Source organism: Tursiops truncatus, chromosome 5 (genome assembly GCF_011762595.2).
Source record: "Tursiops truncatus isolate mTurTru1 chromosome 5, mTurTru1.mat.Y, whole genome shotgun sequence".
NCBI lineage: Eukaryota > Metazoa > Chordata > Mammalia > Artiodactyla > Delphinidae > Tursiops > Tursiops truncatus.
In genome coordinates, this window is record NC_047038.1 from 137,202,568 (window position 1) to 137,274,656 (window position 72,089).

General features: G+C 40.4%; 3 long non-coding RNA genes across 3 annotated transcripts in view; 1 reads left to right on the forward strand and 2 right to left on the reverse strand.

Moving 5' to 3' along the window:
• The first annotated feature begins 556 nt into the window (after positions 1-556).
• Positions 557-25,316, forward strand: LOC141278721 (uncharacterized). Its single transcript, XR_012331790.1, has 3 exons — positions 557-647; positions 3,297-3,479; positions 24,471-25,316. It is a non-coding gene; the product is annotated as an uncharacterized lncRNA (long non-coding RNA).
• Positions 23,127-44,841, reverse strand: LOC141278722 (uncharacterized). The gene is made up of 3 exons (XR_012331791.1): positions 44,787-44,841; positions 29,442-29,514; positions 23,127-23,146 (listed from the first exon to the last, which is right to left on the reverse strand). It is a non-coding gene; the product is annotated as an uncharacterized lncRNA (long non-coding RNA).
• Positions 44,842-61,876: 17,035 nt separating this feature from the next.
• Positions 61,877-72,089, reverse strand: part of LOC141278835 (uncharacterized) — a 10,803-nt gene continuing 590 nt past the window's right edge. Inside the window, exons 1-3 of the long non-coding RNA XR_012332226.1 lie at positions 72,073-72,089; positions 71,923-71,988; positions 61,877-65,473 (exon numbers count right to left, since the gene is read on the reverse strand). The exon at positions 72,073-72,089 is cut by the window's right edge and continues 590 nt beyond it. This is a non-coding gene — a long non-coding RNA (uncharacterized lncRNA). The remainder of the gene's footprint in view (positions 65,474-71,922; positions 71,989-72,072) is intronic.

Here is a 72,089-nt window from a genome sequence, read left to right on the forward strand (position 1 = left end):
AGCAACTTTAAAAAAGAATCTAATTCTCTTCCCTAATGTGCGGTTCATAGTAGGTCTTCAGTTAATATTTGTTACGCATGTCTGCACGAACAGATGAATCGGGACTTCATTTTATGCCCCTGCACAGAAATCTTCAAATGACTCATTCTAATTCATAGGTTAGAGCGGAATTTTCTTACGCTAGAATCCAGCGCTTTCGCATCTGATCTAACAAATCTTTCCACATCCCGCTGTACCGTTGGCACCAGCCTTCTCCCTTTGCAACCAAAGGGCCTGGTTAGAGTTCTTTACGCCGTGTTCGTGTCCACTGCTGATTATTTGGATTACGTTGCTTTTCTCCCTACCCCACCCCTGCCTGTCCTTCAATATCCAGTTCCAATTTCACCTTTTCCCATAAATTCCTAATTAAACTATGCCAGAGTTTCATTTACCCCAGACTACTATAACTTAATACTGACTTGTGCAATTCTACTGTTATTTTTCAAGTACTGCCTTGTATGGCTGTGGAATTCTTCCATTGTCCACATCTTTCCCCTTAAATGAAAACGATTCTGGAGGATAAGAAACACGCCTACACTTTTCCTATTCGCTCTCACGCCTGGACCAGCTCTGAGCTGATCATAGCAGCTCCTGCGTCTCTGACTGTGGTAAGTAAACAGGGCCTCCTGTGCTGGGTCATTTCCTGCCTGTGCTCTGCTCTCTAATGGCCAGTGGACGCCCTTCACAGCAATTCACGCCTCCGAGGCCTGCTGCATTGTAATCAGACGTCCTCCGAATAAGTCAGAGTTGAGCGCCTGCCACAGCGCGCGCCTTTGCCCAGGCGGAGGTGGCTGTTTTTTCTAAGGCAATTCTGCGACATCATCCTTCTTCAAAATTAGCACATACTTCAGTTATTATTATTTGCACATTAATTAATTAGCACATAATTTCATCTCAGTTTAATTTTGAACATTACATTATACTTTCTCCTTGGATTAGTTTCAGAATATGGTTATGTGATACAGTCTAAGTGAGAGCATAAATTTTTACATTTTTGGGGGGCAACTTGCAATGGTATCACATGCCTAAAAATGTATAAAATCTTGGTTAATAAGTTCCATTTCTGTCTACAAAAGAAATAGAAGTGTGTGCAAAATTTATTTAAGGGGGTTATCTTGACATTTTTTAGAAGAATTGAAAGTTGAAAACTAGTTCTATGTCAAGAAATAGGGATTGCTAAAATTAAACTCCGATATATGTATTATGTGTGTTGTGTATAAACATATGTGGTTAGTGAGATAATGTAAAATAATTTTATCTACATGTGGATAAGTTATGCTAAAAATCGCTGATGAAAACCATGGATGGCACATCACATTAAACAATATGAAATATGTAAACACACAAACAAAATGGAAGAAGTTTGTCTAAGACATTTACACAAAGGTAAGACTGTGTTTATCTCTTAGTGAGGGGGCTGATAGTTTTTCTTCTTTTCAATTAGTATTATCCTATAGTTATTTTGGTTAGCTTGGGTGGCTTTGGAAATAATTTTAAATTTAAAACATAAGTATTAAGGTATGTTATTATCAGGAGAATTCGAGAAAGATCTATACAGTCGATACATTTAATTATGGTTCTGAAGGTTCAATAACTCTGGGTGGGGGCAGGTGACATGGGGCTGACAGACGTTTGTGGTAAAAGAGCTCTAAGTCACAAGAAAGAAAAGGGTTACCAAGGTTTGAAAAATACTCTACCTGCGTCCAGTGGGAAAAGTCCATCCTTTCCTAGAAGCTAAGGAACGGGGTGTACAGTAATCTGTGCGGCAGTCTGCACAAGTCTATTTGCTGCCCCCAGACAAAATGATTGCTAATTTATCATGAGAATTCCCTTCTGTGCGTACAGGTCACAGAGTTAATGGTGGGGCACGGTTTACAGGCAGTTTTCTTCCTTTTTACAAACAATGATAAACTGTCATATTTTGCTTATTATAAATAAGTTCGAAATAACAATGAAAAAATAAATAGTTCAACAAGGAGACTTCAGGCATTCGGGGGAGGAGACCGAATAAGTGTTTATAGAGTCTGTGGACTTTATAACAACAATAGTTATTGTCGTCATAGAATCTTTTTTCTTGGCTTCATGCGATCATTTTAAACCTTAATTAAGATTTACAGTGGATGTAATAAACAGCTTAGTGTTAGGTCATTCTTTAGTGCCCGGACCATTCATTTTTTTATGTCCCACAGACTTCTACACGTACTTCTTGGGCGCCTGCTCTACGTTCCCAAAGCTGTGTTGAGCTTTAGCAGAGAACAATCACTCTTAAGCTATGTTCTTAAGGAACTGAGGATTCCAGGTTGCATTAAACTGTTTTGCACTGTAAGCCGACACCCTTGGTCCTAGCATACTCCCATGGGGTTTTACACGGCTTGCTTTGCGAAGAACTAGAACAGGACAGGATTTTCCCAGGTTGCCAGTGACCCACCAAGCCCGTCTGCAGACCAGGGCTTTGGAGACCTGAGCTGCCACTCCCCGAGGGGCTTCTCGGGGACTGGGTGTTCTGGAACTCCTCAGCCAGCTGAATCCACCCAATAGAAAAATCCCTTGAGGCATAACGCACTCCTGCCTCGGGCTTTGATCCATTCGGACTTCTTCCCCAGCTCAGAGCCTCTTCTTGGCAGGCTCCTTGGGGTCTCATCTCAAATGTCCCTTCTTCAAGAGAGCTGCTCTAATTTCACTACCTGGGGTAGGTCTCCTCTTGTTATTTTCTATCTAACCACCTGCAACCCTCTGTTTGTTCCTCCCCCGGGCAACAGTCACAGCCTGTAAGCTATTTATTCCTAGTTACTCATTACATCATCACCACATCCTTTAGACTGTTAGCTGCATGAGGGCAGTGATCACGTTTCCCTTCACTCTTAAGTCCCTACTGCCCAGCACAATTTACAGAACATAGGAGAGGCACTCTGGAACTATTATGCGGCATGCGGGATCTTAGTTCCCCAACCAGGGATCGAACCCATGTCCCCTGCCGTGGAAGCACGGAGTCTGAACCACCGGACCACCAGGGAAGTCTCTAGTTTTTTTTTATTTTTGTTTTTCTTCTGTAACTATTTTTTGAATGAAGAAATGAATCCATTAATTGGCTAACTCTGGATACTCCCCCCTTTTCGAAAGTTTGCTTTATGCCACTTTGCTTTCAGAAAATGTCCGCATTAGTACCTGTTTTCACATGGAAAGAAATATGAAAAGGATTTTCACTTTTATGAAAAAAAGGCGGGAAGTGAAAATAGCATTCCACATTTGTTCTGCAGGGAGTAGAGCTGTTACAGACACAGCGCACAGCCCAAGCTGTGGGAGGGGCCCCGCCAGGCCCCTTCCCTAGAAGCGCGCTCAGCATCTCAGCATCGAGCCTCCAGAACCTTGACCTGTGTCTGGCAGCATCTGTGCTTTATCCTGATTCATCTTGTGCCTCCGTCAGCAAGAGGTGCCCTAAGGTAACTGCTTCTTCGCTTTACACCGTTTCGGCTCCCGAAAGCTTTCGAGGGGCTGATCTACTTTAGGAGAGCAAGGGAAACCTGTATTCAGTTTCAAAGCAAATTCGAAAGAGCTTAATTATCTTTTCCAAGGTCAGTATTTGAATGTGGATTTGTCTGACGTTAAAGCCCAGTCTGTGTCCACAGCAAACACACCCTGGGTGAGGTAATGAGATTGAATTTCTCATCTGCCGACTCCAATCCCTAATGGCAAGGTGTTCTGTACCTCTGGAAGGAAAAAGGTGGGAGGAGCATGGCTGCTGGACAACCAAGGCACCAGGATGTCCTGATGGCAGCATAATCGGCTGGAACCTGGCAAACCTCCCAGGATTAGAGTAAGAGGGATCATTATTTTTCTGTCCTCTAATATCCTTTCAGGGTTGTCTTGAATTCCAGTCTCACATACTAAAATTGTAAACATTATTTCTAATTTCACATCATCTAAAATGTAACTATGTTCTTCAGGATAATTTAAAAATCTGTGCTAATGATTTAATCTATTGATGAATTTACTCCCAATTATCATATCAGCCCTGGGAGAGTTTCTACATGAACCATGAGTTTTAAAAAGGAAGTTTTCCTGGTTTTAAGGCAGTTTTATTTCACCTGCACAAAGTCACATATCTAGACAATCAAATTATTCAGAAATAACTAGTAATTCTGATTTGGTTTAGTAGTTGGTTTACGATCATAACCATTAAACCAGTCTGGCATTCCCAGGTAAGGTCCTAAGCCAGCCATGCAGAACCTACCAAGAGGGGTCCCAGGACCTACTGCGTGACCCTAGGGCACTCGCTGAAAATGCACAGGGTTTGGAATTGAAGTGGGTGGGAAAGGTGAAGCCACGTCCTGTAGCCACAGTGAAGGATGAGAGCTGTTTACTCACTTCCAGACCACCGCCTAGAGAACTCAATAGGGGCTCCGTGCACTTGAAGGGCAAAGGCAACAAATGGCTTATAGCTGAGAAACCTCAACTATCAGAAGTGGCCTGAAGAGACCTTTTATAGCAGAGTCTATGTTTTGGAAGGAAACCCACTGGCACGATGACAGTTCTGAGGTGTGTGTTTCCCGGGGACCTGTGGGCCGTGCGTGGGGGGGATGGGAGCGGCTGTCTGGCATCTTGTGTTAAAGGGTCCCCTGAAGGGGCAGGAAGATGCCCCATAAGGGGGCCAGACATGTTCAGCACGCCTGGCGGGTCCTGAGAAAGGTGTCCCGGAAACTGCAGTTCTTGGTGGTGGGAGGTGGAGGGTGTCTGTCCGGGCTCCAAGAGAGAAAGGACCAGCACCCAGCTGAAGCCAGGGGGAGAAGGGCGGCTGCAGCCCCTGCCCCTGTAGGGGTCCAGCTGGAGAAGCGCCAGGCTGACACGAGACCTTTATCCGCGCATCAGCTCTCGAGTTGAGGAGGTCCCACCGCAGGAGACGTCTTGATTTCTAAACAGAGTCGGCTTTGGGGAGCAGAGAAGCTGCAGGCCTTTTCACAGTGATAGCATCCAGAAAAGGATGGAGCCTGTCTTGGAGTGTGTGAGAGAAGGACCACCCGGAGGGGCATCCAGCACAAGGAGAGGAAGTGACACAACGACTTTCTTTTTTTCCTGTGATTCCCGCGTCTTCACGAGCCACTGGCTTCCTGCGTTTTCCTACTGGGAAGGTACCACACTTAGCTTGACTAGGATTGTTGACATCACTTCAAACACTTGATAATTGAATTTCCTGGCCCTCAGCAATGAAAGGTAGATGGTATGAAGTGGGATAAAGAGTCGTGCTGGAATGAAACAGTGACAAAGTGACCCACAGCAGACATCATCCAGGCTCCCTAACTTCCATGAGTTTACATCAAATGCAGAAAAGTCTCATTAGTTAGAGCTAACCAAGTGGAACTAACGCAGTGTCTTCTGTGTGCCAGGTCCCCCAGCATCCACCGATGCTGCCTGTGATTCCCGAGGCCAGCACTTCTCCCTGGGGAGTAGGAGTGGGGACAGGTGTGTCTAGGCAGTGAGAGCCAGACGGCTCTGAGGTTGAGGCAGCCTTGCCTCTGCACCCCAGTGAGCTGCTCACATGGGATTTTTTTCTGCACTTGTCCCGACTTGTCAAAGGTCGAGAAGGAGTCCTCTAGGCAATTCTTTGAACTAAATATGAATAGTCCCACTTTATAAAGTCTGGCCTCAGAGCCAGGGCTCTTAAAAACTGGACATTTGCCTTTTTTCACTGTATAAATATTGAACTAATATATAAATGACAAAATCCATGAAGAAAGGAAGATTATTAAAGTTAAAACAATGACATACAGATTGTTTTAAAGATATTTCATTGTAAATTAAAATGCATTTAAGTTAATTTGTGTAAGAAAAAAAACTCTTTAAATGAAGGAGGAGAAGGGCAAGCTCCAACTGGTGGGTGCCACAATATTTACACTGTGGTGAAACGTGCAGACGGGAGCATCAGAGCTGCACTTCAGGTCCCAGCCTCCCACTACACGATCTGGGGCGGATTCTCTACTGATGTAAACTTCCATTGCTTTATATAAATATGGATGTTTATGCTACCCTGGGGGTATGCAATGAGACTATAGGTAAAGTGCTTAGCACAGCAAACCTATATAACAAGCATCCAAAGGTAGTTATCACCATCATTATGTCACAAATTTTAAAAAATGCTATAAGCAATAATAGTAAATAGTTTGCATTTCAAAACATTATCAAGATAAAGTGTTATACAAAATAAACTCAAAATGTATTAAAGACCTAAATGTAAGACCAGACAGTATCAAACTCTTAGAGGAAAACATAGGCAGAACACTCTATGACATAAATCACAGCAAGATCCCTTTCGACCCACCTCCTAGAGAAATGGAAATAAAAACAAAAATAAACAAATGGGACCTAATGAAACTTAAAAGTTTTTGCACAGCAAAGAAAACCATAAACAAGACAAAAGGACAACCCTCAGAATGGGAGAAAATATTTGCAAATGAAGCAACTGATAAAGGATTAATCTTCAAAATTTACAAGCAGCCCATGCAGCTCAATATCAAAGAAACAAACAACCCAGTCCAAAAATGGGCAGAAGACCTAAATAGACATTTCTCCAAAGAACATATACAGATTGCCAATAAACACATGAAAGGATGCTCAACATCACTAATCGTTAGAGAAATGCAAATCAAAACTACAATGAGGTATCACTTCACACCAGTTAGAATGGGTATCATCAGAAAATCTACAAACAACAAATGCTGGAGAGGCTGTGGAGAAAAGGGAACCCTCTTGCACTGTTGGTGGGGATGTAAATTGATACAGTCACTATGGGGAACAGTGTGGAGGTTCCTTAAAAAACTAAAAATAGAACTACCATACGACCCAGCAATCCCACTCCTGGGCATATACCCTGAGAAAACCATAATTCAAAAAGAGTCATGTACCACAATGTTCATTGCAGCTCTATTTACAATAGCCAGGACATGGAAACAACCTAAGTGTTCATCGACAGATGAATGGATAAAGAAGATGTGGCACAAATATAGAATGGAATATTACTCAGCCATAAAAAAAAGAAATTGAGTTATTTGTAGTGAGGTGGATGGACCTAGAGTCTGTCATACAGAGTGAAGTAAGTCAGAAAGAGAAAAACAAATACCGAATGCTAACACATATATATGGAATCTAAAAAAAAAAAAAAAAAGGTCATGAAGAACCTAGGGGCCAGATGGGAATAAAGACACAGACCTACTACAGAATGGACTTGAGGACATGGGGAGGGGGAAGGGTGAGTTGTGACAAAGTGAGAGAGTGGCATGGACATATATACACTACCAAACATAAAATAGATAGTTAGTGGGAAGCAGCCGCATAGCACAGGGAGATCAGCTTGGTGCTTTGTGACCATCTAGAGGGGTGGGATAGGGAGGGTGGGAGGGAGGGAGACGACGCAAGAGGGAAGAGATATGGGAACATATGTATATGTATAACTGATTCACTTTGTTATAAAGCAGAAACTAACACACCATTGTAAAGCAATTATACTCTAATAAAGATGTTAAAAAAGATAAAGTGTTATAAAGATTAAGATTATAGTTACCATATTAAAACAAAAATATCCATATATGAATAATATTTCCGTCCTTCTATGCAATGACAATGCAGGAAAAAAGAAGATATCAAAAGCCAATTAATTAACAAGCTCTGTTATCCTGAGCAACTGACAATCTCTTTCATCCGTATTTTCTTCATACATGAGGTGGAATAATAATTACTCTACCAGGGAATGCTGTGAAAATAAAATGGAAATGAGACTTTAAAGGCTAACGTATTTTGTAAACTGTAAAAGAATATGCAAACTAGCTCACTCTACGGAAGGAATGTGCTTATACTGTAGGAAAGATTTTATAATTCTGATCCTATGAAAGGTTAGTGGCTTATCCGCTGTGCATGCAGCGTCGCTAAGGAGATGACGTCTCTGTGTGAAGATGGAGTGAGTAGTGGTACCTGGCTGTCAGAATTCACAGGATCAGGCCGATGGTATGCTGGGGAATCTTTAACAGTGGACTCTGGTAGGCAGGGCTGGTTTAAGTGTTGGCCAATTTCTGCTGTGTAAATGCTCCTACACCGTGGCTGATCTTAAGCCACCAACGTAATGGAACTGAAAAGGGATTTTGTAGAGCATGAGTTTAGTTGGCCACCTGGAGTTGGTGTAGTCCAGCTCCGGTACGACACTGGGTCAGGGGCACAATGCTTAGAAGGAAAAATGACTGTTCTTATCCTGCCCAGAAAGAACCCTAGCAAGATCTGCCTTGTAGAAAGAGATGGTCAGAACCAAAACCACATTTGTTATCTTTCTACTCCGAAACTAGAGAATCTCTGAGAACGATAATTTGAAGGTTTATCCCTGCATAGTTTCACCATATTATTTAGGAAAATCCCAATTATATAAGGTCTCCACTCTCTCCTCCAGGGAATGTCTTCCTTGGTATTCTGGCAATAATGAACTTTGCTTCCATTGTCTTTATTTCAGTCTACAATTTTTTTTCTACTTTTTGTTTTTTACAAGGATGTAATTGTTGCCATTGTCATTACACTGACTTCTTTCTCTGGATGAATGTGATCATTTTGTTGTAGATACCAATGTTTCTTTGACTTTCTGAGTATAAAGGGAGTCAGGAAATCTAAAGCTTTGGCTGAAGTTATTTTTTCCGAATGAGATTGTTAGTCTTGTATAGTGTTTCTTGCACACCCAGTGTGTTTTGTCACTGTGACGTCACGATGTGCATGTTCATAGAACATCCCAGCCACACCTGTGAGTCTTGGCAGTGAGAAGGAGACACAAATCTCTGAATGGTCATTTCAGTCTAGGAGGGAAGATCAAAATATGTTAATGCCATACAACATTGAAGACGTGATTCATGAAAGAAATAGTCCATAAGCTGGACTTAATTAAAATTAAAAACTCTGTTCTGTGAAAGACAACATCAAGAATTAGAAGATACGACTGGGGGAAAATATTTGCAAGAGACACATTGGATAAATCAGTTTATTTATGAACACTCTATTTATTGAAAACAAGCAATGCAATTTGTAAATGGGCCAAAATTTTTAAAAGACAACCCACGAAAAACGATATGCAGATGGCAAAAATGCACGTGGAAAGGTGCTCTGCATCAGATGCCATCAGGGAAATGCAAATTCAAACAACAACGAGACACCATGACACACCTCTTAGAACGGCCACAGGCTGGAACACTGACAGCCACAAATGCTGACAAACATGGGGAACGACAGGAACTCTCATCATTGCCGGTGGGAGCGCAAAACGGTGCAGCCGCTTCGGAAGGCGGTTTGGTGGTTTCTTACAGAGCCAGACGTCCTTTAACACATGACCCAGCGGCTGGACTTCTTGGTGGTTTCTTACACAGCCAGACGTCCTTTAACACATGACCCAGCGGCTGGACTTCTTGGTATTTACCCAAAACAGTTGAAAACTGATGTCCACACAAAAACCTGCACACAGATGTTCATAGTGTAAACATTAAAAATTTTTATAGAATAAACATTTATTCATAATTGTCAAAACTTGGAGCAATGAAGAATATTACTCAGCACTAAAAAAGAAATGAGCTATCAATCCATGGAAAGAAAGGGACAAATCCTAAACACATATTACAAAGCAAAGAAGTCCATCTGTAAAGGCTACATAATTAATGACTCAAATGATATGACATTCTGGAAAAGGCAAAACTGGAGAAGGTGAAAAGATAGGTGGTGGCCTGGGCTAGTGTTGGGGGAGATGAACAGGCAGAGCGCAGAGGGTTTTTAGGGCAGTGAAAATACCCTGCATGGTAATTATAATGATGGATGCATTTCATTATACATTTGTCCAAACCCAAACAACTTTTTAACACATGTAATTAAATAACCAACACATCATTTATTCCCTGCAGTATTTAGGAATGATTTCCGCGGTGCTCAGAGGAGGCATCGTCTTTAAGAAGAACAAGTTAAAAGTGTTAAAAATAAACACTGCAAACGAGTAAGAGACAACCTTATATTCCCTGGAGGCTGGAAGATTCTTAAATTTCCCCCTGAACCAATCGTTGTTGTTGCTTTTTTTTTTTTAACCGTCCTGGGAGTCCCTAAGAAAAAGAGACCAGGCTTCTGAGCTTCTCCCTAATCAATTAGTCAATCAAGCAATCAATCATTGAACAGTTATTTATTTTTAATAAGTATTTCAAATATTCCACCATTTACGAGAATGTCAGATAAAACCTTTAGGGACTGAAAAGGTTTTGCTGTAGTTATCTTTTTGATGAGAGGATGAAACAGCTCACATTCTGCATAACAGCAATTATGTGACAATATGCGGCGTGACACACTGTGTATGTGCCACATTTCCCTGATGGCATGTGCACAATGATGTGGAGGGAGTGTGCTCTCAGACTGGCAGAAGAAAAGAAAGTGACAATAAAAATCAGAGCCTCACCTCATAGCCTGAGTCACACCCGCAGCGATGACAGGATTTTGACAGATGAAAGCACTAGAGGTAATTTTCCCTTGACAGTCACGTGAAATTCTTCTGAAGACAGCCTGGCAGAGTGCAAGGGAGAAAGAATACGGGGTCACAAGTCTGGAAATCGCAAGGTCAAAAGCCAGCAGAGCTCAGTTAATGAAATCATGAAATGCCACTTCGACTCTGGTTGACGGAAATGAAATAGATTGACAGCTTCCACCACATGGCATCCTCCGAAGCAGAGGGGCACGGCGGGCAAGCCCACCAGGCATCCAGGACTCCCTTGCAGAGACCTCTCTTCCTAAGACTCAGCGTAGCATTTTGAAAAATAGGTTAACAACGCTCTCATTTGTTTCACATGTAGCTTCCTTATGTACAATTCGAGAGAAAGTGTACACTTTGAGCAAACGAATGCATATAAGATTTTTAGTTTAAAAATGAGATATTTTCCTTCGTAACAGTTTTCTGTGAACCAGAAGCACATGTTTGTGTCCTGTTACATCCCATGCCAATCTGTCCGAAATTCCTGTGGGTTCTCCCTTCAGAATGCATCCCCAATCCAGCCGCTTCCGACCAACCCCACTGTTTCAGTCTTGCTGAAGCCCCCAGAATCTCTCACCTGGATACTCACCTCCCAACTGTTCTCTCTGCTTTTACCCTCGGGTCTTCCCCAGGTGCCTCCTCAGCTGATCCTCGGATCCCTTTAAAATCTAAAACGCATTTTTTAAAAAGCAGCAAATTCCATCATGCTTCTCCTGGGCTTAAACACTGCATTTCACTGGAAGTGAAGCTGAGGTCCTCCCAGCGACCTGCAGCCTGGCTCAGTCTGCTACAGAGTCACACAGCCTCCTGCAGCTTCTGGGTTTTGCACTGGCTGTTCTCGGCCTGGACTGCTCTCCCCCCAATAACGGCAGGGCTGAATCTCTAACCTGCTTCAAGTGTCAACTGTCACCTTCTCAGTGAGAACTACCCATCCCCCTGGAATCTCCCTTACCCTGCTCCATTGTATTTTCTTATAACACGTCACCAACTGCTATACTAAACTATTTGTTCATTACAGTTATTGTTAACTCAGTCTCCTTACTGTAATGTCAGCTTTCTGAGTTGGTCACTACTATATTCTGGGCACCTAGAACAATCTGGCACACAGTTATTACTCAAAAAATATTTGTCGAATGAATGAATTATAGACAATGGCATAAAAGGTCAAACCACTTGCAGGGCTGCGGTAATATTTACTTTTAAAGGAACTGTGCTCATTTGAAGACATAAGAAATGGGGCTACACCATAATGATATATTGAATAAATAATTTGCACATTAAGACTAGTGATTAGAAACAATGTCAACAACATTTTGAATTGATCACACAATTGTGTATGTGATTAAGAAATTTCATGACAGGAAATAAGACATAACTCATGAATACGTGTTAAAATTCTCCATCTGCTTAGAATGGTTTCTTGCTTATCCATTTAAATAAAATGAGGGTAATAAATAACATTTGAACAGCAGTAGTGCTTTGTAAAGAGCTCACTCATGTTGCATGTATCAGTAGTTTTTTTTAATTGCTGAGTAAGGCTCCATTGTATGGATACATCTTCATTTATTTACCCATTCTCCTGTTATGGATGTTTGCATGGTTTCCAATTTAGGGATTAAATGCGTTTTTGACTTACAGTATTTTCAATTTACAATGGGTTTATTGGGATGTAACCCCATAATAAGTTAGGATGATCTGTATATGTGTGTGTGTGTGTGTGTACATGTGTATGCAAATTATTATTTGCCTATTTTTCCAATGGTATGTTTCTCTTGCTCATTATTTTCTAAGGAATCAACATGTTAAGAATTTAACTGTCAGACATTCATGACTCAAACAATTCTCAGCTTAAAATGGGTCTTTCAAGTTTGTTCATTTAAAAAAATTACATTAAAAATATTTTTCTTTACAGATTCTTTCTTTAGTGGGATGCTTCAGTAAGATATTGCCCATAATACAATCATATAAGTCTTGTCCATATTTTTCTTTACCCCATACATGATTTAATTTTTTAATGTTTAACCATTACTCCTTATCTGGAATAACAACTTTAGAAAAGAAGCAGAAATATCATTTTATTCCAAAATTATTATCTAGTTATAAACATGTTTGTTGGATAATGCATTCTTTCCCCACTAACTTAGAATGAACTATTTATTATATACTAAATTCTTGTAGGTACTTTGATCTATTTCTTTCTACTTTCATTCCAGTAATTTAATTTAATATTGTATCATTGTCATACTGTTATTAAAAATTTTATATTGATAATATATCTGAATCTCTGATGGGGCGTGTCTTCTTGCTTAATTTATGTAATATTTTTCCACCACATCAACAGTAAAGGGACCTTATATCAGGACGCTTCCACTAATTCCCACCAAGTCTGGCTTCTGTTGTCATGTATTTTCTTCTACATATGTTTAAAACAACCTCAAAATATATCATTATTTTTGCTTTAAACAATTACTCTTTAAAGAGATCTAAAAGTACGTATTTTATATCTACGCACACATTTACCATTTCCCTAGCTCTTTAGTCCTTTGTGCACATCCAGATTTCCATCTGGTACTGTTTTCCTTCTGCCTGAAGGACTTCCTTAACATGTCTGGTAAGTCCACTGGTTAAAATTTGTTCCGTTTTTTTTTTATGGCTTAACAAGTCCTTTTTTCACCTTCAATTATTCAGTTGTTGGGTATTTTTTCCTTCTGTGCATAGAATTCCAGATTGGCAATTTTGTTTCTTCATCATCTTTCAGTACTTTAAATGCAGTTCCATTGTTTTCTGGGTTGCAACGTTTCCAACAGAAAGTATCCTGTCATTTTTATCTTTGTTCTTCTGTGCTTATGTGTCTTTTCTCTCTGACTGATTTGAAAGATTTTTCTTTACCTCTGGTTTAAACCTTTTGTTTTATTCTTCTTATTTTACTAGATCAAGTGGAACTTCCATATCAACAGTTATGCATAATTTTAGTAGAAGACATTATTATCAACTTCTTGGGTTTAATGAATATGACAATGATAATGATAATAATAATAATAGTTATCAGAATGGTGAAGGCAATGTTACCTCAAAACATTGCTCCAATCAAAACAAAGTGTAATATAGTAAAAAGAATGGGGTTTCAAAATGAGAATAACATGGACTTTTATCCTAGCTTTGAAATTATGTTGGAGAATAGGTGAGCTGTGATTCTTCACCCCTTGACTTTTGGTTGTGTGGTGTGACTCATTTCTTTGACATGATATAACCATAATTTGCCAAGTGCCTCTGCGATGGGTTTTATGTCAGAGGCCTCTGTCACAATCTTGGATATGCCCCAGGAGCCCCTGATCTAAGGAGGCTCAGTGTAAGTGGAGCCCCTGCCACTGCAGCATGGAGCTGAGCTGCACCTGCCAACCTACAGATTATGTGAATGAATGCTTGCTTTATACCATTGAGTTTGGGGATCATCTGTTACACAGCATGACAGTAGGAGTAGCTAATGAATACAAGTACCTCCTTCAAAGACTTTGTTGTGAATTTCTCCATTCATTCCTTGAACTAATATTTATTAAGCACCTATTCTATGCTATAGTGATGAGAGGGTCTAAGGCTACAATAGCAAAGAAGATGTCGTGGTACTTATATCGTCTGGAGGTGTGAGGTTAAACCTAAAGGAAATGGAAACAAAATAATTTCGAATGATAAGTCTCAACAAGAAAACAAACAAAAGCTGAGATGAATCAGACCATGTGGTGATTTACTTTGAACAGGGTAGGCAGGAAAGCTGCCGTGAGCTTTAAGGGATGAGAGATTGCTATATGACAGTAAATGAACGTAGACCTTGTTCTAAGTGTAACAGAAAGTCATGGAAAGGTTTTTATTAGGAAAGTGACATGATATGATATTCATTTTGAGAAATGTAATTTTGCTCTACAGAATGGATGAAAGAAGGGCAAAAGTGATCAAAGAGGACTCCAGTACTCCAGGCAAACTGTAGGAGCCCTACCTTGGAATTCCCTTTACCCCATCTTTTCAGGAAAAGTGGATCTCACATAGCCTCTGTGATTGTGTTACAAAGTAGAAAAAGGGATGTCAAGAAGGGCAGTGTGGCATGACAGACTTTCAACAATACAGTGATGTGCGGCCAAGGGATCAGGACCCTTATAGAGAATGGCACTCAGAGCAGCTTATAGAGAAGTTAGAAGGGGCAATAGATGCCATGCCATGGAGATAACTCTGGGGAGATGGAAAGACATCCTTCTTCCCCGCCCCACCCCGCAAATATTTTACCACCATATCTGAAACAGGAAAAAGCGACTTTGAATGGGAACTGTCTGGGGCTTGGGATTATTGGCAAATGTGGAAGAGAGTGTAACTGGGATGACCAGTGTTACAAGCTCCACCTCCTTTTACATCCCATTCCTTTGAAACATCTCTGCAGACCCCAAGGTGCCACAGAAGGTGGTTTAGAAATAACTGTCTTGGACTTCCCTGGTGGCACAGTGGTTAGGAATCCGCCTGCCAATGCAGGGGAAACGGGTTCGAGCCCTGGTCCGGGAAGATCCCTCATGCCATGGAGCAACTAGGCCCGTGTGCCACAGCTACTGAGCCTGCACTCTAGAGCCTGTGAGCCGCAACGGCTGAACCCTCATGCCAGAACTACTGAAGCCCACGCACTGGAGCCTGTGCTCCGCAACAAGAGAAGCCACCGCAAAGAGAAGCCCGTGAAGCTCAACAAGGAGTAGCCCCCACATGCAACAATGAAGACCCAACACAAACAAAAAAAAAAAAGAAAAGAAAAAGAAAAGAAAAGAAAGAAAGAACTGTCTTAAGGAATAACTGCTTAGTAAGGCACATAAAAGGCCTTCAGTGACTTGGTGCCCACACTTTCCAGTCTGCTTCTCAACGAGCTCCCACTTCCTTTCTGTGTCTGTGTCCAACTGTGTGGACCTGTGTCCAGATCCCTTAGTGCAATTAGTCATTTGTGTCTCTGTTTTTCTGTCTCTATCTCTGTTTCCATCTCTTACTCTCTGTCCCAAGAACAATGCTGTCCTTGCAACTGCTAGGCAAGCATGTGCTTGTTTTCGGAATCCACCTGACAATTTTGGATTAGACTATCTGAGCATACTTGTGGCATAGACGCTGCAATGTGTAGGTGTCCACAAACCAGTTAAATTGTGAACTGATTGTGATCAGGAGTCAAACCCATTTCTCCTTTGTCTTTATAGCCTGTGGACTAGTGCACTGTCGTGACGTAGAGTCATGATTGATCAGACAGCAGACTATCAGTTAGCAGTCACTTTGTAATTAACTACCCCAAACTACGGTGACTTAAAACTATGAGCCCGTGTTAGCTCGTAATTGTGTAAGTGGAGTGGGTGGTCCTGCTGACTTGGCAGGGCTTAGCTGATCTCAGAGGCCTTGCTTGTACCTTCATCTGGGGTCAGCTGGCTGGTCCAGGATGGCCTGAGACAAACGACTCATCCCTCTTCATGCGGACGAGGGCTCTTCTCTGCCAGCAGGACAGCTGGGCAGCTGGACATGCAGCAGCCTTTGGAGAAAGGAGTGGACGCGCCCAGGAAGCCCCTGAATTCAGGTCGCCGCACTGGTGCAACGTCACCTCTGTCATATGTTATTGGCCAAAACAAGTTCACACGGCTGGTCACAGAGCAGCGCAAGAGGTCCCACTGCTTCATAAATAAAAATATTGCCTGTATTTGACCACTACTTGAAAAAGACCTAACATTGTCCTGAGGGTAAGCATGGGATACAGATAGGATACATGATTTTTTTAAAATACAAGTTAAACATAAAGTAATATACTCAATATTTTGTAATAATGTATAAGGGAAAAGAAACTGAAAAAAATACATGTGTATATGTGTGTGTGTGTGTGTGTGTATAACTGAATCAATTTGCTGTACAGCTGAAACTAACACAACATTGTAAATCAACTATACTTCAATAAACAAATAATAAAAAATAAACATAAGATGAAACAGGAAAGCTCATTAAAGAATCTTCCCTGGGGGATATTATCAGACTTCACAATGGTCTTGGAAGTTTTAAATTTTAAATATGCACAGAAATGGAAAGAAGCGGAAATAGAAGAAAAATGGTTGAAAAGGGTTAGAAATCAATGTCCTAAGGAAATGTGAATAATTGTCTTGCCTAAAGTGGCATTCTTTTTTTTTTTTTTTTTTTGCAGTACGCGGGCCTCTCACTGCTGTGGCCTCTCCTGTTGTGGAGCACAGGCTCCGGACGTGCAGGCTCAGCGGCCATGGCTCACGGGCCCAGCCGCTCCGCGGCATCCGCCCGCCGATGCAGGGGACACGGGTTCGTGCTGCCGAGTGGCTAGGCCCGTGAGCCATGGCCGCTGAGCCTGCGCGTCCGGAGCCTGTGCTCCGCGACAGGAGAGGCCACAGCAGTGAGAGGCCTGCATACCGCAAAAAAAAAAAAAGAAAGAAATCAGTTTTCTAAGGGGAATAACTTCAATGTTTTCAGGAACTGTAAAGTAACTTGTGAATTTAGGACTTTTATAGAAGTAAGACCAGGAAAATTCTAACAGATGAATCCTAATAGTCAAGCATCACGAGAAATGCCTAATCTGTTTTTACAGAGATAACCTCACCACTGGCATATAACTGCTAATTACCAAGTGAAATAATACTAAAGGAAACAGCATTCTACTCACTGATTTATAAATCAATCCAAAATGTAAATTTTTTTCCAGGTTTTGGAAAGCATTATGTCAGAATTATGAAGAATTGCTGGATAAACCAAATGGTGTGATCAGGTCAATGTGCACCTTATGTCTACCACACTTTACAACCAGAAAGGATTAGACTTGCTAAACATCTTCAGAGCACTTTCTGAGGTTCACTCCAGGCGCCTCCTTGCTCCCCTACCCCTGCCTCTCCTCCACAGGCCAGCGAGTGCTTTGGGGCTCCGCTGCTTGGGCAGGGTGGCCATCTGGTCCTTGAGCTGAGCTGCTGGGATTGGTTCACTCAAGAACTGGAGTAAGATGCACAGGAGCTCCGCATCAGTCCGTGGTGGTCCTTGGACACAGGAAGTCCAGAGACTCGGGAATAAGGGAAGTCATTGGGGGCTGTTGTGATGAGAGAGCACAGAGGGGTGGTCTGCAGAGAAGAGAAGGGTAGGCAGGGATGAGGGGCCGAGAGAGGAGGTACTGAGGCTCCTTATGGATTATCTCCAGACCCTGCCCTCACCTACAACACACTGACTCTTTTTTATTATTATTATTAATTGTTATTGGAGTAGAGTTGCTTTACAGTGTTGTGTTAGTTTCTACTATACAGGAAAGTGAATCAGTTATAGGTATACATATATCCCCTCTTTTTTAGATTTTCTTCATATTTAGGTCACCACAGAACACTGAGTAGAGTTCCCTGTGCTCTACAGTAGGTTCCCACTAGTTGTCTATTTTATCTATAGTAGTGTGTATATGTGCATCCCAATCTCCTAAATCACCCCATCCCCCCCTTCTCCCCTTGATAACCGTAAGTTTGTTCTCTACATATGTGACTCTATTTCTGGTTTGCAAATAAGTTCAGCTCTACCATTTTTCTAGATTTCACATATATGTGTTAATATACGATATTTGTTTTTCTCTTTCTGACTTACTTCACTCTGTATGACAGTCTCTAGGTCCATTCACTCTCTGCAAATGACCCAATTTCGTTCATTTTTATGGCTGAGGAAAATTCCATGGTATATATGTACCACATCTTCTTTATCCATTCGTCTGTTGATGGACATTTAGGTGGCTTCCATGTCCTGGTTATTGTAAATAGTGCTGCAATGAACATCAAGGTGGGATGCATGCACTCCACTGACTCTGTACACAACGAGAATGTGTGAGCTTCTCTTTCTTCCTATGATAGTTTTTGATAACTTAAAGGATAATATCACCTTACTCTCATCATGTGTGCACAAGGAACTCAGAGTTAAGGTGATTGGACCATAAAATTGCTATTACCTCTTAGTACCAGCACTTTTTGGAGGGATTGTGGAGTACTATGAAATAAAGAGGTACTTACGTACATTAGGAGGGAACTAAAAAGAACACGAGCGTCTTCCTCCTACGTGTGGAGCTGTGAACAGCTTGTACGCACTGTGAGCCTCGGGCTGGCCTTGTTTGTCCAGCACCACCTACCCCTGCCAAAAAGTGCATTTTCCAGACCAGCTGGAGTAACAACTGGGACACAAGGAGATTAGTGAATATTCATGTGTTTTAGCTGCCGCCAAGGTGAATCTTCCCAAATCCTGATTATGTTTATTTAAGTGAAACATCTGCCAATAAGAAGGAGACATGTTTATGGTAACGGCATAGCTGTGGCTTCTGTCCTCTGAATAATGATAATACAGACATTGGCTGCATGGCCTCATCCTTGGGGGTTTTCTTTGTTCTTTTTGTTATTATTATTTGTGAGTAGTAAGCGTCTTGTGCCACCGAGATTGCTAGCCATTATGGCAATAAAAGGGCTATTTGTTGCCTTTCCTGTTGGAAAGTGGCTAATGCAGACAAGGGAGCTGCTCAGGAAGCAATGGGTTCGTAACATAAACCAAACTTGGATGTTTCTTTTCAGGGTTTAGACACTAACTGGTGATGACCCAGCTGAGGTCCGTGAGAACACCGCATGTCCTCACAGATATGAGCAGCCCAGGCGTGAACTGTCTTATTTTTTTCAATATTCTGGGAACAGTAATAAACACGAAGTTCTCCACTGTCTGGGGATAGAACGATGGGAGTTGTGTAAATAGACTTAAATCGGATTTCCTGGGCATGACTGTTTCCATTACCTACCCAGGACTTTATTTGGAAAAAAATGGACTATTATGAAAAATATAAAACTTAAGACCCTTTATATCCTCATTCAACCAGAACTTCAGGGCCCATCTGGGGGGCACACCTTCCCCAGGGGTGACAGGGACAAATTGGGCGGAATCTCTGGCCTCGTGAAACTTACAGTCTAGTAGAAGCGAAAGAGAGGCAGGCACAGAGCATCACTCTGTCCTAATCCTCAGGCTGGGCAGTGAGGTCCAAGGGCAAACGTCCTAACGGGTCCCCTTCCTATGGACTGTGTTTGTTTCCTGGAGCTGCCTTAACAAAGCACCATGATCTGGGCGACTCACAACAGTGGGTGTTCATTCTCTCCCAGTCAGGAGGCCGGAGGCTGGAGAAGGGGCTGGCAGGGCCCTGCTGCCCCCCGAAGTGCCCCATGGAGGGTCCCTCCTCTCCCAACAGGTCCTGGGGGCCCAGGCGCTCTTTGAGTTGTGGCAGCACAGCTCCAGGCTCTGCCTCCGTTCCCCTCTGTGTCCCTGTCCTCACGTCCTCTGATCACAGGGACACCAGCCATGTTGGGTTAGGGCCACCCTCCTCCAGGATCACCTCTTCTCAACCTGTTACATCAGCAGTGACCCTGTTTCCAAATGGGGCCATAGGTGGAGGTGCTGGGGATTAGGGCTTCAACCTATCTTCCCGGAGGACACAGTTAACCCACGACATGGAGCATTTAACGAAGAGTGATGCTTGTAGGAGTGGGGTAATCACACACCCGCAGAAAGTAATGAGACATAAAGAGAAAGGAAGAATGGATAAAGAGTGTTTGAGTGATGTGAGCTGGAGGTGGACGTCTGTAACCCTAATTCTCTTGTTCCTGACGGGTGGCCGTCTTCAAACCACGTCATCTTGTCTTCCTGACCCGGGAGTGCCACTTTCAACTCTCTCCCTGGACACTTCTGTGCACAAAATACAGTCACTGCGATTTCTCACCTGTGACTCCACCAGGGCAGGGCCTGGGTCTCAGGGACCTACTGTCAAGATCTCCCAAATCAGAGAACTTCTTGAACCGTGCCAAGCCTCTGGCACCAGGCTTTCCCGGTTGGCTGCAGTTGACCCTGTCCAGGAGGTACATATACTCAGGGTACACAAATGCAGTTTTATCTTTCCCATTTTTAAAGGGAATGCATATCCCCTGTTTAAATATCCTAACACAAAGTGTAACTTGCAGTGTTTCAGAACAAGGAGTTGGTTTATTTTGAAAATGTAGCTCATTGTTGCTTTTCCAGCAGACGCCCTATCCAGACGGCCTTTTCAGGGAAACGAGTCCACATAAACACCCACAATGGGCCATTCAACACAAACCCTGTCCCAGAACAGGTATTTCCAGTGTGTCCTTCCATGCGCAAATACAATGCCCCAGAAGGACAAAGCTTGCACAAATGACACACCGCAAACAGAGAGATTTCAATAGCACCAGAGGAGTTCAGAGTCACTGTGACATTGCTCTGCAGAGAGAATAGTCTCGACAAAGCCACCCTGGGTGGTTGGGTGAGTGGGCTGTGATAATTCTCTCTGGTGTTGCTCCTCAATCTTCTAATTCTTGTTTTAAAAGGTTAAAACACACACATACTCCTTGCCCTATTAAATTCTTCTAAAAATGCTTAACTCCTTCTGTTTCTGAAAATAGCACAATTCTCCTGTCTCACAAGAACACCTATCAAGTTTATTTCCATAAATAAAAGAAAGCTCTTCAGGGAATGAGTTCTTTCTGTTCAGGTTACTTAAGACTTTGCATTTCCTACTCTGATTTTGGAACATTAAGTAACTGTACAAGATGACAGAAAGAATCTAGTCAGCCGTTTCATGTGGCTACTTTCCAGATTAAAGCGTATGTGCGGAAGTTTTTGTAACAAAGTGTTTATGGGAACTGTCACATTTCCTAGGAAGAGCTGCTTTTATTCAACCCCCACCATATTCTTTCACTACTAATAAAAATACACTGACTATGATCAGAAAACTGTTTTGTTTTGTTTTTTTTCCTAAAAACTGGCCAAACATTGCAAAGTTTCCATGTATTTGCTTTTCAAAAAGTCTGCCTGGGAAAAGTAAATTCCAAGAACTATGAGGGACAGAATGCCAAAAAAAAAAAGCCTTTGGTGAGTTGATGAGGAAAGACTGTTCCAGGTGTGGGGAGAAGCTTGAAGGGCTGCATGATTCACAGAGGTAACCATAAATAAATTCATCTCAGATATGGGAAGGGCACTAAGAGGAACGCGGTAAATAAGGAGACGCTTAACAGAATCCGCAAATAGCAGCTGATAACTTATTGAGAGGTTACTAGATGACAAGTCCTGTGCACTAGTTATTTGATTGAACCTCCCTCCAGTTTTATAAAGTGGACACTACTATTGTGCTTATTTCATAACTATTAAATTAAGGAATAGGGTAATTTGCCTAAATGACCACGACTCAGGAAACCAACGTTCTACAGGATCAGCTGGCAACAGGATGTCCAGAGCCAGATCTGAAGAGCTGCAACTAACACCTCTTAAAATTTTTGCAGCTTTGGATGTGTGGAGAAAACTACCAGTTCACAGGGATATTTGTTTTTTTTAACATCTTTATAGGAGTATAATTGCAGTACAATGGTGTGTTAGTTTCTGCTTTATAACAAAGTGAATCAGTTATATGTGTACATATATCCCCATATCCCCTCCCTCTTGCGTCTCCCTCCCACCCTCCCTATCCCACCCCTCTAGGTGGTCACAAAGCACCTAGCTGATCCTCCTGTGCTATGTGGCTTCTTCCCACTAGCTACCTATTTTACATTTGGTAGTGTATATATGTCCATGTTACTCTCTCGCTTCATCTCAGCTTACCCTTCCTCCCTCCCCGTGTCCTCAAGTCCATTCTCTACATCTGCATCTTTATTCCTGTCCTGACCCTATGTTCTTCAGAACCTTATTATTATTATTATTTTTAGATACCATATATATGTGTTAGCATACGGTATTTGTCTTTCTCTTTCTGACTTACTTCACTCTGTATGACAGACTCTAGGTCCATCCACCTCACTACAAATAACTCAATTTCATTTCTTTTTATGGCTAATATTCCATTGTATATATGTGCCACATCTTCTTTATTATTTAAACTTCCACATCTGTCTCATTTGGTGAGTCGACTAGACTTCTTTCACTGTTTCGATTCCTGGTGTTTGGGCTCCTCACCCCATACACTGGCGACCCTTCCAAGCGTCCCCTTTGCAACCATCTGTGTAGTGAATTCACTCATTTTTCTACTGGGTGTCCTCTTTTTCTCAATGAAACATTTCCCCACTGTAATGTCATAAATTTATTCTCCTTTATTGTCTTCTAGTATTCTTTCATTTTAGCTGCCAAATTTAGGACTTTAATCCATCTGGAAATTACTTTTGTTTATATGTTTTGCCATTTTATTTTTCTCCATATAACGAAATCCCATAAACTCATCTACTAAATACTATTTTGTTGTTAATGATGACAGTAGAGATTGCCTCCACAAAACTTTCTAAACGAACGAGACTCTGGTGTTTGTATTGCATCCATTGATCTTTTTGTTCCCATGCCAAAAACATACTATTTTAGTTTATTTTGCTTTGTTTTATTTTATTTTACCACAATGGCATTGCAAAATGTCTTCGTACATCATTGGGTGAGCTTCCCTCTTTGTTCTTCTTATCCATAATCTTTATTATTCATGGATTCTTTTTTATCCATGTGGTTTCTTAATCAGTTTGTTCAGCTCTTTCAAAAATTCTGCTGAAATATTTCCAGAAAAGAGACATAATTTTAACTTGGTTTGAGAAGAATGATATCTTTGCAATGTTAAATTATGCAAATCATAAACAGTTTTTATCTCTACTGTTATTGAGGACTTTTTGTCTTTTCATAGAATTTTTAACATGGATTTGCTTACGTATTTGCTTATTATCTGTGGTAACATACAACAGAGAAGTGTGCACATCTTGTGTGAATAGTTCAATAAGTTATTACAAAGAGACCACATCCATGTAATCACCATCTGGGTTAAAAAAAATAGGAATATTACTAGAACCCCAGAAACTTCCCTCATCCCCCACCCCCAAGAAAGCTTCCTTCTCCCCAGAGCAGATGCCAATTTTATTTCTGGTATTCTAGCTTAGCTTTGCTGATTTTTAGATCCTATGACAATAAAATTGTATAGAACACAGTTTTTTTGTGTCTTTTATCACTTACCATTATGTTGATGAGATGCACTGATGCTGATTTATGTAATAGTAATGAACTATTTCATGGTATAACAGTTTTAATGTTGTCTAAATGTATTTATCCACTTGTACATTTGGGCTATTTCCAGAGGAGCGAAGCTGCTGGGGTGTCAGAATTCCTAGTTCAACTTTAATTGACAGCACCATGCAAGTTTCCAAGGTCGTCATCATAACCATTTACTTTCATACCCACAGCAAACAATTCCACTCCCCCCATACCCTCACCGACTCATGCTATGACTGTGTCCTTATCTGTGCCTCACAACAAAAGGCACATCGTTTGCCCTTTAATTGGACATGTTGACTTTGGTGACTGATTAGTGTGGTATCTGCCAAGATCCATCACTTTTCACTCAGTAGTTCCCCTTTGTAACTAACAAGTCATCCAAGGAGATAAGTCTGCGTAAATATCTTGTTTTCCTCTCCCACCTTTTTTGAGTCTTCACTGATGGTTTTATAACTACATTTTTCATATTTTATATATATATATATATATATATTTATTTATTTTAGGCTTGTGGTATAAAGGAGACACCTGTCCTTTTAGAACATACTCTTAAGAGCTTAGGCATTTAAAATGTGCTATGACTTGTTTCATGGTCCAGCCTTTGACATATCTTGGTGAACACTCTCTGTGCGTTTGAACTTTGTACAATGATTATTTATGTTTCAATAGACTATTTATTTAAAGATCTCATTTATAATGTCTAAATTTGAAGGAAAAGAAGGCCTACATTCAAATTTGAAAAGTATTTTAGACTCTTTGAAGGATATAGTTATCAGAAAGGCACTCTATTCTTCTTAATACTTTTTTTTTTTTTTTTTTTTTTTTGCAGTACACGGGCCTCTCACTGTTGTGGCCTCTCTTGCTGCGGAACACAGGCTCCGGACGCGCAGGCCCAGCGGCCATGGCCCACGGGTCCAGCCGCTCCGCGGCATGTGGGATCCCCCCGGACTGGGGCATGAACCCGTGTCCCCCGCATCGGCAGGCGGACTCCCAACCACTGCGCCACCAGGGAAGCCCTTAATAAATTTAAAATGAAATGCTCATAAAGATCCAAATGGGTAAAACAATTTTATTTCATTTCTACCACATTCAAAATTCCTACTGGTGATAGAACCACAGCACAGGAGATGCAGGGTCCATTTTGTGACCCTCGCTCACCAGAAACCTCTGCCATCTCAGGGCAGGTCACAAAATCATGTCCACATTGGTGTACTTTCTCAAATTTGCCCTCCTGCCTTTTCCCTGAGGGTGGTATTCTTCCCTTTCTTTATGAGATTCCCACAGTGTGTTTGTTAAAATTACATATTCTTGGTACCTGCTTTCATATATTCTGATTCTTTGGATTTTGATGGAGTCCAGGAATTAGCATTAAAAACAAACAAAGACCAAGAAGAGTCTCATGTGGGTGGTTGGGGGACCACATTTGAGACACAATGTCCTCACTCATCCTGATTTTTATACTGATACGGATGTGTTTGTCCTTCTTGGACTCTGGGTCTGTTTGCACCAAAGGGTATAAGAAGTGGGCTGAGGAATAGAAGTGCACTGACTCACAGGAGCACCAATAGCCATTTGACTGCAACCCCAACTCTTGAAGTTTGAATATAGATTCACGTAGGCATTTCCCTTGATTTGGGCTTAATAATACTAAATGGTTAGATTATCTAACAATCAGAAATTCCAAAGCATATTGTTCACAAAGCAATAAATTATTTGGATGAAAGGAAGATCTACCAGATCAGGACATAAAGAATATTCTAAATCTAGACACCCTGTCATACGGCTGACTGTATGTATATGGTATAATAACCAAGAGACAGGGTGAACTTGGGCCATTCCCTGCTGAGCCGTCTTCCTTGTGGTGGAAACTTGGTGGAGCCGTTATGAAGGCATCTACTCCCCTCTGCCAGGGATGTTAATATTCTCCTCTTTGCCAACTAAAAATATCTAAAGTGTCTGTTTTCTAGTTCTTCATAAAACTTTTAAGTTTTCACCCATCTCTGTCAGCTGCTGTGAAAATTTGTTTCTGTGATAAGCTGCACAGGCTTTTGAAGAGCAGACTTTTCCTTTCCAGCCCAGCAGAGTATTAATAGCTCTTTTTTAATTGGATAGAACTTTCATTTTCATTTTTTCTTTTGAGAAAACCAATCTGTGCTAGTTGTGGAAACAATTATTCAACATGCAGCTTAAAAAATCTATTAGAACAATCTCTCGGGAAAGTCAAATCCAGGCAGGATTAACTTTCCAAGAGGGAGGACAGTTGTCTACACTGAAGGTTGTGCAATCCAGCAAATACGTGAGGTTTATTTTTAGCATAAATTCAGCTCTTTCATTTTCCCCTGCGACTGAGCAAGAGCATTAACATGATTAAAGTGGTCCTAAATCACTGTACAACTGCACGTCAGAAAGACAGGAATTAGACTGTGTATATAATGGACCAGAGAAAGGCTGTGAAATTCTAATTTTCACCTAATTTTTCTTAGAGTACTTTTCCAAACAATTTTTTCCTCTAATACTTTATGTGATCCAATAGTGAAAAGTAGAGCAGACTATTTCAGAGATGATTGAAATCAACGCTGCCTATGGAGAAATCAGTCTGAAGGCCTTGTGGTCTCTGTAAATTCATTATGATAAAATAAAATTATGTCCTTCCCCCCTTTCCCCTTTGGTAACCATAAGTTTGTTTTTTATGTCTGTGGGTCTATTTCTGTTTTGTAAATAAGTTCATTTGTATTTTTTTTAGATTCCACATATACGATATCATATAAATATCATACAAATATCATACGATATTTGTCTTTCTCTGTCTGACTTACTTCACTTCGTCTGATAATCTCTAGGTCCATCCATGTTGCTGCAAATGGCATTATTTCATTCTTTTTATGGCTGAGTAATACACTATACTCAATACTTTATAATAACCTATAAGGGAAAAGAATCTGAAAAAGAATAGATATAACTGAACCACTGTGCTGTACACCTGGAACTAACACAACATTGTAAATCAACTACACTTAAATTAAAAAAAAATAAAATTTTAAAAGATGACAAAATTGTAAATGTAACAATGATAATAATAGTTATAGGACTTCCCTGGTGGTCCAGTGGTTAAGACTCTGCCTTCCAATGTGGTGGCCGTGAGTTCGACCCCTGGTCGGGGAGCTGGGATCCCACATGCTTCAGGGTGCGGCCAAAATCTAAAAATAAAAAAAATTATAATAATGATGAACACCTGCTTAAATTCCCAAATTATTGAAACACGAAGGGAAAGACAAAAAAAGAGACTATTTGAAACTATTCTGAATATTTCTCCATAGGTAACTGACTTTTAGAAGACCAGTTAACCCCTGGGGATACGGTTTACTTTACTATAAAAGTGATTGAATTTAATGTCATAAATGTATGCATCGAAAAAAGAAGCGGAAGGAATAGCCAAACATATTCTTTAAATAAGAAAACACAATCTATTAGAGTAAGGAACAGTTGTTCTGTTAATAGCCAACATGATTTCTAGGCTTTTAAACCTGGGTTGGAAGCACCAACAGTGTGGCTTAAACAACTAGAATCCTAAGTAAGTCAGTGAGCTTCTATGAGCTTCAGTTTCCTTGTCATCGAAAATGAAAAGAGTTGGACTAAATCAAGTGTTCTTTACCTAGGTTGTGATATGCAGTCTCAGAGGAAACAAGAGCCCCTGACAGAGAATGAGGAATTCTGGATGCGTGTGCATTTGCTAGGAATAGGTCTACGGCTTCCTTTTTGGACCGTCAAAGGGCCCCGAGGCTAGGAAACATGCCATATGCTCCCAAGGTCCCCGCTGCTCTGACAACCTATGGGCTGTATGACTTCCAACTCCACTTGAGTTCTGATTAAGGAAAAAACTCCCTTTTTTATTGAGCTTACAGTCCAAGTGATTATATATCGTAAAATCTAAATAGTCTATTGTCCACTGGAAATACTTCCTTATAAATAAATAGAATAATTATCCTTTTATAACAAGGATATTCTGTAAATCAGTTGTCATGAAGTTCCTGAAGCCCTTTTTTTGTCCAGAAAGACAGCTCAAGTTGATTACAAATTCCATTCACATGGAGACAGTGTCCATGAAAAGAAAAAAAAAAGTTGTTTTTATATGCAACAGGGTTCTTCTTGGAGAACAGATGGACAGTAACACAGAAGCAGGGATGTGTACACGTGTGTTATGTAAGAAGAGGCAAACACTTTGGCTTAATGAGAAAGGCGTCTTCAGTTAAGGGCGTGGAGGACATTTTTCCATTGAAGTGAAGGCATAATCATGAAATAATAAAGCTGTCAAAATAAAAGCTGCTTTAGTAACTGTGCTGAGTTTTGTCTTGGTGTCTGAAGAAGGAGAGTGTGAAAAGATGGAGCGGATGCAAACTAAGGGACCCCGAACTGGGGACTGACAGACAGGGTAACATGTTCACATCTGGCAGAAGTCTTCTGGCTTCAGAGATTTTCTTCTTTAAAATTTCTCTTCTCCTTGTGAAATGTCTCATGTGACAAGACGCAGGCCTTAGGTGTATCATAAATTCAACCACTGATTTGTAATTCCCAGAGGATAAAGAGTTTTGTTAGGACATCCCGGGCCTAATCTTTTGTGAGTTTCTTAGGACATTGCCCCAGTTCTTTAGACTCCTGAAGGAAAACATTACTTACATGGAATTTGTTCCCTAGTCTTTCAGTGTTTTTGACTTTGGAACTGTGTGCACAGTGAAGGTGAGATGTATAGGAGGAAGAGACGGAAGGGGAGGCTCTTCCTTCTGGCTGGATCCACGTGATCGGAATTATAAGGAAGTAGAGGTGTGTAGGTATAAGTAGATCTCATCAAACCAGACAAAACAGAGTCTACTGACTATTGATACGTGTGCTTATAGCTTGATAAAATGCAAGTGCTTTACAGAAAAGGAGGCTGAAAGATCCCAGGGGGATGTTGGAAGAATATGCTGATGCGGGAAGGGGGTGGCGTACAAGAAATTGAGAGCTTTGAGAAGTGAATTCATTCACCTTCTCCCCGGGATGCACGCTGGAACTCAAAAATAAGAAAGCAAAATCACTGCTCCAAGGAGCTAGCAGTTTTGTGGTGAAGAAAGGTGGGAAGAAGAATGGAAATAAAATGCGAGACAGAAGATATCCAGGATGTGATGACTGAGATTAGAAATATTTTACAAACTGGACTGATTAGACTGTTGTTCTTAAAGCAGAGAGAAGATTAATAGCAAAACTGCCAACGGCACGCTCTCAGGCATTCTATCCTCCGTCACTATTTAGGAGACTGTGGAGAGCAGGTCATTTTGACCTCAAGGAGCTGCCCTGGGTTTCAAGCCCTCTGACAGAACTTTATTCTTCCAGGGACTTCAAGAGACCAAAAAAGAAAACTGAGTCTTGTGCTACAGGGTGAAAGTACAGATTAACTAACAAAACAATGAAGTCAGGGAAGCAACAGTTGGAGGGGGAAGAAGAGTTAGCCTAGAAGAGATTCTCTCCTGCGTGCAAACCCTTTAAGCTGAGCGAGTGACCAGAGGCTGTGTGCTAGCATTTATCTCTTGGGTAAATTGTATCCCGAGACCCCCTCTCTCTGAGGAAAAAATAGTCCTGCATATGAGGAGGGACACCACCAGGGAAGAGAAGGAAAGAGACAACAAACATCTGAACCCTAACACCACAAGGGACAGACATAAACTTGACAGTTTAGCCTCAATAAATATCACAACAGTGGATTAAGGGTGGAGAGGTACAGATGTGATTTTTCAAAAGATTCAAAAGCTGTGTTGTGAGAACTTACAGAGGAAATTTATTGGGGAATCTTTTGAGACAGTGATCAGAGACAACTGAGGCTCAAGGTGGTTCGGCTCCATCTGTAGGAAACAGAAAAATTAAACTGTAATTGGTTTTCTGAACAAGAGAACAGGTGTTCAGGCTATCACAAATTACCTGTAGAAAGATTTAAAGTTTTGTGTTCCTTACTTCACCCTTCAATGCTTCTTGGAATCCTGTCTCCTTTCAGGGGGAAATAAATGGCAGCAGCAGACAGGGTGAGGAAAGAGACTGGGGTCCCTGGATCACTGCACCATGACACTTGTGACCTCGTCATAGTTGCTTGTTCTTGTTTATCTAAGTTTACCCCTTCCCTCTCAATTCCATGCCTTTATCTCCTTATGATCTTATCCCTGTTATAAATTTATCCTGTTCATACTTAACCACAGAGCCAGATGGCCAGCATGTGACAAGAATTTATTCTATGTGATCTAAGATGCAGAATTGGAATCATTCTGTAGAGGTTTCCAGGAAACAGTTGGAGATAACTACAAGAATGGAGTCTCTAGGAAGTCATAGAGTTTTATGAAATTGTGGCTTGGCTGGTGAAACAGAGAATTTCAGATCACCAGAGTTATGCTCAAAGAAGCTGGATGACCCCTTAGCAGGAGGTGGCAGAGACATTTCCTGCACTGAGTAAGAGGTTGTGGATAACACCTAAGGATTTGACTCATCATGCTTCCTAGCTGAGGAGCTAGATGCCAGGGCCTAGAGTGGGATGGAGGGAAAGAGGAATGGCTCCTGAAGCTATGGTATAGCCTGATTGCTCACACCAACCAAGTAAATAAACCCACATAGTGTTTATAAGCAAAGAAGTTCAGAATTCAACAAAATTGTCTAAATTCTATGAACCAGACACTTCAGCTCAACTTACGAAGCCAAGAAAGAATTTTAAAACCAAGGCAACTCCAAATACAGGAAGAAAACAAGCTAGGTTGTCATTTTCCGAATTCTAAGAAAGGTAGAGGCCACAAAAACTCCAAAAAAATGTTAAGGCAAGTATCTGGCTTGCCTCTGATTTATGTGAAAAAGGAAAACCAGTGATGAGGGGCAGGATGGGGACCACTTTACCCACAGTGGTTAGAGAAAGCAAGAGTTGGGATTGGAATGTTGAGAAGAGGTAACCGTGTGGAAACTTGAAAATCAAGCATTTCCAAAAGAAGACATGCGAATGGAGAATCCTGAAATTGAGAACAAGCTTGGTATGTTCCTACAGCAGGAGAGAGGGTTCCAGTGGCTGGAGCGAAGTGAATAAGGGGAAGGATGGAGGGAGACAGGTTGAAGAGAAAGGAGGAACCCTTATGTAGGGATTGTAGAGTTTAGTAAGGAACTTGGATCTTGTTTTGTTTCTAAAGGAAGCCATAGACTTTTTGGCCTAAGAAACTAGCAGTGAGGAGAAGACAGTACAGATGGTATGAGAAACACACTCTTTACCTCAAACCATCATGGAAACAGAGAGAGCTAGAGAGACAAGGAAGTTGAAACAAGAGCTTCAACCATTTCTGGGAATAAATGCCATTAGGGTTTTGAATCTCATGATCAGCATTCAGCTTGGCTGTGGGAACAGGGCTCTGGGCTTCAGGAGGGCCATGAATACAATGGGGGCAGTGAACTTTTATTCACAGAGAAGTCAAGAAAGAACTTCAGATACAGAGGAGTGCATGAAAAGTTGTAGATTTTAGAAATAGGAACTAAGATGATGTGTAATCCCTTGAACAAGTCAACATTTGGGAGGGACGACAGAGCCATAAATGCAGACAATATGCTCTTTGGTGGCTAAATCTGAAATCCAGGATCCTGGGTCAGATTGATTCTGAAAGACAAAAGGTGAAGAGAGGAAGGGTAGACTAACCAATGGTATTTTGAAGACTTCACAGATTTGTGATGCTGACCATTCTTATGTAACTGGGAAGGAATGAAGGCCACAGGCAGGAAAGTCTGAGGCTTGGGGACCTGTAATCAGACATTGAAGTAGAGCAGACAAAAAGGCTGCACTATAAAGCACTTTTTTAAAGGAAATGAAATGTACTCAACTACCATATTTGTAAATTGTACAACCAAATGAATATTTCTTCAAAAGAACGATCTTAGGAGCCAGACACCGCTCCGAGGCATGTGGGATCTTCCTGGACCGGGGCACGAACCCATGTCCCCTGCATCGGCAGGTGGACTCTCAACCACTGTGCCACCAGGGAAGCCCACAGCAAGATATTTTTTGATCCACCTCCTAGAATAATGAAAGTAAAACAAAAATAAACAAATGGGACCTAATTGAACTTAAAAGCTTTTGCACAGCAAAGGAAACCATAAACAAAATAAAAAGACAACCCACAGAATGGGAGAAAATGTTTGCAAATGAAACAACTGACAAGGGATTAATGTCCAAAATATACAAGCAGCTCATGCAGCTCAATGTCAAAAAAGAATGTTCTTTTAAGTTTGAAGGCATTTTCAAACTTGTTTTGAGCATGACACTGTTATAAAGCATGGGATTCCAAAGCAACTACAGAACTTTTTTTGCTTTCATCTATAATGAATTTTTGAAAATTCATTTGAAAACTGTAACACACAAAAGTCAAAGAATAAACAGTCCCTTATAAGCTGGTTTGAAAACAAACCAGTATCGTAATCTCCAGGTCCATCCATGTTGCTGCAAAAGGCATTATTTCATTGTTTTTTTTTGGCTGAGTAATGTGCCACTGTATGTATACACCACATCTTCATCCATTCATCTGTTGATGGACACTTAGGCTGCTTCCATGTCCTGGCTATTGAAAATAGTGCTGTGAACATAGGGGTGCATGTATCTTTTCGAATTATAGTTTTCTCCAGATATAGGCCCAGCAGTGAGATTGCTGGATCATATGGTAGTTCTATTTTTAGTTTTTTAAGGAACCGCCGTACTGTTCTCCATAGTGGCTGTATCAATTTACATTCCCACCAACAGTGCAAGAGGGTTCCCTTTTCTCCACATCCTCTCTGCATTTATTATTTGTAGACTTTTTGATGATTGCCATTCTGACCAGTGTGAGGTGATACCTCATTGTAGTTTGGTTTGCATTTCTCTAATAATTAGCAATATTGAGTATCTTTTCCTGTGCCTGTTGGCCATTATGTCTTCTTTGGAGAAATGCCTGTTTAGATCTGCTGCCCATTTTTTGATTAGGTTGTTTGTTTTTTTGATATTGAGCTGCCTGAGCTGTTTGTATATGTAAGGAGAGTAGAAAGCAATAACATGTTGAAATAGTTGCATGAACACTGCTGTGCAGGTAAAGATGGCAGATAACAGCACAGTAAGCCTGGAGGTAGGTTGGCCAGAGCATTAGTGCCATTCATTGTTCACTCCTGTCCTACCACATAGTTTGCACCCTCCAAACCCCCCTCATGATCCAGGAGGATTGCTGGAACTTGAGCTTCCATGCCTGGGTTGCAGATCAGATGGAACGGGAAAGCTAAGAGAACTGGAGAAGTATCCCTTCTAGAAGCAGAATCTCTATAAGCAGGTTTTCCAGAAATCTCATTTACGTCTATTCATGTCTCACTGGCCAGAACTTAGTCATATGATTACATGCTGAAAATAAGCCCAGTTGGAAATTGATTTCTCAAACTAAGGAGGAAGAGGGGGGCCATAGACATTGGGGAAGCACCAGGAAGTCTCTGCCCAAATTGCTTTCATCTCTTTAGCATACTGCTTGTGATGCAGCCTCCATCTTCAATTTCCTTTGACCATCTAGACAGGACCAGTAGTTTTCTCCATTACATGGTTAGTTCTTCTCTCATTTTTGAACAGAACTGGAGTATGATGTAGGACACTGACATTTAATTTGAAAAATTATGATTTTGAAGCCTGACTTTTAAGTAAACAAGAGCTATTTGAATAGTTTGTAGTTTTTTCGTACTAAAGGACCTCTTTGTATAATATAATCAAACATCTAGGTCAATAGAAAGAACACTGAAGAATGCAACTTAAAATGATGCTTTGAAGTTAAAGTTGGTTAAATCCCAGCCAAACTAGTTTGCTCTCATACTTCTGTTTAATACGTTTACAGTGGAGACATTCTAAAATTTGTATACTAGTAAAAATTGTTGAGAAACACAACTTCCTTTCATTAGGTCTTTACCTAGCAGAGGTGCTTTTGTAGAATTTGCTTGATATACGAATAACTTTGCAAACCTAGATCTTGGCTGTCTTGAATAATGCTGCAAGGAACATAGCAGTGCATGTGTCTCTCCAAGATCCTTATTTCAATTCTTTTGGATAAAAACCCAGAAATGGAATTGCTTGATTATATGGTGGTTTTATTTTTAATTTTTTGAGGAACCTTTGTACTGTTTTCAAAATCAGCTGCACCATCTTACATCCCAACAACAGCGCACGTGTTCCAATTTTTCCACATGCTCGTCATCACTTGTTAGATTTATTTTTTGTGGGGTTTTTTGTTTGGTTTTGGATTTTTTTCTAATGGCCATTCTAACAAATGTGAGATTATATTTCATTGTGCATTTAAATTAAATTTTTTGATGATTAATGATGTTAAGCATCTTTCATATACCTATTGGCCACTTTTACGACTACTTGGGAGAAATGTCCAGACAAGTCCTTTGCCCATTGAAAAAATGAGAATATTTGGTTTTCTATTAGTTTTATTTTTACTGTTGAGTTGTAGAAGTTCCTTAAATATTTTGAAGATTAACCTTTTATCAGGTATATTGTTTGGAAATATTTCCTTTGCTGTGCAGAAGTTTTTTTCTTTTATTTTATGTAGTCCCATTGGTGTGTTATGCTTTTGTTACCTGTGTTTTTGGTGTCATATCCATGGAATCGTTGCCAAGACCATGAAGCTTTCCCCCTGTTTTTTCCTAGAAGTTTTTGATAAATGTGATCATAATGAATGTATATATATTTTAATCTTATTCTCAAAGAACTTGCCCTGGCTCTGTGCAATACCTGTCTCACAGCTCTCCTTTACTCAACTACCTCTTGTGAGTAGATTTCTCACAAGGATCCAGCTTTCTTGGTGACAACTATCCTTAATATACAAACAAGACATTTCTGTACCAGGTCATTTTCAACAGGTGTGTGTGCGTGTGTGTGTGTGTGTGTGTTAATAGTGAGCCCCACTGCAATTCTATCACTAGCACAGAGTTCTGGTGAAGAAACAGCTGAAACAGAATAAAACAAAACAAAACACTGATGGGAGTTCTCTACGAGTATTTCAAGATTTGTCCTCAGAAAGTGTGGAGTAAAAACCTAGATTAAATGAGGGAAAGACACTAAGTATTTCTTTATTCTATTAGCCTTTTCTGTGGTATTTTATCACTCTATTTATTATATACATTGTGCTAATATGTTACTTCCATATGGTATGTTGAAGTCAAAGTTGTTTGTTTTTTTATTAATACAGCAAATAATTAATACGAGCATAATCTGTGAACTCAGACAGACTAAATTCAAATCTTTCTTGATCACTTACCAGCTGTTTAACTCTGGGTAAAATATTTAGATTTTCTGGCTCTGTTTTGCTTTCCATAAGGTGATGATGTACCTACTCCTCAAAGCCGTAGTGAGGATTAAATGAGTTAATATATGTTAAACACTTAGAATAGCACCCGGACCTGGTAATGCTCAAAAATATCAGTCATCACTACTGTCTGTGCTATAGTTTTCCTCTGCTTCGCAAGATCTATATAAAAATCGCTCTAATTTTGGAGGGTTTTACTTCTTTTTCAAGCCAAAGCATTGTTGTTATTGTTTTCAGAGCACTTAAATCCATTCTTTACATGAGCAACCAGAAACTCAGAAATTTCTTGACAGTAAGGAAGCTACTGCTTGGTTCTAGAATGATGTAACTCTGCCCCCTCCAGCCCGAGGAGAGACGAGCAGACCTGCCCCCTCCCCGAGCTCCTGTCCCATTCAGGGTCCAGAGTAAAAGAGAGAATGCAGAAAACAGGCTCTAATTGTAGGTTGTGCTAGATAGGGAATAATTTCGCGTGATTTTGGTTCTAATTTTATCCCCACAGAAAAATCATGTTCAGTCTATCTGCTGGATTGTGACCATTATCTTCCTCAGGTGGCAGCAGGCAAGTTCATTCTCTGAGGGTTGCCCAGACCCTCCTCTGAGTTTCACATTTATATATTTAACTCTCAACGTGTCATCTCCATGTAAGTGTCCATTCTCATTCGATGTGTTTCAAATTGACTCATCACCCGCTCTCTGAAAAGACCTGATCACTGGCGGCCTCTCAGTTACTCAGCCCAGAATTCTTGACAGCTGTCTCTTCTTCACACCCTACACTGAACCTTGACCTTCCTCCCAGATATTCTACGAAGTAACCTTCATCCAGATTTCGAATATTCTGCCCAGTCGTCATAATTGATAAGTAGTCCTAAGAAGACTATAAATTATGTGGAGCTGTGGAATTTAATGCTGCTCTGTTCCGAAAACACAAATTCTGATATTTGACCATGGGGTCTACATATGTTATGATATAGTGTGAAAATCAACTGATTCATGATCAGAAAAACAGTGTGAAACCTAAGTGCTAAAGAACCCAGCACCCAGAAACCAATGGTTCATAGTTAATATGAAATCAAATGTCAATCATATCTGGTAAAATTTTAATTGGTTTATCTGTTCAATAAGAAAGGTCATATGAGAATGACATTTGACATGATACTGAGTTTATCCAGATTAAGTAACGACTTCACATAGTCTCTTGCTTTCCCTTTATTTTCCCCTTCACTCTTAATGGTGTAAAGTACCCAGATGGCGAAAAATTTATATAACATTCTTTAAGTTCAATTAATGTCAAATATTAAGAATCTCCCAAATTTACAAACAGCTCATACAGCTCAATATATAAAAAAAAAAAAAACCATCAGAAAATGGGCAGAAAATCTAAATAGGCATTTCTCCAAAGAAGACAAACAGATGGCCAAAAAAACACATGAAAGGATGCTCAACATCACTAATTATTAGAGGAATGCAAATTAAAACTACAATGAGGTATCACTTCACACCATTCAGAATGGCCATCATCAAAAAATCTACAAAAAATAAATGTTGGAGAGAGTGTGGAGAAAAGGGAACCCTCTTACTCTATTGGTGGGAATGTAAATTGGTACAGCCACTATGGAGAACAGTACGGCGGTTCCTTAAAAAACTAAAAATAGAACTACCATATGATCCTGAAATCCTACTCCTGGGCATATATCTGGAGAAAACCATAATTCAAAAATATACATTCACTGGGGATATATGTATATGTATAACTGATTCACTTTGTTATAAAGCAGAAACTAACACACTATTGTAAAGCAATTATACTCCAATAAAGATGTTAAAAAAAAAGATACATTTACCCCAATGTTCATAGCAGCACTATTTACAAATAGCTAAGGCATGGAAGCAACATAAGTGTCCATCAACAGAGGAATGGATAAAGAAGATGTGGTACATATATACAATGGAATATTACTCAGCCATAAAAAAGAATGAAATAATGCCATTTCCTCAACATGGATGGACCTAGAGATTCTCATTCTGAGTGAAGTAAGTCAGACAGAGAAAGACAAATATCATATGATATTGCTTATATGTGGAATCTAAAAAAAGATTATGAATGAACTTCTCTACAAAACAGAAATAGAGTTACAGATGTAGAAAACAAACTTATGGTTACCAAGGAGGAAAAAGGGGGGGATAAATTGGGAGATTGGGATTGATATAGTCACATTACTATATATAAAATAGATAACTAATAAAGACCTACTGTATAGCACAAGGAACACTACTCAATTCTCTCTAATGACCTATATGGGGAAAGGATCAAAAAAAAAGAACTGATATATGTGTATGTATAACTGATTCACTTTGCTGTACAGCAGAAATGAACACAACATTGTAAATCAACTATATTCCAATAAATTTTTTTTAATAAAATAAAAGAAGTTAGGAGCACTAGTTGATCACAGAGCAACTACATCGCCAAGACTGGGCGATCTTGAGAAGTGTTCAAGGCGATGTTTTCCTGAAAATGTTTGGGAGTGTGATATCTTATTCACGGGTTTATCTTGAGCATTATGTTGTGAGATGGGCAAAATTCATTTATTCTCCTTTTCCTCCATTTAACAAATATTTACACTGCCCTTACTAGTACGAGCATAGCACCAGGTACTAGGGTTACAGGAAGCAATTTGAATAAACTTTGCCATCAACCTCAAAGAGTGCACCAATTAAATAAATGTATAGATCCTAGCAAATTTCTTGGCATTTAGGAGGTTCAATGAATATTATTTGTTTTTACTTTCTCAATTTTTATAATCTGGCCTATCTTTTTAAATTTTAAAATTGTGAAACTGCACATGATCCTTGATGTGTGGAAGTGAGAAGTTTCTTTTATGATGCAGGGAGTGAATTGGGTTTTATACATGAAGGATTTCACTGGAGCTGGGTGCTCGGGAACGTCTCAGGGATGGCAGATCCATTATTCCTATAGCTGACTTGGTAATAATCTGTATAAATAAACAAATGGAGTTTTGTGCATTCATTAAAAAAAAAAAAAAAAGAATTACCACCAGAAGACCAAAAAGCCTGACATTTTCTAGCAATGCATGGTTACTGAGTTCAAAACAGAGCCAAGGCAAAAAACAGTCATGTCCTGGCCAAAGTCCATATTGTAGATGAGAAATTTGGGCCAAGGATGGCTTTCCATTTCTTAGGACCAAGACAAAACATAGTATGAGGCCTAATTTTATGTGCCACATTGACTGGGCTAAGGGGTGCCCAGAGAGCTGGTGAAACTTTCCTGGGTGTGGCTATGAGGCTGCTTCCAGAGGAGATTAGCATTTGAACAGTAGACTAAGAAGGTCACCCTCAGCCATGTGAGAGGACACCAGGCAGTACACCGAGGGCTTGAACAGAAGGGAGAGGCAGACCAGGAGCAGATTCTCCACCTGCTTGAGCTCAGACATCCACCTTCTCCTGACCTCGGACGTGGGTTCCCTGGTCTCATGTCTTTGAACTTGGACTGAATTGCACCAACGGCTTTCCTGGTTCTCCAGCTTGCAGACTGCAGATCTGGGGCCCTTGTAGCTTCTATAATCGAGTGAGCAAACTTCTATAACAAATCTCCTGTTGTGTGTATATCTCTGTATAGCCTGTTGCTTCTGCTTTTCTGGAGAACTCTGACTAATACACGTAATAAACCAGATTTACTATTTTTGTTGTTTGCATGTTAACTAGTGACAAAGCAACATTTTAGCATACTCGTTCATCTGTGCCATTTTAAATGAACTTTATTATATATTTAAGAAATTCAGAGCAGTGATAAACCAAGGCATCCTGCTTTTTTAAGTGTTAGCAGTGGATGTGTGGTGCTGTTTTGATGGGCACACATGCTCCTTCTGGTTTTATCTTATACTGAGGAATACTAGGAAACTCAAGCCTTCCACATTTCTTCTCATACTCACAAAAGAACACTTAGAACAAATAAAAGAAAATAAATATAATATTTAAATGAATGTAGATGCGCTTAGTGGCAAGCAGAGGTGTGTGTGTATGTGTGTGTGGTGTGTTTGTCATCCCTACCTAATGAGAGCTGGGTGGTCAATCCAGCTGTCTGTGACATTTACTTCTGCAGATGGAAAAAAGCCTCAATTTAATTTAAGAGAAAGCAGCATTATTGTTTAGAGTGAGACAGAACTCTCAAAGTTCTTAACAGCATGAGGCAATCAAATCATCATCAAAGAAATGTCTCCGATGAGGAAACCAGATCAACGAGGTCAAATAATTCCTCCTGAATCACACAACTCTGAGGCAGAACATTGGATCAAAGATCAGAGAACCCGGCGCTGAGTCTTCCCGCATCTTCCACCCAAGAGTTTTGTGTTTTGGAAGAAACAACATTTGACCTCAAATGAATCACCATCAAAGTGCTTAAAACCTGGAAGAAGATAAGGGCTAACAAACTGTAAATAAATCGTAAGCCCAGAAATACAGCCACAACTTTGTCAAACCATCAAATAGTTGGCAGCTCTTTCGTTACTTTTAGGGATTTTCTTGCTGGAGTTCACTTTCAGGTTAAGCGTACAGCTTCTGAGGAGGTTACACTCATACAATTTTGTTCCCACCCGGAACTACTGCCAACAGAATCTTCCAGAAATGCCAGGGAAGTACAGTTTTGGTTGGGAATAGAGGTTACACAGATGTCCGCAGTGTGACAATTGGTTTCCGTAAAGTAGGACTACAGGCCTGAAGTAAATTCAAGCCCTAGCCCCACCAGAGATAACCCAGAACTAGCCGTGGCCCCAGCCCCTGCATCCTCAAGCCCCCTGAGATTCTTGGCACGATCGTGTTGAGTGGATGCTCTGCTGGAGCTTGCCAAGTCTATTCCCTATTTTCCATGGGACGTGATTATGACATCAAGATTTATGAGGAAGATGAGTCCATTTTAAGATCCTCTTGGGTGTTTAGGTCTACATCCAACCAGCCTGAGTGTATGAGCTATCTAATTGTGTCATAATGCTGCGTGGTACGCAACCAGTAAGCCTCAGGGGCACTAGCCACTATAAACATTTATTTAGGGTCATGCATCTATAACTTGTCTGGGTGGTTCGAGGGATCTAAACTAGATTCAACAAAGCTCATTCATGTATCCGAGGTCGGCAGCAGGCTAGCTAGGTAGCTTTTCACATCACAGGTGGGCATTCTTTCAGGTAGTGGCTCTGGGATACCTGACCCGGTTGCGTCCTCCAGCAGGCTCATCTGAGGATATTTTCCTGGCAGGACGGATGGAAGAAAGAGAGAGCAAGAGCGAAAGAGAAAGGGGGAGATGGGGAGATAGCTTGAGGGTTAGCCTCCAAGCTGGCACACTGGCATTTCTGCCATGTGCACTTGGCCAAAGCAAGTCGTAAATTCAGGCCAGATTCTACGAGTGTAAAAATAGATTCCACTGCATTATTGGAAAAGCAGAAAAATCACATTGCAAAGAATATGGATATGACAGGGAGTAGGGCTGGAGGGGGAAATGAGGTCTCTTTTCACAGTCAGTATAGCCACCTGGGGACCTGAAGCCCAACGCGTAACACACGCACCTTCTGAGGGTGTGTCACCGCGGCCAAGCTGGGTCTCGGGGCGATTCCCAGCCGGCGAGAGTAGAGACATGCTCTCAAATTCCTCCCCAGCCCCCTCGGTGCCCACACTCTCTCATCTTTGGCCTTTCTCCCTGACCTCCTTCATGCAAAGATGTTTCCCTCATACAAGGGCAAAATTAACACACCTCAAAATAGAAAGTCACAGGCACTGTCAGAATCAGGCAGTATCAGAATGGACACCGGCAATCAAATCAGACACTGACGGTGAATGGCGGGCCCTGCTCTATGTCTGCACATCAGCCCTGCATCTCTGCCGCGGGAAGCTGGTCAAACCGCCGGTCTCAGACCCAGGCTCCCCAGGCCTCTGTGAGGCATCATTTCTTTTGAGTCTCTTGGACATAGTCTAAATAGTCCATTGAGAATGTGAAATCCAGTACAATACTGTCTTTGTATATGTGTGTATTTTTAAGAAAAGGTCTATAATTTCCACTGGATCCTTAAACAAGAGTCCATGACTCAGAAAAGTTAAGAACCACTACTTATTTGGGTTAAGCCAATAAATAAATCATGATATTAAATACTGGTGAGCAGAGTAAACTTCACTCTTCAAAACAGCACTTGAAAATTCCCTGACAGGTTAGATAGTTGACGCAGCTTAGGGGCATCTTCAGGACCAAGGGGAGCAGCCTCTAGGCACATACATTCTTTGTTTTTTTTAATTGGGGTACAGTTGTTTTACAATGTTGTGTTAGTTTCTACGGTACAGCAAAGTGAAGTGTACTTCCCTGTGCTCTACGGCAGGTTCTCATTAGTTATCTATTCTATACCTATTAGTGTCAATCCCAGTCTCCCAATTCGTCCTACCCACCCCTGGCTTTCCCCCCTTGGTGTCCATACGTTTGTTCTCCACATCTGTCTCTCTTTCTGCCTTGCAAACCAGTTCATCTGTACCATTTTTCTAGATTCCACATATATGTGTTAATATATGATATTTGTTTTTCTCTTTCTGATTTACTTCACTCTATATGACAGTCTCTATGTCCATCCACATCTCTACAAATGACCCAATTTCGTTCCTTTCTATGGCTGAGTAATATTCCATTATGTATATGTGCCACGTCTTCTTTATCCATTCATCTGTCGATGGACTTAGGTTGCTTCCATGTCCTGGCTATTGTAAATAGTGTTGCAATGGACATTGGGGTACATGTGACTTTTTGAATTATGGTTTTCTCTGGGTATATGCCCCATAGTGGGATTGCTGGGTCATATGGTAATTCTATTTTTAGTTTGTTAAGGAACCTCCATACTGTTCTCTACAGTGGTTATATCAATTTACATTCCCACCAACAGTGCAAAAGAGTTCACTTTTCTCCACACCCTCTCCAGCCTTTACTGTTTATAGATTTTCTGATGATGCCCATTCTAACTGGTGTGAGGTGATACCTCATTGTCATTTTGATTTGCATTTCTCTAATGATTAGTGATGTTGAGCTGCTTTTCATGTGCCTCTTGGCCATCTGCATGTCTTCTTTGGAGAAATGTCTATTTAGGTCTTCTGCCTATTTTTAGATTTTTTTTTTTTTTAATATTGAGCTGCATGAGCTATTTATATATTTTGGAGGTTAATCCTTCATATGCTAATTCATTTGCAAATATATTCTCCCATTCTGAGGGTTGTCTTTTCGTCCTGTTTATAGTTTCGTTTTCTGTGCAAAAGCTTTTAAGTTTCATTAGGTAGGTCCCATTTGTTTATTTTGTTTTTATTTCCATTTCTCTAGGAGGTGGGTCAAAAAAGATCTTGCTGTGATTTATGTCAAAGGGTGTCCTTCCTATGTTTTCCTCTAAGAGTTTTATAGTGTTCGGTCTTACATTTAGGTCTCTAATCCATTTTGAGGTTATTTTTGTATATGGTGTTAGGGAGTGTTCTAATTTCATTTTTTTTTTTTCCTGTACATTTTACCCGTGAAGGACAAATTGTCTGCAGGCCAGTATTTACGTCTCATTTTGAATCTATCAACAGCAGCTTGTCCTTTTACACTTCTGTCCTTGAAAATGTTCTTCAAGCCCCAGCTTCTTTTTCAAAGTCTGTCTCTTAATTTGTAGCTCAAAGGCAGAAGCAGAACTTACCCTTGAGAAAACATTCAGAGCCATCCCTTAATTTAGGGTATGAGTCAGAAACGAGCAAAACCATCCTATAATTCTACAGTGGACAATTCAGCTTTGGGTATCAGACTAGCAAGACAAATTCATAAAAATAATGAGAAATAAAAATTCTTCTAAAATCTCTTGAAAAAGATAAGACTTGAAAACTCATACATTTTTATTATGTTTATCGGCATCAATGGATTCAATTATAACACTGTACAGGGAACTTTTCGTGTGTATCCAAACATTTTCAATACTTAACTCATATTTTTTCATGTTGCCTAACACTTGCTGGCACTAGCAGTGCACTAATCTCCCTAGAGGGCCAAAGAAATCAAGGGTAATGATCTCCTACTGTTAATCCACAGGGAGGTTTGCAGTTTCTGCTGTAGGAAGTAAATTGCAGATTCACCATCACTGAACAAACAGCTTGAAATGAAAGAAAGAAGATGAAACTAGGGGGAAATGCATGAGATGAATATATAGCCCTAAATTTATCTCACAGATAAATACAGAGTGGGGAAAAGTAGTTTAAGAGTAGGGCTTATGACAAAGATTTAGAGACTTTTATTTTAGGTTTAAAATAAATTACTGTAGTAAAGAAGCTTTCAAAAAAGCAAATGCTATTTCAGGCTTTATTACTAAACATATAGGCTGAGCGTAACTGACATTCTAGCTGTGTTGATTGCCCCACCTGCTAAAGGGGCTGTTCTCCAGATGGACACAGTAAAAATCGGGAAAATTTCCATACGGGGAATGATCAAAGGAAATAGGGATTACTCTAATCTATATAAGTGGATATAACATAAAAATAGAGGACCATTGCCCTCTAATATTTAAAAGACAGTCATCTAGAAGAAGGATTAAAATTATTTTCCATGACTTTGGCAAGCAAAACAAAGACCTAAGGGTAGAAATTATAACTAGGCTCCTTTTGACTAAAAATATGGAAATATCTCTAATGTTAGTCATACAAGTGACCCAATTGCCCCCAAAATATTGTCTTAGATTTCTGGTGCTAAAGGAGGAGATATGGTTAGAAAAGATGCTTATGTCTGATAGGGATGTGCTTCTAAATGGCCTCTGTGTTCTAGACTGTGGAAAAGGCTGTCCTTTTCCACAGTCAGGTGTCTTTAGAAGAACAAACTAAAGGGAGAAGATGATACTAATTTACAAATGAAACTTAAAAACAACAATCTAGGAATAGGTATAAGTTCTTAACCATAATACAAATACCCTATGACACATGTCTTAAGGGTATATTGAAAATTCTCTTTGATCCCACGTTTGTTCATTTGTATTTTTAATGTACTTTCATGCTCTTTTTGAATATAAAACAATGAAACAATGAAGTGAAGCTTCTGCTCATTGTTTTTTGCTTGGTAAGTTTCTACAAGGTAGTGGTTAGTATTCTTCAGACAACCATGATCTCTCTTTCAACACACACAATGACACCAAACCCTTTATAACTGAGCAATCCCGTATCACTCTGGATTTTTATCTCTGATAAAAGATTTTATGATATCTACAAGCCAGTCTTCTCAAACCTCCATCAGTCTAGGTCACCGACTGACTTTTTAGGAATAGAGATTAAAGGTATCATTTCCTCACCCCTGAAACGCTAATTGATATCAACATAATGCCATCCAAATGGCCTTTTGGGGGGAAGTTAAATGTACTTCTAAACTAAATCATGCAATTCTGTATTACCTAAAAGCTTACTGGGGGTGTGCACTTTGTGAGCTTTAAATAATGACAAACCTTTATTTTGAGCAGTGTCAGAATTGGAGTTATAGGTGCATTCATGAAAGAAGCATGATTATAGACATCATCAGTTAAAAATATATTGTATGAACACTATAAGACATCTATACATAAGGATACAGGAGATTTTTAGAAAGAAGTAGTTTCTGCAATTATCTTATTTCCCTAAGATTGAAGAATATAAATATATGCCTACCCATAATTGAGACTTCCAGAATGCAGTTATTGCCCCAGGGCTATGTCTCCCTTGCATCATTTCTACCATATATTCTTAAATAGTTATAAATCTTTCCCTTCTTTCCTCACCTTCTTGTCTCTGTTTTTCTCTCTTCCTGTCCTTTCATCACCATTTCCCTCAAGGGCAATCAAGGACGATTTCTTTGGCTTCTCTTTTGTCCATCTGTGTAGTAACATAAGAGAATTAGACCCACTTATCTCTAGAAAATGAGTGACATTTTATGGGGTTCGGAGCAACCCACCCCAAAATATGACACTTTAGCATATTGGTTATTTTGAATTAAAGTTACTGAAGAAACAGCCAGTGAAATAAGGATACTCTGACCCTCCTCTATCTTCCTGAGAGAAGGAATAACTCCCATGTGAAAGGTACTCTCCCCGCACCAGGAAATAGAGAAACATCGTTATTCCCAGAGATCTGGAGTTGCGGGGCCAGGTAGGCTACGTAAACAAACTCTGCGCAGCCCTTTTCACTAATTAGTACCCAAGCCTAAATTTCTTTGTCTTGTCAGTTCTTCACAAATTTATTACTTCTTTGTCTAAAAGGTACATGCTGTTACAAGGGGATTGGTTCCAGGAGCCCCCTGCAGATACCAAAATCCATGCATGCTCAAGTCCCTTATATAACATGGGACAGCCTTCCACATCTGCAGGGCTCTTATCCATGGATTCAACAAATCCTGGCTTGACATTTTGATCTATGGTTTGTTGAATCCATGGATGCGAAACCTGTGAATAAGGAGGACCGAGAGTATGCTTATTGAAAAAAATCAGTGTATAAGTGGACCTATACATAAAACTTGTGTTGCTCCGGATCAGCTGTATAAAAGCTGCCCATTCTGGTCTTTTCTCTGAGTCTCATATTTCTATAAACAACTGTAAGCACAAAGTTAAAATTTGATTTTCCTCTGTAATCTGTGTCATGTCAGTTTAATTATTCAGCCAGCTAGGAGCACCTAGGAAAGAAAGAGCTTCTTCCCCAACAGTTGGCACAGGTTAAGCTTCACTGGCTGAAGGCTCTTTGCCCTGCGGCTGCTGCAGCTGAGAAATCTGGAGACCTGTGACAGCACCGGCTGAAGGTAAGGCTTCTTACCAGTCTGCCTCCTAAATCTCTGCCTCAGGGCCTGATGGAAATGAGAGTAGTTAGAACCCTGTTTTTTCCTTTTGCTAAATTGAGATTAGCATGGGGCTTCCCTGGTGGCACAGGGGTTAAGAATCCACCTGCCAATGCAGGGGACACGGGTTCGAGCCCTGATCCGGGAAGATCCCACATGCCGCGGAGCAACTAAGCCAGCGAGCCACAACTACTGAGCCCGCGTGCCACAACTAGTGAAGCCCACACGCCAAGAGCCCGTGCTCCGCAACAAGAGAAGCCACTGCAATGAGAAGCCTGTGCACCACAACGAAGAGTAGCCCCCGCTCGCTGCAACTAGAGAAAGCCCACACACAGCAACAAAGACCCAATGCAAAAATAAAATAAATAAATAAATTTATATAAAAAAAATTTATTAAAAAAAGTAAATTTAGATCAGCAGGAGAAAATGTTTGTGGAACTAGTTTCTTTGGCATAGGAACTCTGGTAAAAAATTGGTTTGAGTACTATTGTTTCCTATTGATCGCCTTCCTCCCAGAGATGTCTGTTGTGTCATTTGTCATAAGGAGGAAAACCACAGGATGCGATTTTCCTTTTGCCTTGTTCTTTGTCTTGAGAGTTTGGCTTTGTGTCCGTGAGAACATTCTCTCTGGTCTCCTCAAGTCAGAAGATGCACATACCGGTGGCAGCCAGTCAAAGAGACTGGAGTTCTGAGACACAGTCCCAAGCAGCACTCTGTTTGGCCATGCCAGCTCTTGGGGGGAATTTGTCTTAAAGTGTCTCAGTCCATAAGAGACCGCCCTGTAAGGCTAGAAAATCCCCATTCCAATAGCACCTGCCCAGGTCAGAGATTAGCTGGTCTGTAGCTGAGAGGCTGCAGACACCCTTTTCTCTACACCGTCCTTACCACCTGTATGACCAAGGCCTCTGATTTTGTAGGCTATCTTTGGGAGTGAAATCCATGGATCTTGTGAGGGTTACATCTCGCAGTCTCTTGTGGACCCCTCTTGAGCCCTTGGTTTAGCCATAAAAAGGCGTATTAGTTTGAGTCACTATTGAGATTAATAGATCCTGCTTGTCAATGGCCAGATGATAGATCCTTTGAATGGATTATATTTAAAAGAAAGAAAAAAAAAAACATTTTTAGAGAGCTCTGATCCTCAAAAATTGTCTTATCGGTACATAAGGAAAGTCCAAATTGAAAAGAGGACACAAAGAAATGTAATGGCTAGCCTTAGGAACTCTCTTAACAAGATGAAACAACAGAAATTAAACTTAGAACAAAATTCAAGTCCCCATCCAACATAAATTCCTCTTCTCGAAATCAGAACACATCTCATCAGCAAAACCACTTAACTTTCAAAACCCCTCCATTTTCCCCAGAAAATTCAGTAAACACCCAGCTGTTTGTTTCAACTTTCCTTTCCTACAAGATTTACAGAGAGCACTCAGCCTAGTCTTTACACCTAGGATATACAGGTCACTCATGTAAATACTAGAAGTAGGAAATAAATTTAACACAGGCACTCAGAACAGGCAGTAAGTCTCAAACATAAGGTTTGTTTTTCTGGGCTCTATAATCAGGCCCTGGCAGCTTCAGACCTTCCTATGCAATGTCCCTTGTGGAAATGCCTTAGACCCTAACCACAAAGAATTTATGTCCCCTGGACAGCAACAGATCCCTTAAATTATAAAGCCCTTTTACCTTCACTTCAGAAGATTCTACCAAATTTAGAGCGGTCAAGAAAAAAAAAAAAAACCCACAAAATTTCATTCTTTTTCTGTCCCTTGAAGTTGTAAGTTTTATCATGTTTTAAAAATATAAACACCCCGGCTCACAATTGCCAAAGACTGAGCCTGGCTAATTCAATCAGCAAAGTCTGAGGGGAAAAAAGAAAAGAAAAGAAAAAGAAGAAAACTAGCCTTTTCAAAATTCAAACTGCTGGAAAACCTCTTTCCCCAAAATCTAGTTCACAGCCTCATTAAGATGACATGTCAAAGACCAATACAAATCTTAGACGTATTCTCCACAAGTAGTAAACAGCTGCAGCCATCTGAATGGATGTACTTAACTTATTCCAACGGTTATTTATAAACTTGTGAGTTTATATTGTTATACTTGACTCATGGCTAAAATGTTGAAATGAAAGCTATAAGATCTTTGTGTTTGTATGTATGTCTACCTATGGACATTACAATTACGGTATTTCTCTACCTCTGGATGGTATTGTCAATAGTAATTTGTAAAAGAACTCTAATTGGCTTAAAGATAAGCACTTATGAATTAAGCATTTCTAAATTTCAGAGATGTAATAGAAATGAACTCAAATGTTTTTGAAGTTCACACTATGTAGTACAATTTTCAGTAAATAAAAAAAAGCTTAAGTTTGTTGGTTTAATGAATGCAGGCCCACATTTAGAGTACTTGACACTGTCCTACCTGGATTTACTAAACGTCAAGTAAGCTCGTGTTATCTCTTACAAAATTTGTCAGCAAGAAAAATAATATAAGATGATGGCTAAGTGCTTTAATATCTTATAAAATGTTCATACACATAATTGTTAAAAACAAATGAATTCAATAGATGCAAGTAAGATGAGAGTTTTAAGGTAAATTTTTAGTGATGATTTTTTTAATGACAGATCTACTTAAATAGTTTCCCAGATCTCTTTGGTGACTTCCACACTTAGAATTTTGCAAGTTAAATTAAATGATGGGGGTCACTGATAGTCCAGATTATTTCCAGATAAGATAAGATACTGAAACCTTAGTTGCTAAATACATCCAAGTTTACCAACTTTTGACCTCTTATTATAGAGACTAAAGATATTTGCATCTCTTAGTAAAAATAATTTATGCCACATTGAGAAATTGTACTATAAGGAAGCATATGTCTCCAAAAATTATGAAATGTACTCATAAATTTGCCAATATAAAGAATGCTGGTATAGAAAAAATTGACAGTTCACAATTGCTTCCTTCTTAGATATCACTAGAAATTAAAGTTTTTAAGATCAAAGAATTCTAATGAATACATGTAATTATAATTATTAGAACTAATAAAGGAAACAACTGTGTATACCAAAAAAAGTAGAATATATTTTTTGGTAAGAAAATGTACGAAGAATGGAGATACATTTTTTTTGAGGAAAGAGAAAGTAAGTTTGTCCTAAAGGAAAGCTTATTCTTTCTGAATAGGCAAAAAACAAGGGACAAACCAAAATGGACATACAAATTTGTAGAAGAGGCTTCCCTGGTGATGCAGTGGTTGAGAATCCACCTGCCAATTCAGGGGACATGGGTCGAGCCCTGGTCCGGGAAGATCCCACATGCCGCAGAGCAACTAAGCCCGTGAGCTACAACTACTGAGCCCGTGCGCCACAACCACTGAGCCTGCACTCTAGAGCCCACGAGCCACAACTACTGAGCCCACGTGCCACAGCTACTGAAGCCTGTGCACCTAGAGCCCGTGCTCCACAACAAGAGAAGCCACCGCAATGAGAAGCCCGCGCACCGCAGTGAAGAGTAGCCCCTGCTCACCGCAACTAGAGAAAGCCCACGCTCAGCAACAAAGACCAAACACAGCCATAAGTAAAAAAAAAAAAAAAAAAAAATTATAGAAGGTTTGTGAAAAAGAAATCTTGGGAAAGTAGTTTTATATGTGATCAAGCTGGATAAGATTGAATAAATTTATTATAAGGGTTTTTGAAATAAGCTTTAATGTCAATAGTATACTCACAGAAAACTGCATCTTAATTTTCTTTCACCTGCTAAAAAACCAAATTTTACTTGGACTGTTCTTATCACTCAGTTGCCTCAACTTGCCATCTAAGCAGTTGATAAAGTTATGCCAAGCACGTATTAAAGGTTGAAAACATATTCCCTGGTCCCTTAAGATTATCTTTGCTGTAATTTTTGCTCTTGGGGCTCACAAACATAGCAGTGAGATTGAGTTATTGGTATAATACTGTCTTAAAATGTGCCATGTTATGAAGTAATTTATTAGGTTGGTTGCCTAAGAGTTAACCTGCCAGAAATAAATGTTATGAATCACAACTGTTTAACTGAACTAACCTATTCTCAGGACTAAGAGACCGGTTCAATGAGATATGGAACAATTTACTAACTCAGCTACTAACCTAATTCTTGTTTCACAGCCACCAGCTCAACTTTTAAGTATAGGGTTAGGGAAACAGCAAGGAGGATACTCTGACCCTCCTCTCTGTCCCCCTGGAAGCAGGAAATACATCTACTAAGTGAAAGATACTCTCCTTGCACCAGGAGGCAGAGAGACAGCCTTATTGCTGGATATCAGGAGGAACTGAGGGCAGGAAGGCTATGTAAACACCTCTGTGTAGCTTCTTCACCAACTAGACCCAAGCCCAAGTCTCTGTCTTCTCAGTTCTTCACAGATTTATTGTTCTTTTATCTAAAAGGTTATAAACACCACCTGCTTTGGTCATCTCTTTGACGCTCATGTTTCTGTAAACTCTTGTACGTATGAAATTAAAATTCAAATTTCTCCTGTTAATCTGGGTCATGTCAATTTAATTATCAGCCAGAAGGACCTAGAAGAGTAGAGGAAATTTTTTTTCTCCCCAACCCATTCAAAGGTCCTGGAGAAGATGAAGAAATATACATATTTGATCCTTTGTATAATTCAAAGTGATTATATTTTTAAACTGTAAGCTAAATGTTTCAATAATTCACACACATTTTATAACTAAAAGTGGAATGAAAATTAGGGAATACGGTTTATGCAAAAAAAGTTTTGGCTTTCACCAGGCTAGAAAGCATTGTTTATATTATCAGTGGCAAGAAAAGCCTGGTGGCAGTTTCCAGCTCTTAGCATCCTCTGGCCGCACATGGCCACTACACGGATTATCACAATGCCAGATAGGAACGTCAGGTTATCTGCTCAGTGCCACCCTAAGGATCACACCCTCCTCCCTGTCAATATAAAACAGTGTTAAAACAGCCATTAAAAGAGTATTAAAGCAGAATTAAAACCAGCTCTGAGGACAGAACTTTCTGAAATGAAGTCTGTGATAAAGGAGGGAAATTGCTCCCAGAAAAGTTGCCTTCCAAAACACTAAATTCTCCTGGGAATGAGTTAGAGAAAACTTCCCTTACTTGGGAAAAAAAAAAAAAAAAGGTAACTAACAAATTAGATTGTCAAGGCAGCTGACACTGACGCATACTTACAGGTTGCACGAAAGCTAGGCTGAGAATAAAAGCTCATAATTTCGGTACCAGCTCCCACATGAGAGACTAAACACAGACAATTACAAATGATAAAAATATATACACAGAATCCATTTCTTTGTTTAAAGATATGTGTACCCAAAGCAATGGGAAAGCTAGCAAGAGAAATAGTCTGTCCAGAAAGGCTTCCAGAAGAATGTAAGCAGTGTAGAAAGAGGGCTTCAAATTTAGAACCTGAAGGCATCTTAAAATTATTCAGTCCACACTTCTATTTTTCAGATATGGAACTAAAGAAATGATGAGAATGAAACAAAGACAGAAAATTCAAAATTTCACACCGAAACTTGGATCTCTTGAGGACTCATTCAGAGTTCTTTCCACAACAACAAACATTCCATTCTGTAAACACTTATTAAGGGACTAAAACATGGGTGGCAGCTGGTGACAGGAGCACCTAAAGATGAATCTTCACCCAAAAGACGTATGCTATAGGAAGAGGATGCCATATGAAAAGCCTTTCAGACACAGTATAAAGTGGTGTGTGCCAGAAAGGAAGAATAACGTAAGTTCTACCACATTAAACGCAGCCTTTGAGAACTGGCAAGTACTCAGCCAGTTTCTAAACATGGTCTGCGACCTGATACGTTTGTTGTTGTTCATGACGACGAAGTTTTAAAATATAAAAAGTCAGTGCTCTTTGGTTCGGGCTACTTTTGACTACAAATTATTCAGCTGCATTGTTTCCTTTATCTTTCATAAATTATTTATTTCCCCTTTACCTTGCTTATTACCCTATAATACATGAATACAATGTATTGGGCTTGCGATTGGCATCTGCAGTGAGGAGTGGGGCAGTCTTGAGGGACCGGTGCCAGAGGGTTGCTCGGTGGTGCAGGAAAACCCGCCCCACTGGGTGCAGAACTTCAGATACTACTACCTAAATCCAAGCACAGGGCAGTACGTTTTTTCCAACTGAAAATTAGTTGTCAATAATACGATACACTTTAGATTTACTTAGTGGATTACAAACATTAAATGAGACTTGAAAGGAGAATATATTCAACTGCATATTCCCTGTGAAATGAATCTGCCTAGTTTACATTTTGCATATATGCTTTACTATAGTTTGGCTTTTACATTGTTCCTAAAATTCTCTCCTGCGAAGTAAGCTGGAAAGGAGGCTAGAAGTTAACTTGTTAGCAACAATGAAGGAGGTTAAATGTGTACCAAGAAGTTTAGGGGTTATTTGGAAAATGTCATTTATGTTAAATTTTTCCTTTGTTATCTTAAAGAAATAATGGAGAGGGGAAAACCCTGTAGTTTCATTAAAATGTAAATTTCTAACACAATAAATCCCAGAAGTAATTTTATGGAAATTTCACAAAATATAAGAGAAAATCATTTCTTCATTTCTTTCTCTTCTGGTTATCAACATGTTCCTTTTTTTCTTCCCAGTCATCACAAATTATCCCCATCAGTTTTCATAAAAGCTCAGGCGTCTAGAAAATTCTGGGAGCTCTTTATTTTAAAGCATTTTCTTAAAATATGTTCCTTTCACATGTGAGTATGATAGATAAAAATGATCTTTGTTTAAATTAGCCGAAGACAACTTACTATGTGCTCTATTATATACTAAAATCCAGCTAAACCAATAAACAGAATATAGTATATCTGGTCAGCGAATACGATGCATCAATAAAAAGGAATGAAGATACATGCTATAGCATGAGTAAAGCTTGAAAATATTATGCTAAGTGAAAGAAGTCAGTCACAAAGGGCAACATATTCTATGGTTTCAGTTATATGAAATATTCAGACTAGGCAAATCGACAGAGATAGAAAGTAGTTTAGTGGTTGCTTGGCCTCAGGTCGGGGGCAAGGACATGGGGACCTGGGCAATGACAGCTAATGTGCATGGGATGTTTTAGGCGAGCGTTGGAAATGTTCTAAAATTAGACTGTGGTGAGGGATGAATAACTATGTGAATTTACCAAAAAGCACTGAACTGTATACTTTAAATAAGTGGATTTTATGGTACATGAAATGTTTATCAACAAAACTATAAAATGCAAAACAACACCCACATACACATAGATATATTAATTTGTATGGTTCTATGAAATTTAAAATAATGTAAAATAATCATTAAGGTGATACAGGCACCTGATTAAGAAATTAAACTATTCAGAATGCACCAAAAAACAATATCCTTATACATAAATTCTTTACACTGGTTGGTATATAACACTAGACTGAATCTCTAAAACTGAACTTGTTACGTTGAAGAGTACATAGATTTTAATACGATTTTGTCAGATTGCTCCCAAAGTTGTACTCTTACCAACAGAAGAGTCCTAATTTCACCACACTCCCACCAGTGGGCATTATATATCTTTTATTCTCATCTGTTTTATCAAATCTGATGTCACTTTTTTTAGTATTTATCATACATGCACTTAAAAAAAAAATCCTGACAGCCTTCTACCTTCTTATGCCATTTTAAAAAAAATTAATTTCCTTGACTTCATTGGTTCTGGTTCTACAAAATATAAATTCATTATACTAGCCACATAAGCCTTTTATCTTATCAATTTTTTTCATATTTCTCTCACAAATGTGTTACTTATAAGACTCAAAAGTTACTTTTCTATTCTGTGCTTTGTCATAATTTACATAATTATCCAAATAAGGAATCTGACGTTTCAGGTTTCCAATTTTAATATATTATTTTGTATTCTGACAAAACAATTTAAGTTAAATTATAGTTCCTTACTTGCACATAAGTTTAAAAAACCATATTGATTTTTTCATGAATACATGTTTTACCTAATTTAGCCCATTGATGGTAAAGTTGCAAATTTATTTTTTAAATAAATTTTTAAATAAATCTTTCATTTATCCCTCTTCTCTTTCTCTTACATATTGTCCTTTCCATGCACACACACATACAACACACATACATACACATGCATGCACACACATATGTACAATTTACAGTAGGTCAGGAATGCAAAGTGAACATTATTGTGGGTATAACTTTCCTTGTTTGTAATTATTTCCTTAGGACAGATTTCCAGAAGTGGTATTACTACGTCAAGTATTTCTTTTTTATTGTTCTTGATATTATAACGTTGATTTCCAAACAGTGGTTATACCAGCTAGTTACCATTAATTTTAGAAAATATAACTGTCACTAATAACTAGCATTGGTTCTTTTTTATTCTGTATATCTGGTTAATTTAATTGGTGAAAATGCTCTCACATTTATGTTTTAATTTATATGTCTTTTTTGACTAGTATCATAGTACTAGCAAATAATGCTTCTTTACTAGTTCTATGTATCCTTGATGAATATATAAACATGATTACCTATTCATGCTTTAAATTTTTATATTTTAAGTATAAAATATATAAATTTTATACTTTCCCATTTTCATATTTTGAGTATATTAACTCTTCATCATATGATTTTTAAATCATTCTTTTGTTTTCTTTTTGTTGCTTTAGGATATGTTTGATTATGAGATTTGTGACACACAAAATTTTTCAGTTTTGAAGGAGTCAGATCTGTCCTTTTCTTTTGTGATTACCGCTGTCATTTTTAAGCTTAGACAGATACCACTTCCTCAAGACTTAGCAATTAATTAGCTTTAGCATCTTCTAGATTTTCCTGGTGTGATGTTTGCATGCCAAATCTAGTTTAGAAAACAAATTACAAAAGCAACTGATTAATGATAAAACTCTTTCCAAATGACACAATCTGCTCCTACTGAAATTATTTTAGAAAGCTATTTAAAATAAATAGCTTAGCAATTTGTATGGGAGCAAAAAGGTGGACACTTTGATCCTTTTATTCAGTGAATCTTAAATTGTAGGTCAAAGTGGCAACAGGTGCAAACACGCGTAGAGAGATTTTCCATAAATGTTGCACTTTAATACAAACTACTTTGCTTTTTATAGATTTTTAAATTGAAGTGTAGTTAACTTACAATTTTGTGTTAGTTTCTGGTGTACAGTGCAGTGATTTATATATATATAATATACATATATACATACACACACATAGTCTTTTTCATATGCTTTTCCATCATAGGTTATTACAAGATATTGCGTATAGTTCCCTGTGTTATACACTAATTCCTTGTTAGTTACCTATTTTATATATAACAGTGTGTATTTATATATTAATCTCAAACTCCTAATTTATGTACTTTAAAAGAATAGGAAACCTTTCACCCTTTTAGTTATTTTAATAACTTTTTCTGATTTAAAGTAATACATACTGTATTAGTTTCCTTAACAGATTGCCACAAATTTAGCTGCTATAACAGCACATTATAGCTATTGGGGTCAGAAGTCAGAAATAAATACTTCTGGACCTCAAGTCAAGGTGATGGCTGGGCTGGCACCTTCTGGAGACCCTAGGAAGACTCTGTTCTTTGCCTCTTCCAGGTCCAGAGGTTGCCGCCCTCCAATCTCTGCTCCTGTTCTCACATCACCTTCCTTGACATCTCCTTCCTGTTTCCTCTTATAAGGACCACTGCGATTATATCACCCACCCAGATAATTCATGATAATCTAATTTAGATTACCCTAGATCACATCTGCAAAGACCTTTTGCCATATAAGGTAACAGTCACAGGCTCTGGGGATTAGGACATGGAAATCTTTAGACCATTATTTAATCCACCACCTGTCCTTATAAAAAAGAAAACCTTTAGAGAGCATGAAGTTGTTACAATTAAATCCACAAAGACAAAAAGTTATATTGTATTTCTGGAATGATTGATCATCCTAGTAAAAAGAAAACTTAGAGAAAGCAAAGCAGCAGAAAAACAAGCTAAAAATATGTTCTTTACTTTCTCATTCTTTCCTGTTTATACGCAAATGGCTTTTTATTGTGCCTCTGTATTTGCATTCCATCATTCAGTAACAGCTGCCACTGAAGCTTCCCTCTAAAGCATTGGAATGGATAGAAACTCCACCCAATTTTCCAAGAAGATCCGGAAAAGAAAAATGTAATTACGTGTATTCAAACATTTCTCCCTGATATTTCACAATAACGTGGATCTGCTCAATTCACTTAGAAAGAACACGTAAGGAGGAGGACAGTAGACAGAAATGAGGAGGGTTGTTCTTGGCTGCATTTGCCTTTGCAACTTCATCAGGATCACTGCTTGATCTGACGCCTTGTAATAATATCCTTGGGATTCGTAAAATTGCAATTCAGTTCTAAATTAGCTTGCATGTTATGGAGGAGTTTATTCTCCATCAATCTTTATCTCCACCCTACTCACCTGCCACCTACAACACTTTTCAGATGTCCTTCTCGCTTTGCCATTTTAATGGTTCCGGCCATATCGTTCACTGTAAATTCCTCAGATGCACGTTTTCTACTTCTTTTTGTATCTCCAGTGCTTACTAAGTATTTCTAACAGAGTGAAATGAAAGGTCTACCTATCCTAGACTTTCACATTTTGTTCTTGCTTCCAATGTAACCAGTTATTGCCTGAGCAGCAGAGCAAAGTGATAGCATAGTAAAACTAAAATCCGTTCAACAGACTTCCTACCAAGCGCAAAGCACGGTGCTACCTGCTATGAGGAAAACAGAATCTATAGGACCCTGGTCCCAGTTTATAAGCGTTAACAGGGCTTCCCTGGTGGCGCAGTGGTTGAGAGTCCGCCTGCCGATGCAGGGGACACAGGTTCGTGCCCCGGTCTGGGAGGATCCCACGTGCCGCGGAGCGGCTGGGCCCGTGAGCCATGGTCGCTGAGCCTGCGCGTCCGGAGCCTGTGCTCCGCAACGGGAGAGGCCACAACAGTGAGAGGTCTGCGTACCGCAAAAAAAAGAGTAAACAGTTTCACTGAGGATCGTGGTTGCATTACGGCTCCTAGGTGTCCTCCGCTGAGAAACCTCTCCAGGAGCGACAGCTTGTGTTTGTTTCCCTGCAGCCCCCTTACCACCGCTGGGAGCTGGCACAGGTGTTCTACTTGCCCCTTGCTGTGGCTCAGATCATCCGTCCTCCCTTCTCTGGGTTGAACCTCACCTTTCACCGAGGTCGTCATCTACGCAAACCCGATCTCAAGCCTGCGTATCTCAGACACGTGCGCTTGATTCCCGATCCTGCCCTAGTTCTTGGCTGTTCACCTGCTCACAGGCGCTCCTTCCTAGCCCCTGGGCTCTCCGTTCCCGCACTTCTGTCCTCGGAAGCCCTTACCCTCCGCGCGTCTCAAGCACCCCGGCCGGGTCACCACTAATAAACCAGCCCCACTGTGACCTCACTTCCCTTTACGCCACTCTTTGACCACCAGCTCCTTTCCTTCCGCACGTCTCATTAGTTCTCTGACTCCAAAGCCCACCGAAGTGTCTAATCCTGTGGTCCGACCACTTTCCACGCCCTTTCATCTTCTCCGTTCCCTTTTTGCTCCTTAGTCAGCTTGAATTCCACTGTCATTACAGTCACTCCCATGAAATCTTCCTCAGCTCTCTTGCTTTCGCCCACTTGGCACATTATAACAGCAGCGAATCCAGCTCTGCGCGCAGTTCACACCTACAGCAGAGCCCGTGAAGGAGGCTGACGGCAAACACGAAGCCAGGCTGCCCGTGGACCCCCAGGAGTCTCAAGCTGGACCCTCCCTGCCCCCTGCCTCGCACTTCTCACACCTCCACCTTCACCACTCCCGGTCGAGAGCCTTCTTTCTCTGTAACTGAGAAAGCCTGAGCTGTCAGAAAAGGAAGTCCAGATTCCCCTTTTCTATCTCCAGCTCACCAGCGTTTGTCCCATGAACTCAGCCTTTACGGACCTGCTGGTGTTTTTATCTAAAGCTCATTCCTCCACGTGTGCACTAGGGCTTGCTCGCCAGCCATCTCCCCTCTGTTCCTGTTTCAGCGAATTTTGTCCCGCTCCTGGGTGATCTCCAGCAGCACACAAGCATGCAGTTGTCTCTCTCGTTAGAAAGAGTAAAATCTTCTTTTGACCCCGCTTTCTGCACCAACCACTGCTCCTTTTTCTAGTTCCTCCTTTGGGGCCAAAACTTCTCAAAAGGTCATTTATATGTGATGTCTCCAGTTTTCCTCCTGAATTTTTCTTTTAAACTGAAAAAAAATAGTTTTCGTTTTTAAAACAATTTGAAGTCATTCGTGTAAAGTTCAAAAGCATGTAGGACTAAATGTTGAAAAAATAATTGTAACATTGACAGAAATTTCTGATTACTAAGCTGATTATATTGTGGTCTCTATAAAGGTATTCAATAGATAAAAAATTATGAGTAGTATTTCTTTGTGATATCTCAAATGAAAATGACAAGTTTGAGAGGGACTGACATTCTCCTGCATTAAATGATAATTGTATATATTTTATTTTTTATTTGGGACTTATACTGGTCTAAACGTGGTCAGGTTTCTCGACATCCATTGGATAGAAATCTATACCTTAGGGACATGCTTTCATTAATGCAGTAGTAAAGAATAACAATTAATTACATAGAAAACTTTGATTATTGGAATGAAGTTTAAATTTTTTTCCACTTTAAACTGGTTCTAGACTTGTCCTGAAAATAAGCAAATGATTTTCCTGGGATAAATTTCAAAACCAGTTTCTAGTCTCAGGATGTATGTTTTTAATTCAAAATGTTAAAAGGTCTATTTGTGGGAGCATTTTCCCCAATGTTTGATTTCATTTCAAGGTAAAAGAGAAGTGAAATCTGAAGCCACGTTCTGAGAACTTCTAGCCTTTCCAGCCATCCTCAGAGATGCCAAACTTGAATGTTTAGAATGAAGTGAATGTTCCCAGCGCCAACACCAGGGAAATGTTTGCACAGCTCTCCTCTGGTGCATATCAATGTGAGTGCCGCTCTTTTTTAATCTTTGTAAAGCATCAGATTAAAAAATTAGTTTAGAACAGACAGCATTTCTAAATAGTAAGATTATAAATCACCTAGTTTCCGGTCATAATACCTACCTCAGTTTACTTCCCTTAACTCTAAATCTGGAACTGATGACCTTGCGGAAAGATAAATTTCTAAAGAGCGTTTGTGTAAGCAAGGTAGTAAATGCTAGATGCGAAGTCTCAAAACTGTGCTCTCCTTTGTCCTCATGTTTACCAAACAAAGGACTTGCCAGTAAGAGGAATATGCCATTTTTATTATTTCTATATTAAAAATATTTAATGGTATTGCTTTGAATTATGTAGTGTTTAATAAACTGTAGCTCTGTTCTTGGGTGGCCAGTTCACGGTGGAAGAAGAAAGTAATTACAGTAACATATTTGAATAGACCATCTGCCTTTGAAAGTTTGCCTTTGCTTGTAGGAGGTGCATCCCAAAGCCGCTTAGAGCTCTGACAGAAGATTGTCAGTAAGAACGGAGAGAGACAGCAGAGGTGATGACAGGCATGTTTCTAAAGCTAATGTCAGTTATTTGAAGGAAAACCGATGTCGGTGAAAAAAGGAGGGGATTCGGCATGACAAGATAGTGTCTAGCTTGGGTACCTGGGTAGATAGCAAGCCAATAAATAGATAACAAAGAAGTGGAAACTGGTTTGGGGGAAAAACAATGAACTCACCTTTCATTTGATATGGCTAAAAAAATACAAAGCAGCATTAAAATATTTTAAAAAAGAGATAAAAATGTAAATTCTGGAATCATAAGAATATAGTCAGTAGGTGAAGCCCTGGGGTCGTGCCTATAGGAAATGCAGGGAATCTGGCCAAGGAGAGAATCCTGGCCCATGAGAACCTCCCCGGAGCTCACAGCAACCTAACCCGGCAGCTGACCACACACTGGAAAGCACTTCACCCCAAATTAGCCTTCTCTCGGCACCTTAACATTCTTAATTATTGCTTAAAATTTCAGTCTTAGATATATAATCTTACCCTGTCCTCGTGTTCCCAGCTCACCGTACTCTGTGCTACTTTTCCCAATGGTACTTATCGTGTTCTAGGGGCGTATAATTTATTGTCGTTTATGTCTGCTATTTCTCAAGTGAATTATTACAATAATTTTCCTTCGCTGATATATTGCTGGAGTTAGAGGAGTGCCGAGCAAGGACCAAGTGCTCAGAAAGCCCTTTAAGTTAGTGAATAAATGGATGCCTCCTCCGTGGTCATTTCCAGCAGTGGCTGTTCCCGCCGTCCCAGGGGCCACTGCTTCTCCTCTTCCACACCATTCTCTCTCCCTCTACTATAAAATCACCATATTTCCCTGTTGCCGTCATCTGTCTCCTACACCCCCGGGGGCATCCACGTCGCCCCCCCCCCCCATAAGTCTGTCCTACTGCGTTTTAGCTCCTGGCTCACTGGCAGCGTCTTTGACCCTACTCATCCCAATTCTTGGCTATTTCAATATCCACGTATATGATGGTTGGAACCCTTTAAAGAACCTTTTCAGTTCTTGGCCTTTACTTGTCCTCCAACCCACCCCAGCCAATAATTTCCATGGTCTGACCCTTAAATATTTTAGTTTTCTCGGACTGATGTAACAAAGTACCACAGACTGGGGGGTTTAAACAACAGAACTTCACTTTCTCACAGTTCTGGAGTCTGAAGTCTGAGATCGAGGTATCACAGGGTGGGTTCCTTCTTTGGGCCACGAGGGAAGGACCTACTCCAGGCGTCTCCTCTTGGCGTGTAGGTGGCTGTCTTCCCCTCATATCTACACATCATCTTCCCTCTCTTCCTGTCTGTGTCCAAAGCTCTTCTTCTAAGGATACCGGTCATATTAGATTAAGCCCAACCTGGTGAGCACATTTCAACTTATTCACCCCTATAAAGACCCCGTCTTGTCTCCAAATATGGCCACATTCTGAGCTACCGGATATTAGGACTTTAACCTGTGAACACTGGGGGAGACACAATTGAGCCCACGACACAGATTACCCTAACCCCAACCATCGCCCCCCTACCGGATAACTCCTGTTTGCTCCCCTAGATCATCTCCCCTCTCCTCCAAGCTGCTCTGTGTCCCGTGTGGACTGCATCAGAAAACTCCCTCGTCCCCTGGCTTCCTGATGGGTTAGGCCAACGGGCGTTGTTGTTAGGAAAGTGGGGGCGGGGGGAGGGTGGAGCCAGGTCTCTGCAGCCCCAGCATCCCCTCCCACCCAGTAGGAGGGTGGGCTTGGCATCCTCTCCCCTGACCTGCTCCAGGTGGCCACCTTCTCCAGCTCCCAGCTTCCTCCATTGTAAGAATGCATTGGTGATCCCAGGTGACCCTAAACTAGTTCATTTCAGCGCTTCCTAGCTATGGGACCTTGGACAGCTTACCTAGCTTCTCTGAGCCTCGGTGTTCTTATCTTTAACGTAAGAAGAGCAACAACTACTGCCTGCAGTGCACACAAAACATCTAGTGTCTGTAAGCATAAGTTACCTTCCAGAATGGGGTGATGAAAGATTTTACCAGATATTTTAAATGCCCTCCTAAATGTTCAGAAAAGAGACAGATTCTCTTCTAGATCGAACTCTCGTTCTGCTCCTCTGAGACCTGTCCTCACCCAAAGCCTCCCGGGGACTCCGGCCTCGTAAGTTCCAATTTTAGCAAGAATCCTGCTAAGTCAGTTTAGCCAGAATCATCCACTCTTGAGATCTGATCAGATCCCGCATGCCCCACCCTGGATATCTGATCTCTGACCCACCTTCAGCAAGCTTCCGCCAGGCTGCTTAGCCGGAAGCCCCGCAGCCTTCACGCTTCTCTTAGTCATCCCCCCACTGACACCCACCTGGCCCTGGCCTAAGTCCTCACGTTTCCTTCGTCGGGAGCTGAGCCTGATCTCTAGCTCAGGAGTCCCTCTTGAATAAAGCCTTCCTTACTGTCTTTACGGTGTCAAGGAAAATTTTTCTTTAACAAAAATGTTCAAAACAAACGGGTTTATTGTATTTATTGTTATCTAGACCCAAGTGAGAACTTTTTACCAGGGAGAGACACGCAGAATAGAAGATGTTTTTGAGTGAAGGGAGCAAAAGTATTATAAAATGTAGTAAAAATCAGGATGTAATAATTCTATTAAGGTTGAAAGCCACAAATAAAAAGATTATCCTTGTTTATACATTTGGGAATAAATTATTGGAAGAGAAAATCGTCATATACGAAAATATAGTAGTAACCAGAATGCAATTCCCACACCTCTGCAATCCCTCTGAACTAAAGTCAATGCCCTTTAGGCCCCTTGGAGAAAAAATTCTAAAAGGCCTATCACGAGAGGAGTAGTTACCGTTATTCCCCACGTCAGAGGGCCAATTACCACAGGATGAGAAAGAAAGAGATCAAGGCTCTTTCATCCCACTTGGATTTTCACTTGAGGGTGAGTTCAGAAGGCTGAGCAGACGTTGTAAGACAATCCTACTCTCCGGTGAAGACACAATTATTTTTACAGTGGAGGCAGATAAATAAGTCAGTAAACCAAGATAGAAGATGCTTGTTCATCATCTCAGCAAAGAACAAGACCTTGCAGCCAAATGGAGTTAGGTTTTTAGAAGAAAAGAGAAGGGAGGAGGCCTTTATTCTGCATAATATGTCAAAGAATAGGATCACAGTCACTAAAATGTTAGATTTTAATTACACATCACACACATTTCAGATGAAGAATATTCAGTCTGTCAGTCCAGATTCTAGTATTTAGTGATCAGAAATATGCGAACTGGCTGTAACCTCTATAGGGCATATTAGAAGCAATGTTAGGCCCGCCTGTGCGCTGAGTTGATATGTGACCCCAGGGGAGGGCCTCTCTCCGATTTCTCTGCATATTTAGCATCCACTTTTGTCCGCGATTATTTCCTCATTTGTCCATCTCTCCAACTAGGCTGTGGGCTCTCTGCATATAAGAACCTGGTCTTCTTGTTTCGGTAAACCTAAGGCTTAGCACTTGAATATAACAAAAGCAGATTTGGAATACATCAAAAATGAGTAAATTATATTTTCGATATCAGTCACCATAAGGAATATTTATAATTGTAAAGCTTATTAAATGTAGTTAAATAAAAATTTATAGCCATATGCAAGTTTCTGGACTTGTTATTAAGGAGGACAAATAGAAAAGATATAAAAAAGGACACACTTTTTTCCTTTCATCCAACCCACAGTGTAACAGGCAATTACACATGTTTAGTTTAGACACATAATTATTTTAAAAAATGAGATTAGTGCCGTTAGAAAAATATCAACACATTTGTGGATTTAAAGAAGAGATCACCTATGTAGGGGTCCGAATAATGGCCACGCAAAAGCAAAGGTATCAGATACTAATCAATGGAATGTGTCAATCTTGCCTTACCAGGAAAAAGGGCCTTTGCAGATGTGATTAAGTTAACAATCTCGATTTGGGGAGATTATCCTGCGCTAAGTGAGTGAGTCCTCAATCTAGTCGCAAGTGTTATAAGAGAGAAGCAGAGGGAGATTACACAGACAGGAGAAGAGAGGGTTAATTAACGTGAAGACCAACACAGACGCTGGCCTGGAAGACGCTGGCCTGGAAGACTGGGGTGATGCTGCCGCAATCCACAGAATGCCAGGACCCACCCGGAGCTGCAAGAATCCAGGGACGCTGCTCCCCTGGAGCTTCTGGAAGGATCGTGGCTGTGCCGAAACCTCAGTTTGAACTTCTGGCCTCCAGAACTGTGAGAAGATAGACTTCTGCTGTTTTAAGCCGCCAACTTGGTAGCAACTTGTTACAGCAGCTCGGAAACTAGTACCACCTTGGAATAAGCGATAGGTAGTGAGAAGGCCCCGGGAGGCACATTTGAAGCGGTCGTGGAAAGAGCGAAGTGATCGCGGAGGGAGGGTGTGGCAGAGGAGGGGACGCCGGGGAAAGTCCGTATTCCTTATCTCAGCTGATTCCGGGAGAGTGCTGTGATCAGACAAATGGAAACACAAGGCAAATTCTGTCCTTTTCTCAGTGAAGAGAAGCTGCTAAAATCCCACATTCAGGGGCAAAATCCCTGCGGACCAAGCACCGTTCTAAGCGCGTTATAACCCTTTGTCTTAGCCAGTGTCGCTGCCCTAACCAAGCGCACAGACTGTGTGCCTTCTACACAGCGGTGACTGACGCAGCGCGGTTGGATTGTGGTGAGGGCCCTCGTCCACACCGCAGACTGCCAACCTCTCCTACCCTCCCACGGCAGAGGGCTAGGGCTTCAGCTCTCTCTCGACTCTCCTAACAGAAGCGCACTGAAGCGCACTGATGGCATTCCCGAGGGCTTCATCCTGGCAACCCCGCCTAACCCTGACCAATGCCAGACACCCCATATCCTAAGACTGTCACACTGGGGGATAGGGTTCCGACATATAAGTAACACAAACATTTATTCACATAAAAATCACAACACCTCTAGTATTATTTCTACCGACAGATGAGGAAGCTGAGGCACAGAGATGTGAGAAGAAACTCAGTCCAGGATGATTCACCACACTGCGCCACTGCGTCCCCTGCAAAGCAGCTGAATTTGGTTTTCCTGGTGGAGGGAGGATAATGAGGATAAGGGTAAAAAGAATCTGGCTGGGCTTCCCTGGTGGCGCAGTGGTTGAGAGTCCGCCTGCCGATGCAGGGGACGCGGGTTCGTGCCCCCGTCCGGGAAGATCCCACGTGCCGCGGAGCGGCTGGGCCCGTGAGCCATGGCCGCTGAGCCTGCGCGTCCGGAGCCTGTGCTCCGCAACGGGAGAGGCCACAACAGTGAGAGGCCCACGTACTGCAAAAAAAATAAATAAATAAAATAAGAATCTGCCTGTTCACTTTAGGTATGGTAATTCTAGGAAACCTCGCCCTACTCTCCAGCTAACCTGCCCTGTGTTAGTTTAATTGAAATCAAAATGGACCAGCACGTATGACTCAATTAGTTTTCTTTACTATCTTCCTTCCACTATCAGGAAAAATAAATGCAAGTTGTTTATAATTTATTTATAATTGGAGAATGAAAAGTAAATCAATACCATGCATCATCAACCTCTTTAAGAAAAATCCTTTTCAATGTCATCTTGAACTGTAATTAAGTTGGAGACTTATTTTGTCTAGCAGAGGGACAGGCGTTTTGATAAACAAGAGTGTGTAATATTTTCTATGGAATTTGTCAGCTTTCAACAAGAAATTAAATGACCATTTTTAAAGGATACTCAGGGTCCATAATAACATGCTTAGGTATGTTATCACCAAGAGCTTCTCCCACTGCCCTGGGAAATTCTGGTCTGGAGGAACTGATGATTCAAATAACTGGATCTGAAGAGAAGTAGGTCCAGACATTTTGATGCGTGCTCTGACTTCAGGCATAATTTTCCATAATCCTTCTTTCTCACACACCTTTGATTTGGTTTTGACCAACAAAAATGAATGACAGTCTATTTTCATTATTAATTTGTGTGACCCACTGAGTTAAAAAAGCAGAGAAGTTAATTAAAAGTAGAAGGACAACTGCACGTCAGCCTTCGCAGGGGTGTGGTCCCTTGATGGTCACAGTGGTTCAGAAGGTGGTGCTTAGCTCTGCAGGTAAAGAGACATATTGTCACCTAACATAGGAGCGATGAGGCAAAGGAAAACGGAGACATTTCATAAAACATTGTTATATAAAGCCAATTCCAATTCTCACTCTTGTAAATTGTTCATGCATCCTTCACCTAATAGGAAACGATATCGTGAAATTACTGTCTAAAACTTACTTTGTCATCATGGGATTGGGAAGTTATGAAAAGGCAATTTTATCAAGTTCATCAAACCATACGCAAGCATTTTTAATGTGATAAGTGTACAACTACCAAGCAAACTAGAATCCTTTTGATGGACAGCACTGAAGACACAATAAAACATCCTTACTGACAAATGCTCTTTTTTATATAATCCATGGAAGGTGGCATGGCTACGGGATCAAAAGCATGACCTTAGAGTCAAATTATTGCTCTGTGATCTTGAGGAAAATCTCTTCAAATCTCAGTTTCCTCACCTCAAATGGGAACAATAATATCTTGTTCACAGAGCTTTGATCATGAAATTCAACAACGAAACCAAACATATAAACGTGTTTTTCTCCTTTTTTGCAGAACACTGTTTCTGACTGATGTCTGCATGCATTCCAATCAGAAGGCTATAAACCATATCACCTTATTTTTCTATATTTTCAAATCTTAATCATCAGTATAGTTATAAATCATAGTTTACGGGGGACATTTCCCTACTGATCAATCTGAAGGATTAAGTATTACTTCTTCTTCTTATTTCCCTTTCAGAAAGTAGCTTTCTTTTGAAGGTCTTAGAACCCCACACAATAGCCTTCAACATAACAGTTAAATTGACTAGATAATTCAACTGTTGTTGACTTTTGATTCTCATGTACAATTTCCTAATCTTTGAGCACGTGTCTTATAAATAAAAGGCAAATGAAGGTGATACGTATAACTAAATTAATTAATCTATCTAAAAATGAGAAGAACATAGCTTTAAATTATGCTTACATTTATAGCTATTTTTCCCACGGAAAGGTTAATGGTATAATTTAGTGCAGACAAGTGTTAACAAACCTTTGCTATCTGATATCACAGATTACAAAATTCAAGTATATACAGCTTGGGAAGTGGGATTCATTTTCTTTGCTTTGATTATCTGCAGTCAATCTTAAAAGCTAGTTTGAGAATAATTTAAGAAGAATAATTGAGTGTATGTTTAAAACCTGGACTTTAGGGTCAGTTCTGGCCCTAATATACCCGACAGTGTATGGCTTTGTGACCGTACCTCTGATTCCTAGCTTCCACATCAGTAAAGGTGAAACGTTGGGTTTCTATCATATGCGGCTGACTTAACTACTGCAACTGGCCCAGTAGTGCTCAATAACTGCTCAGTTATTTTTATCAGCTGCAGTAATTAATGTTAGGACTTTAGCCCCAAAGCATATAAACCGACCTACATATACACACATGTATGTCCACAAAGACTTTTATAAACGTGCAAAGCACTAATCAGCTACACCACACAAGTGAACAGAGTCTCACATAAATCAGTAAGAACGTAAGTGATATTTGGTTTGGCACACAGTTAAATCTACAAGAAACATCTGCATCCCATCCCGTACTCATGGAGGGGGGGGGAGTCAAAAGAATTCATGTTAACATAAGCAGCAATATGTGTCACCGTCCATTAAGCTCACCGTAGAGCAGTGTGGCTATTGGCAACAGAAGCAACATGGAAAAGCCAGATACTGGCAAAGACGTGTCACTCTCCATTATTGCTAAGAGCACAAAACAGAATCTCTCTCCCATGGTAAAGTCCTTTCCCAGTTTAAATTTAGCACTATGCTCTTTCTGATTATGAAATTTTGCATGCAGATGATTTTATATCAGATAGAATGATTTTGCATCACGAGCAGTAGGTTAGCTAAGAAAGCCAAGAGAAAAATTTTCAAAAAGATATGTATTCCCTCTGGTACTCCGTCCTCTCCTGAGAGCAAGATGGAGCTAAATAAAACCCATGACATGTGAAAAGCAAAAATATGTTATCACCATTTCAAGTTCAAGAACTTAGGCTGTTTTTATAGAAAGGCGAACCAGCATATCAGGATGGAATTAGCTGTCATCTTTTGGAAGAGCTGTTAGAAATATGAATGTTAGTTTAGGGCATTGCTCACTTAAAGACTGCAGTAAAATACATTGGCTATCCCTTAACATCTCAAATAAAGTTTTATGGACTAAAAATCAGTCATTAAAGCGGGCTTTTATTTTTGTCCCTCTGGTACTGCATTTCCACCCTGTGTGCCAACTCATTTTGTCCACACTGTGCATAACACAATCTAAAGCAATTTATTGGCTGACATTATGAACCACATTCATACAGGACATTTTAGCGGAGATTCCACTCACCATTACTTACCTCTTTTGCTGCCCTGTTCATTCACCTAAAAAGCCCTGCAAGCCTCAGCTGGGATTGAAACCATCACCTGGGTGTTCTGGTAGTGTGTCCCCAACTATCCTGCCGGGCTGGAGAAAATCACACAAGTGGACATAGGTGGCCCTGCAAAGATGTGGTATCCAGCCCCATCCGGGTGCTCAGTGCAACCCAGCAAATCCCTTCATGCCCTGGTCAGTGTGCTTTCCCACAAATGTCCAAATCTACCATCCCATCACCTTCTCCCTCATTTATGGTTTCATTCTCTATATCATTTCATTTTCCCTTCACTCGTTTCTTTTTCTTTATCGCAGAAAGAGAAACCTTCAAAGGAGGTCTCTCCTGAATGTCTTGCTACGTAATCTGTGAAAACTTCAGCTCTTACTTTCCTTGCTCTCAGTGAGGAAGAGGCATCACTTCCTGCCCAAGGGAAACCTACACACCCTTCTCCTCCCTGGCTTTAGAGACTTAACCCATCAGATAGCACCTCCCCCTCCAGACCTGCAGAACTGTTCTTATCTTTCACAGTGTCAAGATGGTAAAGGGTTCTCAATTCAAAAGAAAACTTCTCAACTCTGCCTTGACTCAACATCCCTCTGCGGCTGTGATCCAATCATCTGCTGTTTGAGGTCCCTGTCTGTGCTGTTGAGCCCTCTGACCGCCGCGGCTTAGTCCACTGGGACTCTGTCACCACCCCTGCGTGCCAACTGCTCTTTGTAAGGTCAACCTTTGAGATGTATTATCTAATGAACTATTTTTAGTCCTTATCTGAATTTCTTTGTGGAATTTTGGACCGTGAATTCTCCTTTTCTTTAGTTTTGGTGATTCATCCCCTGCTATGTTGCTCTTTCCCCCATCCTTCTGGCCACTCCTTTCGCTCTCTGAGGTCATTTGTTTTCCTTCTGTCCATCTTTAAATCAGTATTTCCTATCACCAGTTGGAGGGCCTGTGCCATTCCCTCAGCCACGTTTCATTGCTTCACACGCAAATGACAGCGCAAAGTTATCAACAGCCCAGACCTCTTGCTTAAACTCCAAATCGACTTGCCTTTTAGACATGTCTTCCTCAGTTCTTCATTGGTTTAGAGCCAAATCAAGGTCGATGTGCTCAATACTTGAGTTTCTCACTGCGCATCTCAATCACGGTCCTTCTCTAAATTTCCTACACAGTATCTAATCACTTACACAAGCCATACTTGTGGGTCACTCTAGATTTCTTTGTGTCATTCATCTACCACATCCAGTCAATCACCAGCTCTTACAGATTCACCTGCTAAAGATCTTGGGTTTGCAAGTTTTCCATTTATATTAATTGCCATTGCCTTTTTATTTGGCAGATATATATCACCGTATCTCTCAGATTTAAAAAGAAGTGAAGGACGGGAGGGAGGGAAGGAGGGAAGGAAGGAAGGAGGGAGGAGGAAGGGGCTAAGGTGGGAAAATTTCTGTCCATCAGGTAAAACCCTCTGTCTTTCTGAGTCCAGGTCCTCACGAAATCCATCACAGTCGCCTCCTAAGTGATTCCCTCCCATCCTTATCATTGCTGCTAAAGATATAATTCCAAAATACACTCTGATTATAACACAACCCAGATTGAAATATTCCAGTGTATTCCCAATTTAGTTAGGGTTGTCCAAACGTCTTTAATAACTAGGCCTGGTCGTAATAACTGCACATCGGTAATGCAATAGTCTAGGTCAAGTGTTAGTGGCAGCAATCAGGCTGATAGAGGTTCTGGAACTTTCAACACCTGGCATCCAACAATGCTCAGAGCATCACCATCCCAGGGGGCCAGCGGAGGAAAGAGAATGGACACACCCACAGGAGGGACACCTGCCTCTGCTCTTTCCATTCACTGGAATTCACTCATGTGGTGACACCCTGTCCTGAGAGAGGCGATGACCCAGAAAGGAGGATTTTGGAGGAGAATTATCAGATTTTGCCTTTCTTCCCCACAGATAGAAAATAAATTCAAATTCCTTTTCTTAACACTCTGGACCTGTCTACTTTCCACATCACCCAGTGCCAGCTCCTCTACATTGATCAACCTGTGATACGGCCATGACCAACTTGCTTCCCCGGGCTTACCATGCTCCACGACACCTTCATGACATCCACGACAGTCTCCTCTGTCTCCGTCGCCAGCTTTCTTACTCCCCCTTCCCCCCTTTAGTAAGGAAACTCTCATCTTCATAACCCAGATCAGACCACTTTCCATGACACCTGATTGGATGTGGATGACCTTCTCCCATGTTGCCAAAGCCCCTTGAACAGAGCACTGAACAAAAGGATAAGTAGATGTAGGTTTACTCGTCCATTTTCCCCATTGACTGTGTACACTGATGGAGCTCTTCACTGCAGTGATTATGTAATGCTTCTTTTAATACATCCAAAATTATCTCTATGCTTATTCTAAAACTAATTAAATTAGACTCATTTTTTTAGAAAAAAAGAATTCACTATTGGGCTTCCCTGGTGGCACAGTGCTTAAGAATCCACCTGCCAATGCAGGGGACATGGGTTCGAGCCCTGGTCCGGGAAGATGCCACATGCCGCGGAGCAAGTAAGCCCGTGCACCACAACTACTGAGCCTGTGCTCTAGAGCCTGTGAGCCACAGCTACTGAAGCCCGAGTGCTGCAACAAGAGAAGCCACCACAGTGAGAAGCCCTGCACCACAACGAAGAGTAGCCCCTGCTCACCGAAACTAGAGAAAGTCTGCACGCAGCAATGAAGACCCAACACAGCCAAAAATAAAAATAAATAAAATAATAATAAAATAGATTTTTTTAAAAAGAATTCTCTATTGAAGACAAATTCGCTATTACTGAATATTTTAGAGATTTGTATTTGTCAGTTAGGTGTTTCAGAAATTATCCTCTGGTAGTCTCTGTGAAAGTGCATTTCTTGAGTTCTACTCATTACAAGATCTAAATATTAACAGCTCAGAGCCCCTGTGCTATTGACTGATTAAGTGTGTAGTAGGGAGCGGAAACATATGCACACACACACAACCACAGATGTGAGGATATATATACACTTGTGATTGTATTTTATATTTATGTCTTCATAAATAAAAAATTATTTTGCGGCATCTGCAATTTCATAGACTTCATATGTCTTAGAGCAAAGAAAACTTTGATTAGAATCTAAATAAAATTAGTTTTTTCCTTTGATTCTATATGTCAAAGAAAATGAGTTGAATTTTAAATATCTACTTATATTAAGAAAGAAAGTTTTAATTACAAAATTACTGAATTTATGAAAACACTTCACTAAAATAATATTTTATTATAATCATAGTAAAGTATTAGATTCAGAAGACCTGAATTAAATTTCCTACCTTACAGTTTACTAACTGTATGACATTTGGAAAATTATTAACCAAAATCTGTGATATTCTCATCTACTAATTGGAGATTTACCTCACAGACTTAAGGGATCAACCCTATGGAGAGATTCTATTACAAAAAAAAATAAATTAAATTAAAAAATATATATATATATTTTTGTTATCCTTTCAATGAGGATTTTGTGGCAGACTAGTGTTGAGCCCTGGACCGGGTTCTATTTGAACTTGAGAAGGTCATTTTGCCAATTTACATGTGAATAAACTTCTCAATAAAGTTAGATCTCCATGTGGTCCTTTGTACGTGAGTGTGTGTGTCTGCAGATTTTTCTGTACAGGACAGACACATACGTACAGTCGGCCCTCCATATCCGCGGTCCTTCATGTGTTGAATCCGCGGATGTGGAACCGCGGATACCGGGGTGTCATTTTATGTAAAGGACTTATATTCTGGTACCTGCGGGTGTCCTAGAACCGGTGCCCTGCGGATACTGAGGAAGTACTGGAGCACGAGGAAGTCAGTGGACGGCAGGGCTCTTTCTGACGGGGCAGAGTATTATTACCGATGATGTTACCAATCACCAGCACAGTGATAATAAACGTCACCCCGAATTTTATTGATTTTATTATTATTTTTCACTCTCTAACGACATGTCCCTAAACAGCCTGCACCCAGAGTAAACAGATCTCACTGCCCCACCGTTGGTAAACCCACCTTATTTGTGTACACTTATTCACCAAAGCAGTATCATCCAAAGACAGTTTTCTGTTACCGAAGCATCTGTAAAAGAGAGATCTACCTCGTTAGCTTTCTGTGAGGCCAGGCAACTGTTTACATCAAGCTATGACAGCTCTGAAATCATACCTAATATTCTCTCTCAT